Here is a 72089-nt window from a genome sequence, read left to right as displayed (position 1 = left end):
AATAACTTTATCACCTGAAAAAAGCCAATTGAGTGGTGCTTTCTTTGGACAATTCAGTTGGGAGCCTGTTAGCCTCATTGCAGAAGAGAAACAGTTCCATCTTAATTAAAGTGGTATTTGGAGTTGTTGGTAACACATGGATTCCCAGGGAAATTGCCCAAAACACTTTAGTTAAGCTACATGAGGTCCATGCTGCAGATCAGACTGAAGAATGTAGCCTTAACCTATAGAGGTGCAATAAATCAGTTCAGGAAGAGAATTCCAGAAAGTGGATGGACTCAATAGTAAGCCATAGGTTCTGTGGGTACAAGCATCTGCAAACATTAGAGACGCATATTGTTATCCAAGTCAAGCCCCAGGGATATAAAAAAATCCAGCCAAGTTTTGCTTTGTTATGTAGGTGAAACCCCACTAATGTCAATGGAACCACAGCTGTGCAACAGAGTATAAAGTGAGTTTAAACTTACAGAACGTGTGCCTGATTTAGGGTGACCAGACAGCAAGTGTGAAAAATCAGGACAGGGGTGGGGGGTAATAGGAGCTTATATAAGAAAAAGACCCCAAAATCAGGACTGTCCCTATAAAATCGGGACATCTGGGCACCCTAGCCTGATTATACATCCCCCCACTGCCTCAACTTTGAAAAGACTAGGGCCTCAGCCTGAAAACCTGAGATATGCCACAGATTCATAACAAATGCAGAGGACAAGCATGTGGATCCTGGCCATACCTCCAGGGTGTTTGTCCCTTATAACTACTTGCATGACCCTCCTGGCACACTTAGAAGCATGATTCCCTTACAACACATGCCAGCAATGGTTAGCCCCTGACATTCTTCTGCATGCCTGCATCACACATCCTCTGAAGGGGACAGAATGCATGAAACATATAAAGGGAATTACAACTGTATTAGGAAGTTGTAACAACTAAGTAGAGGGCCACGTGGAAATCCTCTGATAAATAGCTGGAGCATGCTTCAGAGAGTGGGTGTTACTTGCATGTACCCCTCTACTTCACCTTGAAGTGTCCTTTCTCCCCAAAGATGAAAAGCCCTGACCCCACAATTGGAGCAATGAAGGCTCCATGACTTCAAGAAACAGGAAGGCCCATGCCCTCTCCCTTCTGTCCATCTGTTTTTTATCTGCCACACTTTACTCTATACACTGCATGCAGCAGAAGGTAGCATTGTGGCCAATATCACTCACTGGTGTCTGGCTTTATTTAAAAAGTTAAGTTACTGTAACTTACGTGAACAGCACTTACACAGACAGTTACCCAAACTGAAACTTACCTTGGCGACATTAAACAGGGCAATATTTCCATAAGAATGAACAGTTCTTGAACAATTTCTCCAATCTATTAGGTACAAACAGACTTTTTGTCAACATCAGGCATACATGTTTCTCTTCCTGTTTTTTTCCTTGCAGAAATATTTATTGAGGACAATGCTGATGAAATACCACTCTCTATTTCTGTATGAATTCTCTCGTATCTCTCTCCTACAATATTTGTACTTGGTCAGGCAGTACCAGATCTTGTTCCAAATCCATATCTCTGTCAATTCCTGCTCAAAGCTCCTAGTGCCATAGAGAAACTATTAGCATTTATTGACCTTCAGAACCAGTAATTTAATCAGTGGGGCACCAAAATCGATTATTCTCAGCTTAGCATATGATGAACTAGAGTGAGTTCTTTCCCCAAGAGTGTGCACTTGGCAATAGCAGCACTTAGGTCATCCAAAGCATCTGAATCAGGTGAGCAGGATGCATTTAGGCAACTCCTATACTGAACTGTAGCTTCAGCTCTCATGTACTGCACATGGCTGATGTCTGGTGATGTTGCTGAATACTGTGTAAAGTGTTTCTTTAGCCATTAGGCCAAAACCTGTTCTCAACCACACATGCACAGCTCCCACTGAAGCATAACTGAGAACAGATTTTTTTTCCCCTCTGTGATCATAAGAAGACTATCAATATTTTAAATTCGTTAAAAAGAACATGTACTTGGTAGAAACAGAGAATTAAAAAAAAAAAAAAAACAAGACAGATTGGGAGAGGGTTTGAAGTTTAAGGGTTTTAACACTTTCTTCCTATGTCCTCTATGGCTAAACACACAGAAGGCATAGTTAAAAAATATATGCATCCCATGCTACCAAATCCCATGCTTCCTTGTAAAACTGGTGTTCCATTGTTTTCAGTGGAATTCCACTCTAAAGGTGAACTGCAAAGGGTAGCTCAAAATTCAGTTAACTCAGATATAGGACAGGGATGGTGTCCCTAGCTTCTGTTTGCCAGAAGCTGGGAATGGGCGACAGGGGATGGATCACCTGATGATTATCTGTTCTGTTCATTCCCTGTGTGGCACCTGGCATTGGCCACTATCAGAAGACAGGGTACTGGGCTGGAGAGGGACCTTTGGTCTGAACCTGTATGGCCGTTCTTATGTTCTTATGTTCTTCGGTGTCGAATATCCCCAACAATGAGCTGTGGGAGGTTTTCTGCTTAAAAATACATTTTTAGAAGCATCTTTAAAAACAAATGTTTCCTCCATGAAAGACAATTGCTTCTCTGGGTTTGTCAGACATGTCTGCAATGTTTTTGATGACTTTCTGTTCAACTCTTCCCAGGGTGAGTACAGCAATTTGCGCTCACTTACTCATGTGTCCAAAGGCCCCTGTCGGGATCCCGACCCTACTTGGGCTATAGGAATCCTGCTATGAAGAGCTTGCACTCAAAGATTGAGCAACTATTTCGGTTGATGTGTGATTTTCACTAATGTGAGTAGTAAGCATGTGTATAAATGTCTGCAGAAATGGGACATAAAGAAATATAACAAACAGTACCAGGGAATACTGACATTATATTTCTCAACCTCATAGGGGTGTTGTGAAGATAAATAGAGTAAAGATTGTGAGGGATTCAGATATTATCCTAATGGGGACCATATAAGTATAATAGGCAGGAGGTAAAAATAAAATTGCACTGTTAAGATAACTATTGCATGGTTTGATAGTTCAGCTAAAAGCCTATAACCAAGCGCAGGAATGGGACACAGAAATGTGCACGATGAGACCAGTTTTCTTCTCCCTCCTCACTCAGCTACAAGAGAAAACAACTATTTTTAGCCAAGTAGTACTTAAAAAGAAACTGGGGGAAAATAATTTCAGCAGACATCAGCACATTTTTGAGCACTTTCTTCATATTTCTTTAATGAGACCCAGGTTAACTCTTTACCCAACTGAAGTTTCAGCACAGTGAGCACTGCTCATGTGGTAAAAGATTCAAATGAAAATCACAGTTCTCTCCCCTTATACACCTCCATCCCGTTTACCCTAAGCTTCCCTCTCTAATATGAGCTCCAGTATTTTTTCTCCTTTGCAAACAACTGTTTTGCCGAACAAAAATTACTTTTCACACATGGCAAAATCTGACACTACATCAAACAAAATATTTGCTTTGCCTTTTCCTAAATCTATCAAAAGACAACATTTTGAAAGCTATTAATAAAATATATATATATTTAATGTAGGGTTGTTTTATGAATAAAACATTATTAAAGGTGAAATTCAAGCTCTCAAAAGTTAGGAAATGCCAGCATTAAGGTTGTCTGTGCAACTTTAATTTGCCTCCTTGAGCGCATGCAAAATGATAGTCTTGTATTACATGACCACATAGTATTTCTTCCACTCCTGCATGAAATCAATATGAGATTAGATATAAACCATATCATCTTTTACTATCCTTGGACTGATTTTCTCTCACTTATACCAATTGTTGACCAGTCTACCCCATTGGCTTCAGTGGAGGTCCATTTTTATTTATGTGAAACTGAAAGCAGAATAAGTCCTATGATTCTTTCACTGAAGCTGGTAAGAATGTTTTGATCTTGGGGGGAGAGGGGGGGGAGAACAACAAAAGTGTTTAGATTAGTAGAAATTATTGAATGTTTTGTCAATAGAAAGGACATACCGACATTATTTATTAAGTCAACTTGGCCATGAGGGCCAGTTCTTTGTCCCTTTCCTCATGCCTACTTCAATTTTAAAGGCATCAAGCACTGGCTATATTAAATATTCGCAGCTTAATTTCCAAATATAGCTAAAACAAGCTAAAAGGCCCTGGTGGGAATTTTCCATTGAGAGCATTGGGAAGAGCAGGCTCAATATGTGCATACAAATGTAGAGCTCAGAATCTGTATCAGCTGTGGATTAAAACAGGCACACCAATACTTTGACATATGAACAGAAAAGCCAGAATATGTGGACACAATGGTGCAAGAACAGTTTTGCAACTGGCATTTAAAAGAAAATAAATTGAAGGTGGTATCAATTAGCGTTTCCCATTGAATAGATACCATGGGTGATTTTACCCTAAAAGCAAAAAGGCAAGCAGCCTGCTTGGATGTACTTAACACATGGGTTGATCTTGTCCTAATCTTGACAGATTCTGTGTAGAAACTGTAGGATCAGAACAGTGGGAAGAAGAATGTGATTAGAATGGGTTAAATTTAAATGATCAGCAAGCGAGGTATAAAAGATTACATTTTCTCGCCTATTTAATTAGCATAAGTACATTTTAATGTCTAATGAAGAGCTCATGTATGTTAGTGGCAAGAAATAACTCTAGTTATATCAAATGCAATACATGCACTTAAAGCATAAAATTGTCACCCTAATAACTTGCAAAATTCAAATAGAAAGAGACAGTTTGGGAGAAACAGAAAACAGAGCCTGTGACAGATGGTAGAATTTGGCCTTCTCTCCATAAAGAGGGTTGAAAACAGCAGCCAGGATAGCAGAGACTGAAAACCTAGTGTGTTCAGTGGATTTAGTGGGATATTGGAAGAGGTATAGGGAGTTTGTGGGGACTGAAGAGACTAGCTACCAGATAGCGGCATATATCTGCATTCTAAACCTTTTAAAAATGAGGTTCATTGACTATTTCTTTGGACCTTATATTCTCCAAATCATTTTCCTCATTCCCATTGCTGTAAATTTCAGGGACTGCCTCTCAGATTTCAGGTTTGATAGATGGATATCTAGCAGTAATCATTTGCATATGATTGATATTAAAATTAGCTTATAACACGTATCTTTTCAGTCTGTCAGAGAAAGTGTTCCTAGGATTTCTATAGTACTGTCAGAACTTGATATGGCTAATAAACATGGAATAGAGGCTATTGTAATGCAGTCTGCTACCCAATAAACCTACACGTATTGAGCCTGATTCTCCTCTCCCTCACCAGTGTAGAGTGGATATAAAATGTTACTACCTGTTTTGGTAGTGTTTTACTCCCACTTTGCCCAAGTGTAATCAGCTACACCAGGTGCAAGATGAGAGAAACAATAGATGTGCATGTCGTAGTCTTACACTGGGCTTGATGGTGACATATCATTAGCCTCAGTACATATCTATATATTTAAAATTAGAAGATGCCATGCTCGGTAAATTCACTAATTTTGGGGTTTTTTAAGGAGAAAGTCCCATTAAATTACTATGGCTTCCCTATGTGTTTGTTAAAATTTGTTACCAGTGCTAATATTCTTGGTTTTGAGTAGTAAGTAATAGACATGTTTCCCCTTGCTATTTAACAATGCTATTTAACTTTATTCTTCACAATGTTGATCCCATCAAGTTCTAAGTTTCTGCAGAGAGATGACAGCCACAGTAGTTTATCTTCTCCCCCTTTCCTCATGACTTGCATGTGTGCATGTGGATATGCACACAGAGAACTTGTTTGTAATTAAATTTCTCTGATGCTCATTTCATGGCTGTTCTGTGCAATAAAAAAACTTGCACCATAGGGAAATCTTTACTGATGAGAAGTGAAGTCCGTAAAGAAATAACCAATAATTTTTTTGTTCTAAGTTTTACAAAGTTATCTTCTAAACCAGGTACCTGAGCTAAGCCAAGTACTCTATGTAATTGTCATTCTTGTGAATAATGGACATTTCAAACAGTGCTACCAGAAAAACTGAATGCTCCTAGTGGTAGCCGTGTTAGTCTGTATCAGCAAAAACAACTAGGAGTCCTTGTGGCATCTTAGCCCTGGTCTACACTACAAGTTTAGGTCGAATTTAGCAGCATTAGGTCGATTTAACCCTGCACCCATCCACATGATGAAGTTATTTTTGTCAACTTAAAGGGCTCTTAAAATCGATTTTGGTACTCCTCCCCAACAAGGGGATTAGCACTAAAATCAACATCACTGGGTCGAATTTGGGGTAGTGTGGACGCAATTCACCAGTATTGGCCTCCAGGAGCTATCCCAGAGTGCTCCATTGTGACCACTCTGGACAGCACTTTCAACTCAGATGCACTAGTCAGGTACACGAAAAGCCCCTGGAGCTTTTGAATTTCATTTACTGTTTTGCCAGCATGGCGAGCTCATCAGCACAGGTGACCATACAGTCCCCTGAAAGCTGGGGGAACTGGATCTGATTGCTGTATGGGGAGACGAATCCATGCTATCAGAACTCCGTTCCAAAAGACATAATTGCAATATATATGCCAAAATCTCCAAGGGCAAATGTGAGGTGTTTACAATGCTCACAACTGCAGCGGTGAGCGGAGCGGGCTCCCGCTTGCAGTGCTATGGCGTATGCGCGGGCAATCCAAGAAAAAGGATGAGAAATGATTGTCTGCCGTTGCTTTCATGGAGGGAGGGAGCGAGGGAATGGTCACTGACAACATGTACCCAAAACCACTGGCGGTTTCCTTGTCCGTTATCTCAATTTTTTTAATTAATAAAGAATGCATGGTTTCAAAACAATAGTTACTTGATTTTGAAGGTGGGAGGGTGTTTGGCTTACAGGGAATTAAAATCAACAAAGGGGGCGGGTTTGCATCAAGGAGAAACATGCACAACTGTCACACCGTAGCCTGGCCAGTCATGAAACTAGTTTTCAAAGTCTTTTGTGATAAGCAGTGTGCCTTGCTGTGCTCTTCTAATCAGTGTCTGGCTGCTCAAACTCTGATTCAAGGCAATTTGCCTCAACCTTCCACCCTGCCATAAACGTCCCTCCCTTACTCTCACAGATATTATGGAGCACACAGCAAGCAGCAATAACAATGGGAATGTTGGTTGCGCTGCCGTCTGACCAACAATGCCAGCGAGCTTTTAAACGTCCAAAGGCACATTCTACCACCATTCTGCACTTGCTCAGCCTATAGTTGAACTGCTCGTTACTACTGTCCAGGCTTCATGAGCCATGGGAGCAAGGGATAGGCTGAGGTAGGTGAAACTGCACGGTGCTGCCAGCTGGGAGAGCAGTCTGAGGCAGAAGCCTCCAGCTTGCAGGAGATCAGGATAGCAGAGTTGCAGCGGAAGTGGTGGAGCGAGCAAAACACCATTGATGAGGACGGCTAGCAGTCCTACTGCACCATCTGCTGCAGAGTTGCAGCGGAAGCAGTGGAGCCGTTCACCATTGCTGCGAAGGCACCCAGGAGCTGCTGCTGTGTGGCCAAGGCAAAAGAGCAGGAGCCCTGGAGCTGTTTCATGTGGAATGTGCGCCTGCAAGACTTCTTCACCAGTGACAAAAGACAGGAATATGGCACCTAAAATCTAAAAAGGCCTGCACATTTCCCAGAGTCACTACCCTTGATAACAGAATGTCAATGATTGCATTAGCTACTTGGATCACAGCAGCCCTCAGAGTAGACTTGCTCACAACAGCAGTGGTGACGGTGAGCTGAGTGGGCTCCCGCTTGCAGTGCTATGGCGTCTGTGCGGTTAACCCAGGAAAAAAGCCGTGAAACGATTGTCTGTCGTTGCTTTCATGGAGGGATGGAGAGAGGGAGGGGCGACTGACAACATGTACCCAAAACCACCCGCGACAATGTTTTTGCCCCATTAGGCATTGGGAGCTCAACCCAGAATTCCAATGGGCAATGGAGACTGCAGGAACTGTGGGATAGCTACCCACAGTGCACCGCTCTGAAAGTCTATGCTAGCCATGGTAGTGTGGATGCACTCCGACGACTTAATGCACTTAGTGGGGACGCACGCAATCGACTGTATAAAAGCACTTCCGAAAAAAATGACTTCTATAAAATCGACCTAATTTCATAGTGTAGACATACCCTTAGAGACTACTCCTCGTTGTTTTTCTGGATACTGGCAGTATCTATAAACTATTGGAGCAAGGCACCTTGTTCGCCTTGCCACGTTCAGAGTTTCCCCCTCGTTGGTGGGGAGGGGCCTGGAGTAAATCAGTCCCAATCCAGAGAGGTTTTTGTTCCTCAAGTGGGTTTTATTTTTCAATATTTACAAGATGGGCCTCAGGGTAGGTCCAAAGAGTATTCTTCAGCCAAACCAAAGAAACAAATTCATAACACAAAAAGCGAATATCTTTCCCTGTTCTTTCCCTGGGGTGTTTTCCTTGCAGGGTGCCAGTCATTCCCCAAACTGTGTGCTAGCATGGTTGCTTCCCCTGTAGGGAGGAGAGAAGCCTTCCACCAGGAGAAGCCTTTTCTCCCTGCTGCCACTAGGTGTGTTGCAGGTTGTCTCTCCTCCCTCTCTCTCACTAGAAAAGTGTTTGTTTGTTTGCTTATTTGTTTGTTTGTTTAAAGAACTCAAGTATCCCTTGTGGACTCAGGTGTCCCAAGGCGACTTGAGGTAACGTCTTTTCAGCTCATGGGGAAAAGGGCTTCTGAGTTTCTAAATCTGATGTCCCTGCCTTCCACCACCCTCTTACAACTGTCCGGTCTGACGTTGTCACAATGTTTAGGCACCAATGTGTTCAGTGCTCTACAAGACAGAAAAAGAGATGGTTCCTGCCCCTGCTGTCAGTGAAAATACCTATCAAAATAATGAGTATGCCCACTGTAAATAATTTACATATTGGAAATTAATGTGTTTTTTACTAATTTAATTTATTTTAATGAATACATTCTAGGAAATCTACAAAAGTGCATTTATTGGCTTGCTTGTTACCTTTATGGGTATAATGAATACATTTTAACATTGAGGTAATATGTTAAATCCAAGACCTGTTACAGCTTGAGAAAAAGCTACCTTCCAAATTTCACTGTAAAATTTCAGCTTCTAATAATAATATTTAGCTCTTTTCATTCATAGATCTGAAGTACTTTAGAAAGTATCATTATCCCCTGTTTTCAAGTGGGGAAACTGAGGCACAGAAAGGTGAAGTGAATCAGGCTCGTTCACACAAGACGTCAATGAGGAACAGAACTTCAGGTCTCTTGACCTTGACTCCCAGACCAGTGTTCTAAGTTCTGGACCACATTGCCGTGCTAATAATATATGATAGGGTATTGAAGTCCAACCATTCCTACGTTCAGCACACTCACAATTTATGTCTGTGATGTGGTCGGAGTCTTATTCTTGAGCTTACATCTTAAGTTAGATGGGGCATTCCAAATAAGTGCTGCTTAAAATCTTCATAACCACATGAACATGTACTCTGCGTAACCCACTTTTTACTTTAACAATTATTGTGAGAATGTTGTACAGAGCTTTTAGAAATAGTATTGGGACTATTTCCTGATCTCTCTGCATATCTAGTTGGATGCCTTAGTTGTCACTGGTTTAAATATGCAGATCTGGAGACAGCAGGAAATTAAAACCAATGAGCAAGATCTTAAGCTGGCGCAAAGGCCCTACGCTACCAGCACTCCCAGCTACCTTCGAGACACCACTGACTTCCTGAGGAAACTACAATCCATCGGTGATCTTCCTGATAACACCATCCTGGCCACTATGGATGTAGAAGCCCTCTACACCAACATTCCACACAAAGATGGACTACAAGCCGTCAAGAACACTATCCACGATAATGTCACGGCTAACCTGGTGGCTGAACTTTGTGACTTTGTCCTTACCCATAGCTATTTTACATGTGGGGACAATGTATACCTTCAGATCAGCGGCACTGCTATGGGTACCCGCATGGCCTCACAGTATGCCAACATTTTTATGGCTGATTTACAACAACGCTTCCTCAGCTCTCATCCCCGAATGCCCCTACTCTACTTGCGCTATATTGATGACATCTTCATCATCTGGACCCATGGAAAAGAAGCCTTTGAGGAATTCCACCATGATTTGAACAATTTCCATCCCACCATCAACCTCAGCCTGGTCCAATCCATACAAGAGATCCACTTCCTGGACACTACAGTGCTAATAAACGATGGTCACATAAACACCACCCTATACCGTAAACGAACTGACCGCTATTCCTACCTACATGCCTCCAGCTTTCACCCTGACCACACCACACGATCCATCATCTACAGCCAAGCTCTGCGATACAACCGCATTTGCTCCAACCCCTCAGACAGAGACAGACACCTATAAGATCTCTATCAAGCATTCTTACAACTACAATACCCACCTGCAGAAGTGAAGAAACAGATTGATAGAGCCAGAAGAGTTCCCAGAGGTCACCTACTACAGGACAGGCCTAACAAAGAAAATAACAGAACGCCACTAGCCGTCACCTTCAGCCCCCAACTAAAACCCCTCCAATGCATTATTAAGGATCTACAACCTATCCTGAAGGATGACCCAACACTCTCACAAATCTTGGGAGACAGGCCAGTCCTTGCTTACAGACAGCCCCCCAACCTGAGGCAAATACTCACCAGCAACCTCACACCACACAACAGAACCACTAACCCAGGAACTTATCCTCGCAACAAAGCCCGTTGCCAACTGTGTCCACATATCTATTCAGGGGACACCATCACAGGGCCTAATAACATCAGCCACACTATCAGAGGCTCATTCACCTGCACATCCACCAATGTGATATATGCCATCATGTGCCAGCAATGCCCCTCTTCCATGTACATTGGTCAAACTGGACAGTCTCTACGTAAAAGAGTAAATGGACACAAATCAGATGTCAAGAATTATAACATTCATAAACCAGTCGGAGAACACATCAATCTCTCTGGTCACGTGATTACAGACATGAACGTCACTATTTTACAACAAAAAAAATTCAAATCCAGACTACAGCGAGAAACTGCTAAATTGGAATTCATTTGCAAATTGGATACAATTAACTTAGGCTTGAATAGAGACTGGGAGTGGCTTAGTCATTATGCAAGGTAGCCTATTTCCCCTTGTTTTTTCCTACCCTCTCCCCCCCCCCCCCCCAGACTTTCTTGTTAAACCCTGGATTTGTGCTGGAAATGGCCCACCTTGATTATCATACACAATGTAAGGAGAGTGGTCACTTTGGATAAGCTATTACCAGCAGGAGAGTGAGTTTGTGTGTGTGTGGGGAAGGGGGGGGTGAGAAAACCTGGATTTGTGCTTGAAATGGCCCACCTTGATTATCATACACATTGTAAGGAGAGTGGTCACTTTAGATAAGCTATTACCAGCAGGAGAGTGAGTTTGTGGGGGGGGGGGGGGTGAGAAAACCTGGATTTGTGCTGGAAATGGCCCAACCTGATTATCATACACATTGTAAGGAGAGTGATCACTTTAGATAAGCTATTACCAGCAGGAGAGTGGGGTGGGAGGAGGTATTTTTTCATGCTTTTTGTGTGTATATAATAAGATCTTCTACACTTGCCACAGTATGCATCCGATGAAGTGAGCTGTAGCTCACGAAAGCTTATGCTCAAATAAATTGGTTAGTCTCTAAGGTGCCACGAGTACTCCTTTTCTTTTTGTATTTCCATTGACTTCTATTTACCACTGCAGAGGATCCAACGTAATAAATTTCAGACATCTATAAAGATGCTATAAATAGCTTTTAAATACATAAATAATAGTTAATATTATGAATTTTGAGTTTAATAGACTATCTTGGTACCTTCCAAAACTCAAAGCAAGTGCTTTGCCAGTGGGAAGGTAGGTATCTCCTCCTTCTAGTGCTATAAATCTCTGGTTTGTAGCCCTCAAGAGAAACGGATTTCTGTCTATAAACCTATCATTGGTAAAGTACTTAATACCGTCAATCCTGCAACTTGGGCTAGTGTAAATCAGGAGTGAAATTCCATATATGAAGAAAGAGGAAATCATTTTTTGCTTCTTAAATCCATCTGCCACAAAAGTGTCCTTTTGGAAGCTGGGATGTTAGAATAAGTCTGTTGGAGAAGGGTAAGTCAGTAGAGTGCAGTCAAGGAGGTAAAAATACGTGATTAATGTCATGTATTATATTGCTCTGAAAATTTATCCCACAACTATCACATCACATATTTCAGCTTTCTAGTGCCACCTTTCTTGTGTCACAGCTTTTCAAACAAGATTGCAAGGTACTATTATTTATGAGGAGGAACATGTATTTTTCCCACTATTCTCAACAAACTTCCCAAACATTTCATATTCAGGCAGATACTAAACTCTGAAATATTCAGCTCAAACATTTTTAGAAAATAGAGTTATGGAAAAGAGAATAGAATGGAAGCATCCATAACATTTGGGATCAATACCTCTTCTTCCACCTCCACCCCTTAAAAAAGTGTGTCTTTTTAAATTATAAATCATGCACAGAATAATACTCCTTAGCACTACATCATGTATGGCTCATCTAGTCAGAAATCAAATGGGGAAAAATGGACATTACCTTGAACTTTCAAATAATTCTGAATCTTATTTCTTTTAATAATGCAGGGTTAGTCATAAATGTTGCATCATCCATGAGCACATATAGGCATGCCATGAAAATCTCATGAGACAATCTCATGATCCTGTTACCCCATTTTTGAAAATGGGCCTAACCAGAGGAATTATATAAATATTATATTAAGACATGACATCATGCTTCTAAAAGACTAGAAAAAGAATAAAGTAGCATTAGATGCAAAATTGTAATGGAAGAAAATTGGCCAGGAAGTGTTCAAATATCTATATATTAATATCAAAATCCCAGGGTTCGGTGCGGGAAAAGGGAGGGAATCAAAGGACCTGATTCTCAGCTGGCATAAATTTGTATCACTTTATTAATTTTCAAGAGAGCAACTTCAATTTACAGCAGATGAGAATCTGACCCGAAGCATGTATTTAGATACAGAACTTACCTCAAAGTTGTTTTTAGGACTAGGAGTACTTGTGACACCTTAGAGACTAACAAATTTATTTGAGCATAAGCTTTCGTGGGCTAAAGCCCACTTCCTCAGATGCATGCAGTGAAAGTACAGTATATATATATACAGAGAACATGAAAAAATTGGGGTTGACATAGAGTTGTTATGTCAACCCCCAGTTTGTCATGTTCTCTCTCCCTCTCTCTATATTTATCTTCTTACTGTATTTTCCATGTTCTCTCTCCCTCTCTCTATATATATCTTCTTACTCTATGTTCAAATACATTTGTTAGTCTCTAAGGTGCCACCAGTACTCCTCGCTCTTTCTGCTCATACAGACTAACACGGCTACCACTCTGAAACCTGTTTTTAGGACTGTTCTTCAAAGATAAAAACCTAAGATGTGGCCTAGTTGTTTGAATATGAGACTAAGAACCAGAACTCCTTATTAGGTCTGACTTTGAATGCATCTGTAGCCTGTGGCAAGTCATTTTAACCACTCTTTCTCTATTTCCCCATCTGTAAAATGGACAAAAATGGATTTTGTGAGAATTAATTAGTTGATGTTTGTTAAAAAAAAAAAACGCACCCAAAACTTTTCAGTTGAAAATCACTATTTAATTGGTACGATTAAATAAATAGTAAACAGCTAATGTATGACAAAATATTGATGAAGAGATAATTAAAAAGATCCCCCTTTTTGTACACATATAATAGCAAATGATGAAGGCTCAATTAAACCCTGCAATGTATTAAATTTACCAGCCAGATGTGATCATTCCAGGCACAATGTAGCATCTGCATGAAATTGGCACAACTGATATAATTCTGTGGAAAGCCAGCAGTGATTCCACAATTCTAAACTTTGCCCTAGGACAAAGTTCTATAGTGAAGAATCAAACTCTACTGAATTCCTAAGGATGGTAATTTTAAGTTGAATATAATGTTGACACCCTGAATGACAGGAAAGAAATAATCGCTTTCCCTGCTGGGATCTATGAAGTGGATGCCCAGACAGTAGCATCAGCCAGAGGGAGAGGAAAGAAAGCTTAATTTCTTCCTAACATAGTGCCTCCTCAAAGCCTGCTCCAGGTGGTGGAGAGAAGACACCAGCCAACACATTTCCCTTCCAACCTTGGGGGAAGAAATGTATTTTGCGGGGAAGAGGATAGGAAAGACGCACAGAGCCCCTGGCTAGTGGGCAAAATGGGGAACCCTACTGTGGGGGAGGGGAGAATGGCCTGTGTGTGTGACAGATTTGAGGACCATTGTATACATTTATGAATGGCTTATGGGTGATTGTGTTCTACTCCACAGGGGAAGGTTGCCACAACTCCTCCAGGAACTAAAAAAAAACCCATATATGTGGCGGTAAATAGGGTAAATCCCTGAAACTGTTTTACCCCCATCTGAGGAGGTTTGCATGTACTGATTCAGGCTGTTTTTTCCAGAGACTAGGAAACACTGGATAGAACACCTTACATTGAAGGGAGGGGCAACCCTGGTGGAAGGGTTGGAAAGTCTTTGGCCTACTGGGGTCCCCCATAAAACTGTTGGATGAACTCTGGTAAGCTTTTAGCATGCATATAGGATATTTTGTTGGTTTTTTTATGTTTTCTCTGCAATGCTTTTTCCTTAAGAATATGTATAGTTTGCTTTGTGAAGTTGCTTTGCTGGTTGATAATATACGCACTGTTTAACCCCTGGAGAAAGGTTACCCACAGTTGCAGGAACTTTGCCAGATCTGCTGCAGAAATCACTGCAAAGTACAGAGGGACTGCAAGCCTAAACCCATGTTCTGGAGAAAGAGACATGACTTTGCCCAAGAGATGTGATGGCTACAAAGACTGAAACCTTTAAATAGGTGCTCTCCAGGAGAACCAGGAGCGTGCGGGCGTCAAAGGTGCAATTAACCTTGAAACTGTGACCTATATGGTGGTAGTGAGTGTGATCTATGATGGTGGGGAATTGTCAGTAAAGTGTCAAGAGCTGTGAAAGCAAAGATTGTAGAAGAGAAAGCTGTGCACAGGCCCTGGCCATGAGGCAGACTGGCTTTCTGGGAATATCAGTGTTTGGTGGGAACTGTGCACCCTTAAAATTCCCCCGGTCAGAAAGGAATGGGAAAAGGTTCCCTACCCAGAGACACATGATAGCTGGAGGCCTGAGGCTTGACTAGGCACTCCTGGAGTGAACCATGGAGGGGGAAATACAGGTGCAGTTCCCTTGAAACTGTGTGACAGGAGCACACAGAGCCCCTGGCATGGGGAAAAGGAGGAAATGGAGGGTATGCGTGGAAGTGAACTTGAGGTTTACTGAGAGCTGCTGGCATGGGGAAGATTATGGGAACTTTCATAGGAAGGAGGGGAAATGGGGGCACAAACCCCTTCCAGTATTTTTTTTTTCCATTCCTTCTTGACCCTTGAGTCACTATGGGTCCCTGGTCACAAGTTTTAAGAGGAGCTTTCATGGGCTTAGGGGAATAAGCCCCCGTGGTTTCAGGGACCTCTTAACTTTTATGCCCTTTTTTGTTTTCCTCCATGCCACACAGTCAACAGCCTGTGATTTTGAAATGTGGTTGTATTAGAATTCTTTGAAGCATACTGGGTGCTTTTACACATTTTTATAGAGCCAATAATAAAAAAATGCATTTAAACAATCTGTTTTCTTTCCTGGAGTATTAGAGAAAAAGGAAGTGTTAACCCAGATCACCATTTAATCTTGAATACTGCTTAAAGGTATTTTTAAAGAGAGTTTTCCTTCCCTCCTATTCAAATATATTAGACCATTTTATAAGACCTGGTGGCAATAGATACAGTACTTGCATAATGGGGGAGGAAGGAAGCCATGCAGGTGGCCAACAGCAAATAGAAACCATGAATTGTTACCGGTATGGTTTTAAAGCACTTAAATCTAATGAAAACATAGAAGCATTTAACAACGTGCTAGGGGGATAACTTGTGCTTCTAATGCAGTTTAATTTGAATCTGTAATAATCACACAACCAGAGTTAAGGTACAGAACTCCAATGGAACAGGAATGTTTAAATTAAAACCTGTGACCAACAGCACAAAATACCATATTTTGTCGGGGAGCAGCCAGCCATTCTGGCTTTGGTTCTAGTCCTGCTGTTTCTAGTCCTGCTGTCTGAAAAGTTCTTAGTCTATATTTCTCAACTATCACAGACTACTTGTTGAACTCAAGATTTGTTTTAACTAAAAAGAGGCCTTGTTTGCAAAAGTCTATGTGCACCAAACAAAGCCTCCCTATAAACTTCAATGAGTAATTTAGATGTGTAAAGACAGGTTTCAGAGTAGCAGCCATATTGGTCTGTATTTGCAAAACGAAAAGGAGTACTTGTGGCACCTTAGAGACTAACAAATTTATTTAAGCATAAGCTTTCGTGAGCTACAGCTCACTTCATTCGATGCATTCAGTGGAAAATACAGTGGGGAGATTTATATACATAGAGAACATGAAACAATGGGTGTTACCATACACACTGTAACAAGTGACCACTTAAGGTGAGCTATTGCCAGCAGGAGAGCGGGGGGTGGGGGGGACCTTTTGTAGTGATAATCAAGGTGGGCCATTTCCAGCAGTTGACAAGAACGTCTGAGGAACAACATTCAAAAACCAGTCAGAGAACACTTCAATCTCTTTGGTCACTCGATTACAGACCTAAAAGTTGCAATTCTTCAACAAAAAAACTTCAAAAACAGACTCCAACAAGAGACTGCTGAATTGGAATTAATTTGCAAACTGGATACAATTAACTTAGGCTTGAATAAAGACTGGGAGTGGATGGGTCATTACACAAAGTATAATTATTTCCCCATGTTTATTCCCCACCTTTACCCCACACTGTTCCTCAGACATTCTTGTCAACTGCTGGAAATGGCCCACCTTGATTATCACTACAAAAGGTTTTTCTCCCCTCTTGTACACACACTCAGGACTGACTGGGAGTGGAACTGAGAGAAGGGAAACTGGATCCTACATTGCGGCAAGGAGTGCGTCCCTAGTGTCATGGACTCGGCTCAAGGGTCCAATATGGTACTGGTTCCTCATCATTGAGGATTCCGTGCTGCTGGAAGAACTTTGCAGAGAAATGATGCAGTCTGAAGACTTCACTGCAAGAGCTGTCATGGAGGACTTTGTGATGGGAGATGACACAAAAGCAGCTCCTGAGCAGAGGACAACTCAGAGGGAGAGCTTTGCTGATGCTGAACTCTGGTGACTCTGGTGACTCCCCTCCTTCCCAGCTGTCACAGTTTAGGGGAACTACACCTGTATTTCCTCTCAGTGGTCCAGGAAAGGCAACTACTTGCCGGCTTCTAGCTCCTTAGCTTATGCCTTTCTGGGTTAAGATCTTCATCCTCTCCCTTCTGATGAGGGTATTTCCAGATTGCACAGTTCCCTGCCTTCATTGTGTTATTCCCAGCCAGCACAGAAGACAAGGACACCTGCTTGCTTTCTCTTCAGAGACAATTGACAAATATAATTGCTACTGTTAGATGGTACCACACAGCACTTCCTATGCAAGCGTACTTTATTTTTAAGGTAAAAAGCATTATAGAGAAAACATTTAAAACGGTAAATGATCCTACACACATGCTAATAAGCTTATCAGAATTCATCCCACCCTTAAACATGGGTTCTGGCATGAGGAGTTTTTCAAATCCCCACCCAAGGAGATTCCTTGTGGTTACAAGTTATTCACAGCTTCATCTCAGAACACATATTGAGTTTTATAGGGCCTCAGTAGGCTCAGACTTTGTAACTCTTTCAAAAGGACTGGGGCCCCCTGGGGACCAGGACTCATGTCCATTTGCTGGATCAGGAAGACGGCCCTGTGTCAGTTTAAAACCAGGCTATTTATTCAAAAAGACTTTCTGGATTTGTCCTTGGAAAATCCAGTTCGAACTAGTGCATATATGCACTTTTCCAGGGATGTGGCTTCTCTGGAGTTGTTACAACCCAAGTGAATTAGATAATTATATATATATATATATATATATATATATACACACAAATTTTGAAAAGATAGAACAATTATAAAGGTCAAAACAAGACTAAAACATTTTGCTCTATCCAAATTTCTTTTCTAGAAATTTCAAAATTTGTTTTCATTCTGTTTTGGGGGCAGAAAAAAAATCACTGAAGTTCCTTTGACATTGAAAAGCTGTTTCCTGCCCACCTGTAGTAGAAATTACTCAAACTGGGTTAGGTAGTGGAGCCTCAAGACAGGGTCAGGCAGAGCTACCCTTGGGCATGGACTCAGGCCAGTCTGAGTGTAGTCCCGGGCTTTGGGTCTACTCTATCCACTGACACCAAGCTGTGACTGGGTGTGGGGGAAGTGACTTAGTAAAGTGATATTTGCCTGTTGAATGTATACACTGGTAGGAGTGTTAATGGCCTACTGCCAAAGATACTGTGGGGATGGGTATTTTATCATTCATTTATGTATATTGTTGCTGTGTTCTCTCCACCTTCCACATGATTTCCTCAGTGCTTGTGAATGGAGAAGTATTGCCTGTTTAGGGCACCTAGGGAAGGTGTTTAGTGATTCCAAAAATTCTAGGGGGAGGTTCAAGCCACTGGTTTATGTTAGTTTTAAGAGGGATCCCTACCTATCTGAAACCTGCCCTTGTTGCTTTCAATGCCACCTGGCAGAAGGGTTACATAAATGTAAGAAGTAGCTTCTGTTAGAGAGCTTATTCCTTCACTCTCCCACTTCCCTGGTCCTTCTCACATGAACAGAGAGCAGCAATACCCGAAGTCCGAAGGTGCAAACAATTCGATGTTTATTGGGGTGAACTTCCAGCAAGCTTAAATGCAAGTTCCTTTTTCCTTATTTTTGAAGCCCAACTTACTTCCTGTTTGCCCCTAATTTATATAGTAATATTCTTAGCTATACCTTAACCAATCATTCTACTGAAATTTACTTAACCAATCCTAACATATTGTAACATGATTAGCTAACCAATTATATCCCACCACCTTAATTAGTTTACACCCATCAAAATTAATTATACAGCAGACAGAAACAATCACAGAACCAGACAGAGACCATGCCAATAAACAATAGAAAAGTGGGAACTATAATGACAAAACAATACAGAAGTGAGGATTTCACAACTCCATCTATAAAGACATGAGGGTTTCCCAGCTGTCTCTATTGATAAGTGAGTTCTTACCAGACAGAAAACTATCAACCTAAATTTCCTTTTACATCTTCTAGGCTCTTCTCTTTCTCTGGAGGTGTTAGATCGGATCACCTTCCTAACAGCCCCATATTGACTAGTTTGGAATGTGAGGAGGTGACTGTACGCTTCCCAGCTTATGGCTGCCTCTGCTGCTTAGCCAAAGGCATTGGCCTAAGAACAGGGCCTCAGACTGTCACAGTGAGAGAAGGCCCTTACACAAATTTTTTCTTGTATACTTCTATTACTAGCTAAATGATAAGCATATACCTAAATTCTTAGAGTATAGGCCTTTATAGACAGGCCTGAATATCTATATTTATGTTAGTTTTAAGAGGGATCCCTACCTATCTGAAACCTGCCCTTGTTGCTTTCAATGCCACCTGGCAGAAGGGTTACATAAATGAAGAAGAAGAAGAAGAAGAAGAAGAAGCTTCTGTCCCACACCCTCAGGTAGCCCCTCATCGCTGAGAAGTGTATAGTGCAACTGGGCTGCTCTCTTGGCATAAATCACAGCAATCCGAGGGCTAGACTAGTTTCCTAGCTGGCAGCCAGAAGGGTGTGTTATCGGAGCTGTTGTGCTGGCTCTTTGCCACCAAAAGATGCCCTTACATGAAGATGATCCTCCCATAGCTGATGAAAATAGCTTTTGGGTTTGCAGTGGCGGTTTTATACGAAGCAGCTACAGTACACTTGGGGATTTGAGCCATTGTTCCCTGGTTATTATATTCTGACTTGATGATAATCTTTTCTACTATGTTCACTCCTGGTGAAACACAGGAAAGCAGAAGCAAATGGGAGTGGTGAATAACAGATTAAAAAACTCATACATCAAAATGTCTACTTGGTTTCTTAGAAACACCTAGAGTATGTGCTCTCCAGTTACACCACTTGGTATGTAACTAATATAAAAGAACCTTCTTTAACCCATTTCTCTTGTCCTTCCCTCGTCCATGTTTAAACAAACTAAATTGCTTCAGAAAAAGTAACAGCCAGATATAAAGCAAATGTTAAACTATGAATTACCTTACCCTTCCTAACCTCACTTCAGCCAAAAACTTAAGGTTTGTTGTACTTTTTTCCCTTTCAGCCACATTGCTAATTTGTCAAAGATATCTGTTTGATGCAGTGCAAGGGAAAGCATAATTCAAAAGCAAACTTGGGGATATGTCTGTCTCATTTTAAGAATCAAAATGGATTTTCCCCAAGGTGTCTGACATCTGGAAATTAATTCTGAGGCTCTGCAGGTGGATTAGTTTTAAATGTATTGTTTCCATGCTCCAGTTCAAATCAAGGTCCCAGTGTAATATAATGTTTCGGAGCACTATGTCTGCAATAAAAGTAGTCTTGCATATTTCATTTTCTTACAGATGAGACCATGCTAAATAGGCAGGGTATCACCCAGTATAAATGTGGCATTTTGTACCATGTGCATGGAAGCTGCACAGAAACAAAACCTTTTAACACAAGAGACCATGACAATCAGAAAAGAAGGGGTTCAGAGATGGGTGATGACAATGCTTAGGGTTATGGAAAAACTGTCAGTGAAAAAGGATTGAAAACACTGGGATTGTATACCTTAGAAATGAGATGAATAACTGGGGACACAAGAAACATATACAAACTGATGTATAGTACAGGGAGGGTAGATCAAGAGTTTCTTTCTCCTTGTCCCACAACACAAGAAAAGGGGGACAAGAAGATCTTGGAGTTCTAATAGTTCATGCTAAAAAATGTGTTGGAAAGAATATACAACATCATGTTTCAGGGCTGAAGCCAATTTCTAAAAAAATAGGGGTCAGAATATTGGCTTTATGGGAAAACATATGGCTTTAGGAAAACATAAGGAATGCCCAAGTCAGCAGATCTGCTCCACCCACTTGGGCATTCCTTATGTTTTCCTAAACAGAATAGACAGGATACTGGACATGGGTGGGATCCAGTGAGGAGGGTGTGACATTATTGACTTGAACTGGGACCATATAGAACATTGTTGCAACCAAGATCCTGTAGTGGCACTAAATCTTGTATAAAGGGGGGTCAAATAAGGTGTCTAAGACAAGGTTATGGTTTGCTGCCTATGCTTATGCTATCTGTTTGCATGTATCATTTGTGTATTTAAAGATATAAGTATTGGCTCTATACTGTCTGTGTTTCAAACTTGTGCTATGCTTCTGGGTGACACCCCAGACAAGTTGGTGTCAGCTCTGCCTAGCCTGCTTGATGACCCATTAAGGACCATCAGCTATACAACTGACCCACTGAGAGAAGGCAGATACGGCTTTTGACTTAGCAAGGTATGCAGGGACATGCCTTTGGACAGAACTCTGAGGTTTTTTCCATGACATGTGATGGAATGCTTGTCTTTGGAACAAAGAAAGAAAGGCCACATGACAAAAGAATATAAAAAGCCGATGCCTCATCTCCATCTTGTCTTCAATCCTGCTTCATACCTCTGGAGGAACTTTGCTACACTAAAGGTTTGAACCAAGGACAGAAAGACCCATCCCAGCTGTGGATGTTCTCCAGAGACTTGATTTGAACCTGCAGTCTATTCCATCACTGCTACAAGCCTGAACCAAGAACTTTGGCACTGGTGGAGATACTGGGAAACTGGAGTGTCTAAGGGAATTGCTTGTGTGACTTGTGGTTAGCCAGTGGGGTGAGACCAAAGTCTGCTCTGTTTGGCTGGTTTGGTTTGCCTTAGAGGTGGAAAAACCCCAGCCTTGGGCTGTAACTGCCCTGATTGAAGCAATTTGTCCTGAATTGACACTCTCAGTTGGGTCTCACCAGAACCAGCATCGTTACAGAGGGCTACTAGCAATTCAGTCCTCTGGAATTAGCTGGAATATTGAAAGAGACTCACCATTTTAGGTCAGCCCCAGGTATTCCTGAAACGCTCTCTTAATCTTATATCAGTTCTACGTGGACAACTTCGGTGTACATGGGATGTGGCCCTTCTATGGGTAGGGACTACATACTGACTTAAGTGGCCTCCTTAATACCTTAGGAACCTATGGACTTGTTCATCTCACTTATATTCAATTAATTAAGTATAGACATTTTCCAGTTTTCCAGGATGGTCAGTATTTGCCTGTTCCTCCAAACGTTATCAAATCCATATTAGATAAATTTAAACAGAGTATTACTTAGGTGACAGAAGACACACTAACATAGTCTTGTTTCTGTGGGAAATGAAAAAAGCTTTCGTAATATCAGTTATAAATAATAATTTCAAAGGATATACATTGGTAAAGTTTAACACTTACATGTTTAACACTTACATCATACCTCTTTTCAGTCCATAATTTTCTCCAAAAGGGGATATTTTGGGTTCCTTTTGTCCCTCACTTATGTCACAGGTTTTACAACAGTACCCTTTTCTCAACAATATAAAATGTGAGACAAAGAAATAAAGGAAGAATGTGACCTAAGCCTATAATTAACATATAATATGTGTCAGATACATCATACTTTAGATGCTGCAGGTGCCTGACTACCATTTTTCCCTTTAATTTGAGGAAGACAAATGAAACACATTTTTACTGTATGCTAGAAAAATACTACAATTTTCATGTATGTATCAAACAACTTTTTTTTCAGACTAGTGAAAATTAAATAAGTTATAAGGTTTCTTTAACTGTGATCTTTATTTGATTAATTTTCTGTGTTTATTTCACATCTTGAATATCAATAAATAAAAAAAAATGTAATTGAAGTTTCATAAACAGCTTGTGAATTGACACTCCTGACTGAAAACAAAAAAAGAAACACATTACGCAGCATAAGTGAATTAAAATAAATTAAATGAAATTGGATTTACCTGATTGAATTTATTTAAAGTCGTTAAATTTACCTAAATCTTGGTAGTTACAATATGGCACATTTTGCGCAGCAGAAATTTAATCTGCTCCCCAGATGCCATTTATTTTAGATTTTGCATATTTCCTTATCTGCTAATCTTCTCTTTTGAACTACTGTGTTTCACAGAGTTGATTACATGCAGTTTGGAACCAGTTCATGAAAAATAAATTCCCATACAAGTGAGGTGATTTTTTTCTGCAGAATTTTCAGTGGAGAGCCATGCTGTACATTGTGCTCTTGACACTAAAATAAAACAAGCAAATAATTCAACGAGATAGCAGCATGATGATACCATTTGATAGAGGGTCCAGATTGTACATAAAAGCCAAACCACTTATACCGATTATCAGTATTGTAATGAAAAAATATTTGCCTTTAGAGTCCCAAGATTTGGTACAACTCACAAGGAGACAAAGTTAAAACTCATGTATTATAAGTTATTGTGAATAATATACTGGTATCTGCAAATGTTAGAAATATGACAGTAGAGTAGATTAAAAGTGTTGAACCTGTGATCCATAGAGAAGAAACTTGGCTTATATATTATAGGCATGTCCCAAAATGTATATTCACTGGGCCAAAGGATTGTATACAATTTAATTTGATTTGGAATTTTGATTTGCCTAGGAATGCATTGTTAATCCTTCTGTATGCATGTTTCTTTATGGCACCTACTGCACTGAGACTTGAAAAGTAGTTATTGACAAAACTGTCTTGTGCAAGGAGCTTACTGCTATGCAAATGGAAACATAATACCATGCCAAAAATTCAGGATGGGCATAGTTCAAGGATTTAGCTAATGCTGAAGGTTTAGAAAGAGCATTTCTAAAATAAAAAGTGAGCTACACCTTATAACATATCTGGGGGAATTTCTTGGCTAATATTAAAAGGGTTTGTTTACCTTCTGCGTCCACAGGTTCGGCTGATTGCAGCTCCCACTGGCCAAGGTTCGCTGCTCCAGGCCGATGGGGGCTGTGGGAAGCAGCGGCCAGCACATCCCTCGGCCTGCATTGCTTCCCGCAACCCCCACTGGCCTGGAGCGGCAAACCGTGGGGCCAGTGGGAGCTGTGATCGGCTGAACCTGTGGACACGACAGGTAAACAAACTGGTCCAGCCCGCCAGGGGGCTTATGCTGGCAGGCCACATGCGAAAGGTTGCCAATCCCTGGACTGTGGCTAAATTCCAAATACCACCTAGGATGTGAGTGTCTCTCACACACTCACAATCACACACTCTCTTGTGTGTTCTTTTCCTTCCCCGCTTTATTTCTTCTTTCCTACCCGTCTCCATTTTCCTTATGTCTAATAAGCCTCTGGCTTCTCTGGTCAAGAGTGTGTATTTTGCAACAGAGCTGTAAGCCTGTGACCAGAAAGAGGCAACTAAAAGTAGTGCCCTAAACATCCCGATGCTGGTACAAGTTGCTAGGTCTTCGAGTAGCTCATAAGAACATGTACTGTGACTGTGTTTCTTCAGGAGTGAGGTTGCAAGTGAGAGTTAGCACCAGAGATAGAAGCCATATTTTCCATCTTTGCTATTCTTTTCTCTCCCGTTTTGTGTGTCTTGTTTTGTCTTTCAGAAAACAAGATCAGACTTCAACAAGAGCTCCAGCCTGTCACAACTGACTCTTTCTCTTTTTCCCCCAAAAGCAAAGTTACTGCCATCTTTAATACCATCTAAATGATTGTCAAACAAGGGTATTTTTTTTCCAGATAAAGGGAATACGGCTAAAATGAAAGCCTTATTTAATACTTCACATTTCAAATTCTTTAACTGTTTTTCCTTTTCTGTATCTTTAATAAAAGATTAAACAGTTTTTTTTATGGTGTGTTTGCCATGGTACTAAGCTGGCTGAGGTCTCTGTATACCCAACCCTGAACCTTGTTTAACACTGTTTAATGTTGGATGGTGACAGGGTTGTGGTAACATCTTTGACGCTTTGGGCCCATTTATTCCATCTTAATTAATATACGTTTTCCACATCCCAGGGGAGCGCTCTGTTCACCGGGCTGAAGGGTAGAAGGGACTCCTTCTTTGCTTTTGTTTCGTTTGATCTGAAATGGATTTTTAATTTAGTTGCTGACATTTTTACACATTTTTTGGATTGTTTCGACCGAAACTCACTTTTTCTTTTCCAATGGCTAGTGAACCCAGTGAAAATTATTTATTTGCCCAGTTCTGCATGGAAAGAGAAAGGAGCCTCTCTGCCTCTCATAAAAAATACTAGCAGACTTGAAATTCTGTGCTTAAGGGAGAGCAATGATGCTACTAAAATGCTTCCCATGAGGACTGACGTGTTTGCTGAGGGAGGGGGAAAATAGGTGGAGCTATCTGTTTGCCCCCTACATGCTATGACAGAGTAGAGCAGGCCAACTACATAGAAAAGGGATCATGCTGAACCCATTAAGGGGATGTTCAGATTTCATTGTGCTGAAGGTCTGTCTTAAGATCCTGGTGAACACATAAGCGCTTCAGGACAAGACTATCTATAGAAAGATGATCTGCATATTTCCATATACGTAGTATAAGGAATATCCACTAAAATTATTATAAATCTGGCTAAGATATAAATAAACCTGGCACAATCTATTTTACAATCATTTTGTGTCACACGTTATCCTTTAAATGTATCCAGAATAAAATGTATTCAATATTACTATATCTTTGTTTTGAAGAACGTTTAAAAATCCTCAGGTCAAATTAATTTCTAGTGTTGTTCCATACATTTAATCAGAGGGGAATTTGGCACATTTTGTATACAATGTACCTATGGCAGCTACATATTGTAAATAACATGAAAAATGACCTAGTTTGCAATTTTTAAAATAAATAATGGAAAGTCATATTTGTGTCACACACATGTGATTTGATCATATATCTATAAACGTATATTTTGGTATAGAATTTTAGAGATCAAGACCATCCTAAATACTTAGTCAAGGAAACAACATGAAACTTAGGCACAAAGCTTAAGACATAATTTAGTGCACAACAAAGAAAATTGGGCAGCATCAAAATTGTGCTTGTACATAGAGTCATAGATTTCAAAGCCAGAAGGAACTACTGTTATAATCAACTCTGACTTCCTGTATAATAAAGGTCATAGAACTTCCACAAAATAATTCCTAAAGTATATCTTATAGAAAAACATCCACTCTCAATTTAAAAATTGAGAATCCATCACAACCCTTGGTAAACAGCTCTAATGATTAATTACCCTCACCATTAAAAATTTATATCTTATTTCTAGTCAAAATGTGTCTAGTTTCAGTTTCCAGCCACTGGATCTTGTTATACCTTTCTCTGCTAGACTGAAGAGCTGACTATTAAATGTTTGTTCCCCATGTCTGTAATTAACACTGTGATCAAGTCAAACTTCATCTTCTCTTTGTTAAGATAAATAAATTTAGCTCCTGGAGTCTGTCACTATAAGACATATTTTCTAATCTTTAATTTTTCTTGTAGCTCTTCTCAGAACGTCTCTAAATTATGAATATCCTTCTTGAATTGTGGACTCCAAAACTTTACTAAGTATTCCAGTACCAAATGCACAGGTAAAATAACCTCTCTACTCCTACTCAAGATTTCTCTGTTTATGCATCCCAGGACTGTATGAGCCCTCTTGGCTACAGTGTTGCACTGGAAACCTGTGTTCAACTGATTATCCACCATGATCCCTAAATCATTGTCATCACTGCTTTGCAGGATATAGTCCCCCATTATGTAAGTATGGCCTAAATCCTTTGTTCCTAGATGTATACATTTACATTTAGCCATATTAAAATACATATTTTTTGTGTGTACCTAGTTTACCAAGCAATCCAATTCACTCTGTATCAGTGACCTGTCTTCTTCAGTTTTTACCTTTCCCTAATTTTTGTATCATCTGCAAACTTTACTGGTGACAATTTTGTTTTCTTCCAAGTCATTGATGAAAATGTTAAGTAGCAAAGGACGAAGAATCAATCCCGTGAGGCCCCACTAGAAACATTTCCATGTAATGTGTGCCATCTTACTTTTATATTCTCATGTTTTTTCTTAATCAAAATGTCATGCAGTACCAAGTCAAATGCCTTACAGTAGTCTAAGTATATTACATAAACACTATTATCTTTATTAACTAAATTTCTAATCTCATTAAGAAATCAAGTCAGTTTGACAGGATCTTTTTCCATAAACCTATGTTTATTGACATTAATTATTTTACCCTTCTTTAATTCTTTATTAATTGAGTCCCATATCAGCCACTACATTATCTTGCCCTGGATCAATGTCAGACTGACAGGCCTATAATTACCAAGGTCATCCCATTTACCCTTTTTGAGTACTTGCACAACATTAGGGTTTTTTCCAGTCTTTTGGAATATTCCCTGGTGTTCCAAGACTTATTAAAAATCAACATTAACAGCCCAGATAGTGCCTCAGCCAGCTCTTTTTAAATTCTTGGATGCAAGTTATCTGTTTAGATCAGTTATCTGATTTTAAAAAATCTAATTTTAGTAGCTGCTGTTTAACTTCCTCTTGAGATTCTAGTGCAATAGAAAAAGTGTTGTCACATGATATTATTACATCTATTATTTCCCAAATACAGAACAGAAGTATCTATTGAACACTTCTGCATTTTCTGCATTATTATTGATAATTATACCATTTCCATCTAGTAATAGAGTAATAATATTGTTAGGATTCCTTTTGTTCCTGATAAACTTTAAAAAAAACCTCCTTCTTATTGTCCTTAACTTTGCTGGCCCATAGATTTCTCCTTGTGTCCCCTAGCTTCCCTTATACATTTTTCTGAGTTATATTCATTGCTCTCAACTTCCTCTTTCTTCCATTCATTTTATTTTTACAACTATCTTCACTTCCCCTGTAAACCACACCATTTTTAACCAAAAAGGTCATCTTCCTCAGTTGTAACTTTATGGGCATCCAGTAACATAAGAACATAAGAATGTCTCTACTGGGTCAGACCAATGGTCGTCCATCTAGCCCCGTATCCTGTCTTCCGACAGTGGCCAGTGCCAGATGCCCCAGAGGGAATGAACAGAACAGGTAATCATCAAGTGATCCATCCCTTGTTGCTCATTCCTAGCCATTCCAGCCGGAGCCTAGAAAGATACCAGTGAGCTTGTTCTGATATAATTAAATTTAAGACATACCTTTAAATTTGTGCCTCTAGGTAATGATTCTCAAGCCAGACCTAGGGAAGGATATTGAATTCCAGCTGGAATGTGGAACATAAGTGTCATATTGGAAGCCCCCAGCCTTAGTCCTTGAGATGCATAGATAAATTGTATGATCTGTTCATTAATATATGAGATTATATAGCATCACTAAAATACAAGTAAATCTATAAGAATAAAGACATATTTTGCATAAAACAGATTTTGCTATTCTTCAGTTTAGTCAATGCATATTTCTTCCATTTTGTGATCATTTATATAAGTGCTCACATCCCATTGTACATGATGAAACTGACAGATAATGAATATCTATCATTTATAGTACATTATCTTTTTTCATGTGTGTATCTCCTGGAGGAGGTCAATGTGAAACAAATACGCATGCAACAGAGTTACATGAAAAACTGGCTGTTTTCCTGGAAGTTTTAGGAGGTTGTGGTGTTGAAGACTTAATAGCTGTGGCAACTGGTTTTTTGAACTGCGGGGGAGGGGAGATGGGGCAGGATTCACAAATGTGGCATTAAAATAATCTCTTCTACATAACTCCAGGTCTGACAACCTTTTCATTATGAATCCTATTTCAGACATTTGAAAATCTGATTTTAAAATACTATGCAGTGTCCACTGTCCCCTGGTATGTATATGTGTAAGGATGAGAGAGAGAGAGAGAGAGAGAGAGAGATGGAGCAAGGCCAGCTGGCTATAAAAAAGTAGTGGGAGATAGATATATTAGCTCCAGGCTAAACAAATCCCTGGTACCAGGATAAGTGAAATGGAAGCTGCTCCAGGTCAATTAAGACACCTGGGGCCAATTAAGAACTTTCCAGAAGGCAGGGAGAATGCTAGGTTGATTGGGACACCTGAAGCCAATCAAGGGCTGGCTCAAATTAGTTAAAAGCCTCCCAGCCAGTCAGGTGGGTGTGCATGTCAGGAGCTGTGGAAGGAAGTTGTGCTGTTGGAGAGGCTGAGTGGTACACACCATATCAGGCAGAAGGAAGGAGGCCCTGAGGTAAGGGTGAAGTGGAGCTTGAGGAAGTGAGGGCTGCTGTGGGGGAAGTATCCCCAGGAATTGTACATGTCATGTTTCTAAACGGTCAGCTACCATAGCTGATACTATTAGGGTCCCGGCCTGGAGCCCGGAGTAGAGGGTTCTGATACTATTAGGGTCCCCTGACCTTTGCCCCCTGATTAATCACTGAGACTGGGAGACAACAGAGACTGTGCAAGGAAGGATAACTTCTCCTCACCTCCCTTGCTGGCTTATGATGAAAATGGCTCAGTAGACTGGGACCCTTGTCTCTGGAGAAAAAAGGGTTACGTGGATGGTCACAGTGAGCCTCTGAGGCTAGCGAAATCCACCAGGAAATGTGGGACCCATGGAGGCAAGGACAGAGCTTTGTCACTATATATATATATATTTTATCCTTATCCAAAGAGAAGAAATTTGTCCCCTAAATAAATTGGGATTAAGAATTTTAAAAAAAGTGTTCTACCTCTGTTTGTTTATGTCTATATTAAAAACACCTGGTTGAACTGTTAGGGGAGTCATGTTCAATCCAGCACTGGGAGGAAAAAAATCTACTTTGAACTTCTCTCAGGGTATTTCTACACAGCAACAAAAATCCATGTGGTAGTGAGCTTCAGAATCCAGGCCAACTGACTTGGGCTCTAAGGGCTTAAGCTATGGGGCTAAAACATCTAGCATTATAGATGTTCATGCTTGGGCTGGAGCTCAGGGTCTGAGACCACTGGGCTCCAGCCCGACTGGAAAACTCTGCACTGCTATTTTTAGCCTCATAACATGAGTCCCATGAGTCTGAATCAGTTGACTTGGGCTATGAGACTAGCTGTTGTGGGGATTTTTCCAGTGTGTATACCAACAGTTTCCAACTGGTTTGAATAAATACCCCTCCATCTCCAGATTTCCTTGTGGCCATTTGTATCTCTTTCCTCTCCCAAATTTCTGTTTCTTCCTTTCTTTAACCTTTTTTTTAAACACTCAAACCACTTGGTGCTAAAAAGCTTGAAGATCAAAGAAAAAAGAAGAGAGCAGGCATTTAAATGTACTTTGCAGCAAAGGTTACAATTTTGCTTGTTCTCTTAGTAGAGAGTGTAACTTCAACAGAGGACCTCATGTATCCTCTACCAGTTAATAGCAACAATTATTTCTTCTGAACTCTCTAGGTTGGCCAGCTGTGGCAGGGGACCTTCTGCATTCAGTGAACTTTTACAGAATTTATCCTTTGTAGAGGAGGTTAGACTAGATGATCAGATGGTCCCTTCAGGCCTTAAAATATATGAATCGATTTCAAGATCTTTCATAGAAATTGTAGTATGAGAGTTGTATCATTTTGGTATGAGTGGTCAAAAACTACAAAAGAGAACAAATTTTCCAAGACCTCGAATTCAAAGATACAGTCAAACTCCCACTCTTCCAAAAAATCTGCTTTGTTCTAAATGCAAGAACACAGCAGAGAGTTTTATTTCAAAAGTTAAAGGACTTGGCAGTAGGTGGAGTCAGAATAGGGTTCACAGCAGAAACTCTCTCATTTTCTTAACTCTGGAGTCACTAATATTGGCAAGAGAAATTAAATATTTTATTCCCAAATTTATTGCTGTGATAAATGCAATGCTATGAAAACATGCAATATTCGAAGACACTTATATTAACTTTATAAATGGTATATTATATGTATCTTTATGGGCTGACTACTGACTGTACTGGGTGAGTTCAATGGGTGAGCTAAAGAGGTAATTAATGCAAATCCCCCAATTCAGGTAACAAATCAGTTGATATTTCTACCTCCCTCTCTCCTGGGGAAATGACCCACAGATTGAGGTGACCTTGTTCAAAGGTCTTAACACACAAAGGACTTTAAACTGTGTAAAATGTCAGCCTTGGCCAGGGAAGATGGTCTTTCACACTTGATCCAAGGATTGATATGAGACTGTGACCAGAGATGGGCCTTGTGGAGGACCTGAAGTACTTTAAAAGCTGTCAGAGTCTCTGTGTGGAAGAAGAGTAACCATGTGGAAAACCTGGCATGCATATAGTTTCTAAGGTATATTTTCTGTGAAATGCTTTTATTCTCAGTAAATACTTTTTCATAGGAGAGCTGGCTGGTTAACTCATTGCCCCCGAGAAAAAAGAAATGCAAGCGGTTAGAAGTGCAATTCACTGAGGAACAGTGACAATCACATCCCAATTTGAACAAATATTGCAGCACTGTATGATCTTATTCTTCTGTCTTTTTAAATGTCAATACCTGTGTAATAGGCACCAATTTCTGGAGTTCCCGGGGGGTGCTCGACCCCTGCTGTGCCCCAGGCATGTCCCCACTCCATCCCTTCTTCCCACCCCCGTTCCATCCACACCCCTCCTCTTCCTGCCCCCCACTCCACCCCTTTCCCCCCAGCGCCTCCTACATGCCACTGAACAGCTGATAGCGGCTGGCCGGAGGCACTGAGAGGGAGGGGGAGAAGGGGATCTGCAGGACCACTGGGAGGAAGGGAGTGGAGCTGATCTTCGGGGCTGCCAGTGGGTGCTGAGCACCCACTACTTTTTTCCAATGGGTGCTCCAGGGCTGGAGCACCCACTGAGTCAGCACCTATGTGTCCTCCATTCTCCCACCTTGCACGACTCCCCACAACTACCAGTTTCTAATTGTTGCTTTTGACTTATGTCTTACATAATAACCTGCTTGAAGGATGCTGAGTACCACCAATTCTGATTGCAGTCAATATGAGTGGAATATACTGAGCACCTCCTTCTCTGAATCTTGACCTTAGGCTGTAAACTTTTAGGATCCGGGAGCACATCTTTCCTTTTTACAAAGATGTGCATTTATGGAACTATATAAATAAAACAGAAATAAGAAGATACAGTACAGTCCATTATGCTGTGATCTCAAACATCTGCAATACATAAATACAATGAAATAAATTAAGAGCAGAGACTGTAGCTCAAAATATTCTTCCTCTTTGTTTTCTGACTTAGTACTTTTTGGTGTGTTGATTTGGAGTATATTATGAGGAAACAAAGGGATTCTTGTGATTAGAAAGTCCTTCTCTCTCACATCAGACATTAACCTTGGGCCTTGTCTACACTGGGTTTTCTGGCCAATGATGTAACTGTACATGTGCAGCTGCACAGCCCTAGATTAGACACACTGCAGTGGTCTAAACCATGACTTATATAATACAAAGTGGAATGTCTTCAACAGAAAAGATTGGGATATTCTGATGTGGGGATCTCTCATAGTCTAGTGGTTAAAAGACTCTCCTGAGAGGTGGGAAACACCTATTCAAATAACTTCTCCTCATTAGGGAAAGGTGGGAAATTGAACTGGGGTCTTCCATATCCCCGCTTAGTTCCCTAAAGGTTAGTGGAGAAGCTACTACTAGTCCTCTCCCCTGCCAGGTATTAGTTGTGGAAGAAGGCTTTTTCTCAGGGCAATGCCCCTCTTCAGTTGGTTTGAGGCTTATGCTGGGGGTTAGGCATCCAGAGACCTACCTGGGGCAGCAGTGTATATGCTCAGAGGCAGAAAATTGAACTTTTATAGTGCAAATTTAGTTCTTGAATAAGTTTAAGTGCAGCTGAAGGAGAGTTTTGTGGATCTCAGTGGCTCCTAAAATCTAGTATGTCTGTGCATAAATCTGGACTTTAGGTACCTAAATCCATTTTTTTAGATCCCAGCCTAAGTGACCCATTTCAAAGATGAACCTCAAAAGGTTTGAAAGTTCATAAAGGTTCAGGCAACATCCTTAATCTTCTATTTGCAAATCTGACAATCTTTTCCCAAGTAACTTCCCTGACTCAGTTCCTCTCCTTAGAACTTTGTGAATCAGGTTGCCACTGATTTGGAAAGATTTCCACCTACTAATCAAATGTCCCTATATCTTACTATTACAACCATATTCTCTCTTGCTCATTTTAGAGTAGTGTCTTTCTGGCATAAATGCTTAGCTTTAATTGTACAGGTTTAATTTATTTTCTGGAAACAACCAAATAAAACATGAGAACGGGGCAACATGGGAGAAAAAGCATAATGAAAGTGTAACAGGACAGCAAATTTCAGTCTTTATTCTTTTTTCAAGTGAAAGTTTCAAGTCTTAAATGAATATTTCTTATTAAGAGATTTTTAATTTATTCTCAGTAGTAAGAAAAAAATTAAGATTTAGCTACAGATGAACCTTTGAACTTAACACAGTATGAGGTGTTCAAAAATGGAATAATTATATTGTAACTGAGATTTTTTTGAAAGCTATATGCTTTCAAATCCCACAAGTGATATCTCATTTACAAGCTGGTATCTACTAATTAAAGCATCTCTTCTCTTAAGGAACTTAACCTTCTTGACACAAGGAAACCTGGGCTTCAAAGAAAGGGGAAAATACCAAGTCTTTAGACATGAAAAACCAATAGCAAAGTGTTGTAGTAGCCAGGCAAGGTACTAACAAACTTCAACAGGGCTTTATTTTTTAAAGTCAAAACCTCTTTTCCAAGCTGCTGTTGCACCCTCAGTAGCTCTCCCTCAGCCTTTTCAACTCCTCCCCCATCCTTCCTGTTTCCTGTCCTTTCAGACTCCCAACAGCCAGTGCTCCCAATTCTAATAATGACAAGCAACATCTAAACACCACATTCCTTCCTCTCTTAAGAAACTCTCCCAATTACAATAAACATTGTTGTTCTAACCATAGGAACAAATAGGAAACAAAGCACTGTACTGTTGACAGAATTACTACATGAAAAACACTATAGATACTACATAACATAGTCTCTAGTCCAGACAGGTAGTCGTCTGGATCTGACAGGCTGTCTCTCAAGCCCCGGTTTCAGTGCAATGTCTTGTTGTGTTGATACTACGGTGAAGTCATCCAATGCAGACTGGGTGTTGGCATAATCTCCTCTTGGTGCATAGGCAGGTGCAAGATAAGAAGCATTCCATACCTACCCATCAGAAAGTCGATAGGTGTAAGGTCCCATCTTCTCTATGATTTTAAGAGGAGCCATGAATTTATGGTCCTCTTTGTGTAAAATTCCAGGTTTTCGTATTCTAACAAAGGAACCACACCCAAACTTTGGTTCCTTAGCACCCCGCCGCTTGTCTGTGAAAGCCTTAGACTTTGCTTGGTTCTGTTCAACAGTTTTTCTCACATCATCCTCGGTTGGGGCATCAGGTCATGCCTTTAGCAATCCAGCAATGTTCAGTTTCGTATTCATGTGTTTCCCATGCAGTAACTCTGCGGGCGATCTTTGCATTGTGGCATGTCATGTAGCCCGGTATGCTTGCAAGAAAACAGTAGTGAAGGTTATCCACAATCGCCCTTCCAGTTTAGCCATTTGCAAACTCTCTTTCAAACTTCTGTTAAACTGTTCAATTTCCCCATTGGCTTGAGGGTAATATAGGAATGACCTTCTGTGTAAAATATTCCTCTGTGCTAGAAAATTTTCAAACTCCAGGGAAGTAAACTGACTACCATTATCTGAAACCAGTTCTTTGGGGTTACCTTCCCTGCTAAAAACTGAAGAAAGGAACATAATTACTGTAGCAGAAGAGATTTGCGATGTAAACGCTACCTCAGGACATTTACTGAAATAGTCTATTAAGGTGATGGCATAACAATGTCAACTGGAGCAGTATCAAAGGGTCCTACAATGTCAATCACCACTTTTTCCCATGCAGATTCAGGAAGAGGAACAGGCTGTAATGGAGGGGTACATTTCACTACTGTCTTATCATGCATTTGGCAAGTGACACAGGATTTTATGAGTGCTTCAGTTTGAGAGTCCATCCCTGGCCACCAATACAGATCCCATAGTCGCTGTTTGGTTCTGACAATTCCTTGATGAGTATTGTGTGCCAGGTGTATGAGTTTTGACTGTAATTCTTCTTGCACAAGGAGCCGGTGTGTACCTCGTAGCACGCAGCCATCAAGCAAAGAAAGTTCATCCCGAACTCTAAAATAAGGCAGCAAAACTGGGTCAAGGTTTTTAGGTTACTGGGCCATCTCTTTGTCAGAAATTCCCATAGTTTTTGTTGAACTAGACACACTGAACAAGCAGCTTGAAATTGTTCTCTTGTAACTGCGGTAAGAGTGCTTGTAATAAGTGCAACTACTACATCCTCATCCTCCAGTGACCATCTGGTGAAGGCAAAGGCAGTCGAGAAATGCAATCAGCTACCACATTTTGGTTTCCAGGCTTATATTCCAGTTCATAATTGAAAGAGTAGTCTTGCAGACCATCTAGCCATACAATATCCTGCTCTTCCCAGTCCTTTTGTGGTAAGCAATGTCATCAAAGGGCTGTGGTCTGTGCGCAACTTGAACGTGGTAAGTTCTCCATTTTTCAGTAGCCCAGACACAAGCAAGTGCTTCTTTTACAACCGTAGAATATTTCCTCCCAGCATTACTTAGTGTCCTTGAAGGAAATGCAACAGTCCTCTCTGTGTTGTCTTCATGCAGTTGTGTGAGAACAGCTCCAAGTCCATAATCAGAAGCATCAGCAGTTACAATTGTGGGCAGTGCAGGACTGAATAGTGCAAGTACTGGACTATGTACAATCAAGTCTTTCACTGTTTCGAAACTAGCTTGTGCATCTGTTGTCCACACTAAGGTTGAACTTCCCCATAGTAATTCTCATAATGGTTCAATGACAGAAGCATAATTAGGAATGAATTTTGCATGCCAGGAGGTAAGACTCAAGAAGGAATGTAAGGTTTGCAAATCTGTTGGGGGACGAGCATTTGAAATTGACAGGATATGGGCCGGATCAGGTTTTAGTACAGCCTGTGAAATTGTATGCCCCAGAAAGGAGAGTTCAGTTTGTCTAAATTTGCATTTGAACCTATTGAGCTGGAGGCCTGCTTTGCTGATGCAGTTTAGTGCAGACTGAAGATTATTGTCATACTACTCAGAAGTATTTTCAAACACAATAATATCATCCAAATAGCACTGAACTCCATGTTGATTCTTCAAAATCAATGACATCATTTTTTGGAAGGCACTTGGGGCTGATTCAAGACTGTATGGAACACATTTAAAATGAAATAGTCCCTCATAGGTAATAAATGCAGTGAGGTCTCTGCTATCTTCATGCAACATAACCTGGTGGTATGCGCTCTGCAAATCAAGAGTAGAAAACATCTTTGCTCCACAGAGTTCTGCAAATACTTCTTCTATGTGAGGAAGAAGATCGCTGTCAATCACAATAGGTTTATTTGGCTCCCTTAAGTCCACACAAAGGCGAATGCCTCCATCCTTCTTCTGCTTCACTACTATACGTAAAACCAATTCTGAGGAGTTAATCTCTTCAATAATGTCCTCTTAAAGAAGTTTTCTAAGTTCCTCTCAAACAGCTTCCCTGACTGAAAATGGTAAGTGCCGTAATTTCTGTTGTACAGACATCATATTATTCCACATTTTAACATTATGCAGAAACCCATAAGCACAGCCAAGTTTCTCCTCAACCTGGTGTTGGGTCCCAGCTGAAATGGGTGTGTGTACTGCAAGAGTGCTTTGCTGAGGAAGATCAATTTGTCCATTAACTACCCTGAGATTTAAAGCAGCCAACAAATCTCTTCTAAGGATAGGAGTGCCTTTGTGGACAATGTAGAACTCTGCAGTTACAAAGCAATCACCAAAAGTAACTATTGCTTGCAGGCAGCCACATACTGGAATCTGGTTTTTCAAATAGTACACCAAGTGAAGCTTGGGTTCAGTAGAAGGCACATCTTTAAAGTAAAGCAAAGAGATGGGATCAGGTAGTATAGATACTGATAAGCCAATATCCCACATTAGCTGAATAGAGTGTGGTTTGCCTGAGAGTATGGCGGAAACATTTACCGTGCACTTTATTTGTTCTGGAATATGTGCTGTAGTGATTTTGTCCATGCTCAGCACAGTAACATCTGGTATTGTAACTGCATGCACCTGTTGATTGAATTGGCTGCTGCAACATACTTTAGCAAAATGCCCAATCTTTTTGAAATGATTGCACTGAGCTACTTTTGCCGGACATCCAGTGTAGCTTGCAAGGTGTTGTGGGGATCCGCATGCTTTTACTGTATTTTGAATTTGCTGATTTGGTGGTCTTTCATTAGTTTTCCTCTTGTAATTGTTTGTCTGCAGTGATAGTGAACTTTTCTGCAAAGGAGTCACAGTCTGGACTGTGCCCCCTGTATCCATGCTCATTATTTTCGCTTCAGCTGTAGCTGACTCAATCTGGGTAGCAATGGTTATTGCTTTTTCTAGTGTAAGTTGTGGTTCTAGAAGTAAACGTTCTCTTACAAGAAGCATAGTTGTTTTCTCAATGAGCTGGTCTCTAATAATCTCATCTGCCATATTCCCAAAGTCACAAGTTACAATCAGACTCCTCAGGGAAGCAATATACTGCAATATAGTCTCCCCTGGTTTCTGCTCACGCTGAGGAAATCTGTAGCAATTAGCTACTACATTCACTTTTGGTACAGAAAAGTTCTTTAATGCAGTGAGTGCAGTCTCATATTTATCGTCTGCAAGGGAGAAAGTGTAAAATATATGTTGCCCTTCTGCTCCAAGGCAGTGGATTAGCAAAGCAAGCTTTCTTACTTCAGAAATCTCTGTAGCACTGATTGCAAGCAGATAAGTCTCGAACATATGGATCCAGGTAGTAAAAGCAATTGGAGGCTCACCTGGGCTTTGTAGAAAGGGTGCAGGTGGGTTCAGAGGCAGAAAATCCATCCTCATCGCCAAAATGTTGTAGTAGCCAGGCAAGATATTAACAAACTTCAACAGGGCTTTATTTTTTAAAGTCAAAACCTCTTTTCCAAGCTGCTGTTGCATCCTCAGTAGCTCTCTCTCAGTCTCTTCAACTCCTCCCCTCTCCTTCCTGTTTCCTGTCCTTTCAGACCCCAACAGCCAGTGCTCCCAATTCTAATAATTACAAGCAACACCTAAACACCACACAAAGTCTTTTTAAAACAAATAATTAGGTGAAGGAAGTAAAAATACAGTGATTCTGCTACAGTTCCAGAATATTATTGCTCCTCCTTAAACCAGTGTCTCCCTCTGCCAAATGGTAGCAGCTGTGTAGGTGTTCAGGGCCTTGTAGTTCAGTTTCCTTGTGGCGAAGATATCAGTGATGTGTGTCACTGTTCAGGGCAACTGTGCTTGTATTTCCCCTCATGGCCCACCAAGGGCATCCATAGTTAGGCTCCAGATATCCCTTCTCTTGGGCAGAGATCCATGTCTTTCTCCCTCCTGACTGGGGTTTTTCCAGGCTGCCCAGTTCTGTACCTGTACTGTTTTATTTCCAGAAAGCCAGACAAGCTAACCAGGCAAGCCTCTGTGCTCTGAGCTTTATAGCCTCTTCAGAGCCTATAAACAGGGTAATTGCCCACAGTTACCGCAGAACTCTTTGTAAGTAAGCACATTTATTCTCAAGATGCAAGAATTATAGAAAAAGTAAAACATATTAAAAACAATAAAAGAAGCTACATGCGGCTAATAAGCTTACCAAAGATCACCCCCAACTACAACAAGGACTCTGGTAGGTCATCAGTCCTTCAGATCCCACACAGATTTCTGTAGTTACAAGTTCATAACAACTTTTGCTCAGAACAAGCACAGTCACAAAGAGGTCATTTTTTTCCTTTATACATCCTTTGCCTTTGATTTTCTCCCCATGTAACAGGGCATAGCTTCAAAAGGCTATGTTTTTACATATCTGGAGGTGGTACATTTGTTTTCACCTCCTCCTAGAGATTTCCTGGGAAACCCATTTGCCATTGTTTGTCCCATTAGTTCATTCTTGTCTGGTACATTGCTTCTGAAAGCCTAGTCTCTGGTAGAGTGTAATACTTTTCTCTAATTTTGGTTGTTAGGATTAGTGTGTGGCTGCTGGGTGGTGTTGGTGCATACTTACTCAATGACAGTAGTTCAGAAGATGTTTGTATTCTTATATATAATGATAATTTTTAAAAGGTGCAGCCTTTTTGTAATCAGCTCATTGCCGTGTGCCTTAACTATCAGTGCTACTCCACTAGTTTGGACGATGGATAGAAGATTATTCCATGCTAATGCTCCATCTGACAAAACACCCTGCTGCACAGTCCATCTCTATTAAAGTGATGACTTTTCTTTTCTTCGATAATTATTTCCTCTGGTACTGTGATTCATGATGCTACTGGATGCTGGATGGAGGAAGAATATGAGGGATGAACTGACCTAATATTTGAATATGATTTGATTAATTTTGCAGAATTTCTGCAGACTTATAAATATTATATTTGCTAATAATTTATGTTCACAATTTGCCAAAGTCTAGATAATTTTAAGAGTGACAGAATAATTGTGTAATGTGAAAATAGCACTAAGATAAATTCTTTAAAAGATGTGTAGAAATTTGTGCACCATTTTCCACAATAGGGAAGTGAAAAATAAAAGGCTAAAAAAGCAAGGGGAGAAGGTGAAAGAGCCTAGATTTAGAAGAAACAGCTTCTGAGTGATCCCTTTAATTTAGCATTCTTAAATGTTTTATGATACTAACAAAATGTATGCAGCAATAGAATAATTAAACAGATCTACAACACATGAATGAATATAAATCAGAAATTGTTCACTCCAATGGAATTTATACACCATGAGCATTCATTTAAGCATTACAGAAATTGACCATTTGTAGTGCAGGCTTTTTGTTCCAAAATATGCAATATATGTGTTAATCTACATATCTAACTTACCATAAATAATGCCACAGTTTAGTTAGTAGAGCAGTGCAGTCATATAGTGTAAAATGAAGTCATGTTACCTTAAATTTAATGAGTTTTTTTAAATTGTTTAATTTTTTAAATATACAGGATGTTAATCACATCCAGTTGCTTAAAATAAGCCAGGTATCAGTCTGATCATTAGTTGGACAAGAAATCTCCAGGGAGAATACAGGTACTGCAGAAGGTAATATTGTTGATTCAGAAGGTAATACTCTTTCCTCTGAGTTAATAGGAACTGTGCTACTTGCACATGTATCCAAAAATAAAATTTTGGTTCTAGTAGTCACATTTTCAAGACTGGCCTTAAAATCTATGAAAGATGGGTCACTGTGTGACCAGTGAAACAATTTTCACATTCCGTTATCTGATTTGCACTTACAAATGTCAATGCCTTATAAACATGGTATAAGTCTGGGCAACTGCTACACATGACAACTTGTGGGCACAACTTGGGGCCAGACTGCAAAAATGAGTCCCCTGAGTTTCCATTCTGAATTTATTGTGGGTTTTAACATACTGTGTCTCAATATAACTAGTAATATTATGTGTAGATTTTCTGTCTACACATGCCATAATTCATTTTACATCAACTTTTTCCATAGTGTACAATTTTGATAATTGCTCGAAGAAATATTTATTCAGTTGAAACTAGCAAATGGGTCTTCTGCTATACCACAATTTTTATTATATTGTGTCAGTTATATATATTTATATATCATCTTTCATTGACTCCCAGTCTCAAGGAGCACTCAATCTCCTTTTATGACTCTTTAATATTTATTTATATAGCTGTGAAACACATAAGAAAAGAGAGGATGGGGAGTGTGACAGATGTGAGATCTTGAAAGCGAGGAAACTTCTAAAGACTCATATATATTGGGACATACCGGATGCTATATGCTCAAGAATTAGTCATAAATATTTGTGTCTATGAATATTATATGTTTCTTTGTGAACTAGAGATTATACTCTAGCTCCTTGAGTCTAAAATCAAGGGGGGGGCGGTAATTACTGCAGATCCCAGGACAAATATGACACTCCAGAGAAGTACCACCCCCTGGGTATGAATTGCATATTCTGGTTCTGACCAGGTTCAAGAGGCACAGAAGAAGAACAAAGAGTTTTTGGTATGAAATGTCAGCCTGAACTAGCCCAATTCCCTGATTTTTTATCCTAAAATCAATATGATATTGTGACCAAGAAGGCAAAGCCCTTCTGGAAGGGTTTGAAGGACTGGGACCTACCAGGATCTCTATATGGAGGATGGGTGACGCCTGGTAAGCTTAGCATGTGTGAAGGCAGTTTATTATTTTATGTTTTCTCTGTGATTCTTTTGTTCTAAAATAAAATGTACTGTGCATTGTGAAAGGTGGCTGGTCACTGCTAACCATGGCCATTGTTGGTTGAGAGAGAGTGAACTGCAGCTGCTGGACTCAGGTCAGTCCTGCTGGGATAGTCAAAGTGAATTACAGGGGGACTGCAATCCTAAATCCTAGCCTCTTGATATTTTTCAGGCTTGCACTCTGCTGGGTTGTGTATCCAAGACACCTGGGACAGCTAGAGTGCATGTCGCTATGGGCAAAAGACCTGTGGCAGGTCTGGCAGGCATAAACTCTGGGATCTTAGGCATAACCCAGGGAAATGCTAAGGCATGAAATAAAATATTGGACGGGGGACTCCTCTTCAAAGCACAGGGTAGTGCTAAGACCATAGAAAACAATAACTAAAATCAAAACTTAACTAAATAAAAGAATAAATGAATGTAGACCCCTCCCATAACTGGGTCCTCTGAACCTTGCCAGGAGTGTTTTGACTAGGCCTCTATGTCTGTTCTGTAATGGCTGTAAAGGCCTACAATTACTTCCAATTACATTTTAGGGGCTAGACACTGTGGGGACTACCCATACTATGGTGAAGTGTTTGGCTCCCTGGGGGGACACATGGAACTTGACTCCGTGATCCTCTTTCTGGACAGAAATGCAAAGACAGAAGATCCTACAGGGATTGCATTGAAAGCGTTCTTCCGCCCTTCTATCTCCCAGCCTGAGGGAAGCTGGAGAGGACAGACGGCTGAGGAAAAAAAAGTAAGCACCTGAAAGGGAGGGTCCAGAATTTCATGAGACAGGGAAGCTAGGCCTGAAGCCATGTGTCCATCCAGGGGATAGGAACTAGTAGAGTTGCCTGTGCTTAGATCTAGAGATCTAGGAGATTCTGCTGTCAAGCTGTCCCTGCTGAGACAATACAACCAATATTAAGGCCATATTGTAACTGCATGCCTGCTAGCACCAAGCTCCTGCTCCTTCTCAGCAACCAGCCACTGAAAACTGCAGCCAGAAAATGCTGATTGTTCTGGCAGATTCAATCCTGGAAAGTGTGAGTATCCCAGAGACTATCCTCCTGTTGGTCCCCTGAGTGATCTGGTGTAAAAGGTCTTGTGCTAGGGACATGTTTTATCGCATGTTGCCCTTGAACTCCTGTTTGTCAAATGTGCCATCGCAAGAAAGTGTCTGGGATTTTAAAACTACAGATAGAACCCTGTGTGGATACAAATTTATATTTGTCAATGCGGATATCCGTGGATATAAATTGGTATCCATGGAACTGCAGGGTCCTTCCGGGAACTGCAGCGGTGAAAGGAGCCAGCACTCAACACTAGCAGCTCCTCCAGCACAGCTTTACTACCCGCAGCCCCACCCACCAGTCCTTCCTCCACCCCTTCCATGCAGCTGTCTGCATCTCCTCTCTGGGGGTGTGCACACAGCTTGAACACAAAAGCACAACCAGGGACAGCTGCTGGGAGCCTGGTGACCGCCCCACTGGGTGGGGCTAGGAGCAGTACAGCCATGGCAGAAATGCTGCCAGAGTGGGGCGCTGGCTTCTGGGAGCAGTGACCCCACATTCTGCTCCTTTCACTGCTGTTGTTCCCGGGAGAGCCCTGCGTTTCTGTGGATGCCGATTTATAACTGTAGATGGCGATTTATAACCACAGATATCTGCATCCATGAATATAAATTTGTATCCGCGTAGGGCTCTAACTACTGGACACCTTCCCTAGGAAATAACTTCCCTGCTGTCTTGTGACCTTCATGGTTTCTCTGCATCTAACAGACTTTTAATACTTCTTTATTTTTAAATTAAATAATCTAGTTTCAGTAACTAATGAAGTGTGAATTAGTCCTCCTTTTTGAGATTGTATTTAGTGATTGACCTGTTTTTGCTCACATAACGTATACCACAGAAACATTTGTATGTATGCATGCTATGCTACTTCCTACATTATTTTAATTTGAAGGTCCTTAAAATGCTCTCAGATGTAAAACAAAACCAAAAAGGAAGGGAACCCAGGATAGTAAAACCCATCACTATTGTAGAAGTTTTGAAGACTAATATCATCGCCAACACCCTGTTTTTGATCCTTTGTTTGGATAATATATATATATATATATATATATATATATATATATATATATATATATATATATATATATATATATATATAATGTATGTATAACAAGCTAGTTGGAGGCAATGGCACAACTTGAAAAACTAATTTGCAATAAGTCATCAAGAGCAGATGGCATTTGTCCAAGAGTTCCGAAGGAGCCAATGAGCTGTGCTACTAACGAAATGATGCAATTAAGACCAGTTTCTGCTTCCGTTGAATTTAATTGGAATTTTGCCATTGACAAGAGAAGCAGGATTAGACCCTTCATTATTAAAAAGCTATTATACCAGAGGCCTGAGTGTGACCAAACTTGTACTTCCTTTTAAAAAGGTGCCAAGGATGAGCCAAGGAATTATAGTCTGATGAGCTTTACCTTGGTATTATGAGAAAGTTATAAAACAAAACAAAAAATCCATTAATGTTAGAGTCATAAAGTATCTAGATTAACCTAATGCATCAGGGACAAACTAGTAATCATTTTGTAAAGGTGAATTATTCTTAGTAGAATTCTTTAAGGGTGTTTACAAAATAATGGATAATGAGAAACCAATGGATATAATTTACGTAGACTTGAAATGGTCCCTCATAACAGACCTTTAAGACCTTGATCCTCTATAAATTCCAGTCTGCCAGAAAGGACCTTTATGGATATTGGTATCAGGGAAAAAATTAAAGCAGCACTAGGACTGGAGGGATTTGAGATCGAAAATGGCTACAGAAAGTCCTCAGAACTTCTGTAGTTCCAGTTCTGCGCTAGCATAAATAAGTACCTAAGGTTCCAAGGCTAGATGGGACGATCGTGATCATCTAAACTTACCTATTGTATAACACAGATCATAGAACTTCTCCAAAATAATTCCTAGAGCACCTCTTTTAGAAAAAATATCCAATCTTGATTTAAAAATTATGAGTGATGGAATATGCACCATGTTCCTTGGTAAATTGTTCCAATGGTTAATTACGCTCACTGTTAAAAATTTACACTTTATTTCCAGTCTGAATTTGTCTAGCTTCAAATTCCAGTCATTGTTCCTGTTATTCCTTTCTCTGCTAGATTTAAGAGCCCATTATTAAATATACCTTTCTCTGCAAGATTGAAGAGCCCATTATTAAATATTAGTTCCCCATGTTGATACTTATAGACTGTAAACAAGTCACTCCTTAACCTTCTCAGGCCAAGGAAGTGTAAGGTCATATACAAGTAGGCATAGGCACCATGGCTGGCATAAGTAAGGTTATCATTAGGCATACTCCTTTGCATTGAGCCACAGAATGTTTCTAGGCCCTGCATGCTTACACATTACTATTTTGGGCACATCATGCAAAGAGAAACAGTGCTCGAGCAAAGAATGCATATACCCACTGAAACATGGATGTAGATGTACGGTCAGATTTACAAATGTATTTAGGTGCGTAAAGATGCAGTCACCTAGTGGGATTTTCAAAAGCATGTAAATAGATTAGGCACCAACTCTTATTAAATGTCTATGGAATTTAGGTAACTAACTCACCAATTTTGTCATATTGTTCTTTTGTGTTCCCCCATCTGTATGAATACATCTGTTATCTCTTATCGTGTATTTAGGTTGTAAGCTCTTTGGGGCAGGGACCATTTTTTTGTTTTGTGTTTGTAGAGCACCTAGCACAATTGGTATCTGGTTCATGATTGGAGCTCCTAAGTGCCAGTGCTATATAAATAATAAAAAAGTGTATCATCAGCACTCATAAATGCAGGATTGAGATTCTCCCATATTTCCTGCCCTGCTCATAACTTTTACCTGAGAGCCAAGGTAATATATTTTATTGCACCAACATCTGTTGGTGAGAGAGACAAGCTTTTGACTACACAGAGTTGAAGTGTTAACAGGCCACTTCAACTTGAATGGTCCCTTAGAATATGTAACTATTTACTCTAAACAATCTGTTTTACCTTGTATTTAGCTGTGACACTCTAAGTACCTTTTCCAGACCTGAAAAAGAGCTCTGTGTAAGTTCAAAAGCTTGTTTTTCTCACCAATCTCAATCACCTTGTCTCTCCAATAAGCTGAGATCAACATGGCTACAACAACACAACATAACTTTTACCTTACATTTTTGTATTCTACACCACAATGCTGTACAGAATTAAGCCCTGGGAAAAATAGCCAACTAGTACAACCCTCTTCCATTTATCAGTTGATTAGCACATTACTCATAAGAGATAACTACCTGACACTGTGAAAAGGAGACAATAGACTTTTTCTTCAAAAAAAGACAGAAAAGTGATCCTGGTCATTATCAGGTAGTAAAATCAACTTCAAAACTGTAGTAAAATAATGGAACAAATACTAAGAGGGGAAATAACAAACATCCAGAGAAGAATAAGAGAATTATCAATGATAGGCAGCATGGCTTTATAAAAAAAAAACCATGACACATATTTGTCTTTTTTGAGAGTATGATCAAATTCTAGCATGAAGAGACTACAATGGATGTTTTAAAAATATGGGATGAATGGGACTGACTCCTGTTAAGTTAATGGGAGATTTGCTATTGACTTCAGTGGAGACAGGATTTCATGAATGGAGTTTAACAAAGCATTTGGTGTTGAGTATCAGTTGTGAAGCTCAATAAAAACACACTGTAGCTTTTAAAATATCCATTAAATTATCACTTCTTTAAATGGAAAACCTTTAGGAATATCAAGCTTATTTTCTTTTGATTATTTGGAATTCAAGGCTTGTTTACAAACACTGATCCTCAGCTCTTCTTTATTTATGATCCAGTTATGGCTTAACTATAAAGAACAAATTTGTTTTATCCTGTCATGCTTTCATGTCAAATCAATATGTTTAAGGTGCATTGATCAGAAAGTGATACACTTAGTAACTATACCAAGCAAATGAGAAATTGAATTCATGGACTCATTTAAAGAAACACATTAATTCCCAGAATGCTTGGGGAATCTTCAAAGACATCAGTGTTCCCTCTCACTGTTCTAACTGCACCTCTGTCCTCTCTATGGTCTGCTCAAGGGTACTTCTTTAGGTCTCAGACCTCCAGTCATCATGTTTCTGTGTTGAGGGACCCATGTCTCTCTCCCTCTTGACTCAAGATTTAGAGCTTCTCTTGATGGAACACTCTCTAGCTCCTACTGGTCCACTTCTCTCATGCATTGGTACCACAGTACCAGATCTAGGATGAAGATCTTTAAAAAGAAGATCCTTCTCCCTTTCCAGGGACTCTAAGAAAAATAGTTGGTCACTTCATAAATCTGGCTCGACCTTGTGTCCCACAAAGGGTACTTCTGAGGCTCCAGCTTAAGTCAATATTGAGATACCAGTACAACCTAAGAAGCCCCTATCAGAGAGGTCTTTAGCTCAGCAGAATAAAGCACCCACCTTGATACCATCCAACACTTCTCAGCATCAATATGCACCTACATCTCCCTAAGGTCCTCTGGTACCATCATCATCTATGGGCCATAGGGACTTCCTGGATGGTATAAGGCTTTCTCCCTGCTACTGCCTTCCCAATATCAGTGTTCTGAGTTCAGAGACATCATCCCACCAGTCTCTCTGGTACTGAGTTACCATCTCCACCTCAGCACCCATCCCCATTCCAAACTTCAGTAACAACTCAGGCTATGACTACCAGCTACCATAGCACTCCTGTTTTTTTTTTTCCCTGAAGAACCTCATCATGTCAAAGGAACTGGAATTACCCTCCTGAGAAGGGCTCTTTCCCATGGTACTGCTTTGGTAGATGCAGACTGAACCCTCCTAGATTGCAGGAGCAGGTCTTGTACCTCCAATACCAGCATCCATGTCTGAGCCCCTTCTGTTTAGCTAGGGGAATGAGATATCGTCAGACTTTGGAGTCTATACAGGGCTCAGTTTCAGCACTCCTCTAGACTTCTACCCTGAGGAGAACCTCCTGGAGCCTAGTATGTGTCCCTTGGGCACCTTCCCCTGTCTACCTCCTCAATGGGCTTTTTAGAACCTTTGGGCAAATTATGGCAACCACTTTGTGGGGTACCAGTCTGGAAGAAACACTAGCACCCATTAATACCTGAAGAGCTCCAAGAAGAGCAGACCCTCAGAGTGAAGCAACCTCGGCTCCTTCAGCTAAGTCCTCCTGCCCTGATGGGGTGGTAATGCCACCACCGCCTGTCCATGCTGATGACTTAAGGGCCCTCCAGGACTTAATGAAATGTTTGTCAGAGTCCCTCCAGATTCCATTAGAGGAGGTCCAGGAGTCTCAACCTTCCCTAGTGGACATTTTAAATATTGTCCCTCAGTGTAAGGTTACCCTTCTTATTAACAAGGCAGTGTTATTGGCTGATAGTAGCATGGTGAATACCTGCTATTTTTCTACCCTCTTGCAAAAGGGCTGATTCCAGCCAAGGGAATCCCACCCCCAGCTCTCTGATGGTAGATGTAGTCAACAAAAGTAATCATCAATAACATTCCAGACCTTCTCCTTCCACCAAGGAGTCCAAAGGTCTAGACCACATGGGAAGGAAGAGCTATTTGTCATCAGCTCTTCAATTTTGGGTGACAAGTTATCAGGCTTTGATGGAAAAATAGGATTTCAACAACTACGCAAAGTCTACACATTTTATGGAACACCGGCCAAAAGACCAAAATGACCAATTTCAGGCCTCACCCTGGAGGATCATTTGATCATCAAAGCTTCCTTGCAGGTCACCCTCAGTATCGCTGACACAGCAGTGGTTTTGAGGTGAGTGCCCTAGCCCCAGTCTTCTGGACTCCCAATGGAGGTGCAAAACACCATGAAAAACCTCCTCTTTAAAGGGACCAGGTTCTTCTATGGTGATACAGACTCTGCCTTCCATTCCCTTTAAGAATCAAGGTTAATGTTACATTCACTGGGAATATATATACCTGCAAAAAAGAGACATTTTAGGAGATCTCAAATTACACAATATTCTAGGCTCTTTCAGTACCACCCACAACAGAACTTTCCCACGTCTTCAGAATTCCCTAAGAGGAGATCCAGACCTCACAAAAGAGGACTATCACCTTAATGACTCCACAATCTGTAGTTCCATCTAAAAGACTATTTTGACAGAATAGTTGAGGGCTTCAGACAACCCCTCCCTCCAGATCCTTTTCTGCATGACTCCTCCCTCTTCCCACCTGCCTGGGAATACATCACCATAAACAAGTGGATCCTGCAGATCAATGTGGGATACTCTGTTTATTTACATTCAATTGCCCTACCCTCTATCCCAGTCATCCACTCTCCCTATCCCTCTTCAGGAACCCCTGTCACAAAGATTTATTGGAGCAGAAAGTCCAATCTCTTCTGCACTTGGAGGCAATCTCTGAGTTTGTCAGAAGAGGATTTTATTCCAAATATGTCCTGGTTCCCAAAAGTGATGGCAGCTGGAGAATGATTCTAGATCTCAGAAACCTGAACATCTACTGTCAGGGCCAATCATAGGCAGCCAGACCCAGTGGTCAGAGCAGGAGTCCACAGTCATGAGACAGGAGTCAAGAGTCAGCTGTGTCAAAATACCAGGAGATGAGAAGCAGGAGATGAACTGGAGATCAGAACCACAAGTCAGATGCCAAGAATAAAGAAGGGTCGGGATACCAGGACATTGAGGTGGGGGAGCACAAGCTGGGGGTGGAGCAGGAGGAGGGTGGGTCCCAGTTGTTCTGACAACTTCCTGTTCCTGCTGCTGGCTTAAATAGGGTCAACAGGCCAATTGGCTGCTTTGGGACTGTGCCAATAGGACCTCAGGGTTGGAGCCTCAGGCTGCGACTGGACTTCATGGGTCCTGGTAAGCAGTTGTCAGCAGGCTGCCAAGTGGAGGATCGGAGCATGGCTGATCCTGTGGACTCAGGCTTGGGGCCAGTGGGCAGTGACATCACTACCTCACTTTGCGCCACACTCTAGGCAGCGTGGGTCCAGGTTTGTCAGGATGACACCTATGGAAGGCCCAAACCAGGGTGGGAGTGTGAATGTTCTTGCCTGCTCCCAAGGGCATTCCTCTGGGTCATCACTTTCCCAGTCAATCAGGCACCACAATTGACCCTGGTTGACCTTGGAATCGAGGACTTCATGGACAATGTATTATTCCTCCTTACCTTTCGCTTTCATTGGTTGGGGGAAGGGGAGGCAGTGATAGGGCTCTATGAGGTTTTTGAAGAGACATGGAATATGGGGTAGACTCTAAGGGATTGAGGGAACTGGAGCTCAAAGATGACTGTGCTGAATTATCACTGAATCTGACATGGGCCAAGGAGCTGGTGGTCTAGTTTCTGACAGGGTCTGTCTGTGCAGAGAAGTTCTGTAGAAAGCAATACATTTTGTCCTACAGAGTAGGTGGGGCCTTGTTGCCTATGTGGGTTTGCATGCTTCTTGCAGTCCTCCTTTGCCTTCTCAAAGTGTCCCTTCACCTCCTCTTGGATGTGATGGATGTGTTGTACTAAGTCCAAGTCTGATGAGTTGGGGAGGATGTCGGTAGCTGTGTGCAAAATCAGGGCTGGTATGTATAGTTGACAAAGAAGGGGCTACGGCCTGTGGATTCATGGTCTATATTATATGAGAGCTCAGTATATGATAATAGTGTAGACCAGTTGTTCTGCTTGTGTTTGGTGTAGCATCATAGGTATGTTCTAGGATCTTGTTGATTCTTTCCATTTGGCCATTCAGCTGAGGATGGTAGGCAAAGGAGAGGTGCACATACATCCCTAATATATATAGGGCCTTGTGGCAGAAGTGGGCAGTGAACTAGGGCCTAGTGGAGGGTAAACCTGTGCAGGGAATCCACAGGTTGGAAGAGACCACAGGGTTTCTGGGATCTTGGTGTGGGCACACATGTGGCAGGAAGCCACAAAGGTCACTATTGTGGAGTGCAAATGGGACCACCAGAACTACCAGGATGTTAATTGTTGGGTTTAATATTGCTCCAAGTGTCCTGCCAGGGTGGAGCCATTGCACAGTTGAAGAACTGCCACTCTTGCAGGTCCTGGGGCAGCATAGATGCAGTCCCTTATTAATGTGATCCCCTCACAGTCTTGTGTGGTCCTCAGTTAATAATGGCATCTCATCAGGTGGAGTTCCAGAGACAGAGCTGACGAACATCAGCAGGTCCTGGTTGTGGGTCATGTTGAGGAAATTATGGGACTTGATAATGGGGTCTGGTTCCAGAATGGGGCCCTGTGGGGTAGAGGCATATGTTTGGGACAAGGCATCAGCTTTGCTATTTCTAGTTCCAGGGGGTAGGTCAAGGTAAAACTGAACTGGGAGAAGAAGAGGGTCCACAAGATCTAGCATTGGTTTAGGGCCTTGGCCCTACACAGGTACTCCAGATTCTTGTGATTAGTAAATACTAGGACTGGATGATGGGCCCCTTCCAACTAGTGTCACCACTCTTCAAAGGCAGTCTTTATTGCAAAGAGCTCTTTATCCAAGATTTCATAGTTTCACTCATCACGAGTAAGCTTCCTCAAGTAGTAGGTGATGGGGTGCAGCATGAGCTTGGGTCTGTGCCTCTGGGAGACAACTAACCCAATTGCTGCGCTAGAGGCATCGGCTTTCACAATGAAAACTTGAGCCATGTCTGGGTGATGAAGTGGTGAAGTTTTTGCTGTTTGAATGCATACTGGGCCTTGAGTGAGGATTGGAACTAGGCACTCTTCTGGAGTATGGCAGTGCGGGATTGGCTTGTTTTGAAAACTTTGAGATGAACCTCCAGTACAAGTTTGCAAAGCCTAGAAAACATTGTAGGCCACACACATTGCATGGGGCTGCCCAGTTGTGGACAGCCTGTACCTTGTGCAGAGCCATCTTGATTTCTTCTGGGGACAGGATGAAACCCAGAAACTCGCCTGAGGTCTGACTGAATATGCACTTCTCAAGTTTAGTGTAGAGACTGTTGTTGTTGTAGTCTCACCAGGGCTGCATGGATGTAAATGGTTTGTTGATCCAGATCATCCGAGAAGATCAATATATCATCTAAGTTTACCAGTACAAACTGGTCCAGTAGGTCTTATAGCACAACATTAATGGAGTGCTGGAATGTTGCCATTTGGATCGACTAAGGCACCAGCATGACTAAATATTGAAAGTGGCCATATGGGGTTCAAAAGACAGTTTCCATTTGTCCCTATCTCGGATATTGATAGTATTGTAAGCTCCACGGAGATCCAGTTTAGTGAATATGAGGGAGCCCCCACCTGGTCAAACAATTCCAGGATTAGGGGTAGTGGTCAAATTGAGGAAGCATGAGTAGGAAGCACAAGGCACACAGTCCAGAGTAGGATGGATCCCAGTTGTTCAGGCAGCTTCCTGTTCCTGCTGCAGCATAAGTAGGTCCAGCAGTCCAATTGGCTGCTCTGAAATACTACCACTAGACCTCAGGCTGGGGTTGGACTTCATGGGTTGTGGGTAAGCAGTTGTCAGAAGGCTGCTAAGTGGAGGGTTGGAGGCTGTTCCTGTGGGCCTGGGTTCAAGGCCAATGGGTCATAACACCTACATCCTTTTGCAGCAGTTCAGGATGGTAACCTACCATAATTCCACCCCTAGATCTGGGAAGCTGATTTGTCACACTTGGCCTCCAGGATGCCTACTTTCATATAGCTATTCACTCATCCCACGAGCGCTTCCTGTGCTTTGTAACAGACTCAGATCTTTACTAGTATCACATCCTCCCCCTTAGGTTCTTCACAACCCCAGGTGTCTTTACCTAGGTCTTCTCTGTAGTGGCAGCTCACTACATCAGTAGGGCATGACAGTATTTCCATATTTGGTCAACTGGCTCCTCAGGGATCACTCAGCTCTAGAGGTTTGGCTGGCAATCTCCAAAGCACTAACCCTGTTTAGTCTCTTGGCCTTCAAATCACTCTACAAAAATCTACATTGACACCGGTTCAGCGGATAGACTTTATCAGAGCCACTCTAGACTCCGTACCCACCAGAGCTTATCTTTCCATGGAAAGATTCTCCAACTTGTCCAGTCTAATTTCTACCCTACAGCACACAGTCCACAAACAATTTCAAGGGCCTGCCTACAACTCCTAAGCCATATGTCAATTTCTATATTCATTATGCCACATGTCAGACTTCAGGCGTGGTTGAGGAATGTGTACACCCCAACAGACATTGCTTTTCCAAGTCAATCATGGTACCCCTGAAAGTGCTGGACTCTCTCAGGTGGTAGAGGGACCCACAGAGTGCTGCAACTGCAGTATTGATCATTGAAATATATTTGTAGACATTCAATTTTCTAGCTTTTCTATTTTGGATAAAAAAATAGTCACTAGAGCACTGGATCCTTGGTTTCCACCTCCCAAGTGAGCACCTTAACCATCCAGCAATAGTGATACATGCTCACCTTCTCTCTGATCCAATGACTATTTAAGTATTTGTCCAAAGTGCAACAGTTTAAGTAGCAAAGACTAAGGCAGAATATCCCATAGCACAGTAGTTAGACCATTCTCCTGAGAGATGGGAAACTCCTATCCAAATTCTTCTCCCCATCAAACATGGGGTCAGGGGGAATTAATCTGCTTTCTAGGGTGACCAGTTGTCCTGATTTTATAAGGACAGTCCTGATTTTGGGGTCTCTTTCTTATATAGGCTCATATTACCCCCCCATCCTGATTTTTCACATTTGCTGTCTGGTCACCCTGCTGCTATCATACATCGTGAATCAGTGCTTTAACCACTGGGCCAAAAGTTATAAGGTGGACACCACCAACACTTCCCTCCCAGCCCCCACTCTGAATGGACTTGTGATATTCCCCAGGGTACAATCCAGACTGATGGACAGCTGTGTCCCCACTGTTATGGGTTCCTGCGGGGTGCCACCTGGAACTGGGGCATCACTGAGTCCTCTGACTCACCTGTCTGGGCTCCCTCTCACACTGTGCTGCTATGACAAGCTGCAGACCTGCTACCGGTCTTACACTTCCACCAGCATTCACACAGGTAGGGACTCACCCAGCTGCAGTAACATGCAGGCTGACCTGCCACTGCATGAACCAACAGTAGAGAGGCTACAGTCAAAATAACCACCAGCTTCCCAGCCTAGGACCCCAGAGCTGTACCATTCTGCCCTGGTCAAAACTCCGATCAGTGTGAATTTATTATCCAGTTTGCCTCCCCCTCAATGTGGAGAGGAAATGCAACAGCCTTTGCCCCTTGAGCTAAGATTTCCAAGCACTTCGTTCAAACTCACAGGTTTAGATAAAGCAATAAGAAGTTTATTAACTACAAAAGATAGTTTTTAAGTGACTATAAGTAAGGCTGCATGTCTGTCATGGAGGTCACAGAAGTCATAGATTCCATGACTTTCCATGACCTCCGTGACTTCTGCAGCGGCTGGTGCTGGCTATGGGGTTGCCCGAGATGGGCATCCCCTGGGCTAGCAGCATTTTGGGTGTGTGAGAGGGGGCTAAGGGCTGGGGCAGGGGGTTGGGGTGCAGGCCGGCACTTACCTGGGGGGGGGAGGGATCCCACTACTGGCATGTCCCAGCAGCTCCTAGGCAGAGGGGCCAGGGGGATCCATGTACTGCCTGTACCTGCAGGTGCCGCCCCCACAGCTCCCATTAGCTGTGGTTCCTGGCCAATGGGAGCTGCAGAGTCAGTGCTTATGGCAGGAGCAGCGCGTGGAGCCCCCCTAGCCACCTCTCCCGTAGGAGCTGCAAGGACATGCTGGTCAGAGCCGGGTAGGGAGCCTGAAAACCCTGACAACCCTCCTCCCTACCCCCCAGCACCAGCAGGGGTCCTGGGCTCTGCATTGCTGCCTGCCCCCACCCAGCACCAACAGGGGTCCCAGACCATGCACCACTGCCTGCCCCCCTCCCCCGCCCCAGCACCAGTGGAGATCCTAGTTTGCCACCACTGGCGCTCCTCTAACACCAGCACAGGTCCCCGGCTGTACACTGCCACTCCCACCCCACCCACCAGCTCCAGCGGGTGTCCCGGGCCATCTCCCCTCCCCAGCACTGATGGCACCCCGGCCCATCTATAGTAAAAGTCATGGACAGGTCACAGGCCCTGAATTTTTGTTTACTGTCCATGACCTGTCCATGAGTTTTACTAAAAATAGCCAAGACTAAAACGTAGCTGTAGTTATAAGGGATAGCAAAAGATCAAAACAAATTACCTAGGAAATGAAGAAAAATGCAAACTAAGCTTAACATACTAGATTGAATATGAATTAGAAGTCTCTCACCCTGTCTGATTATACAAGCAGATTTGCAGATTCTTAAGGCACAAAGCTGCACTTGCTTTGCAACTTGGGATCCAAACCCCTGTTCTAAGTCATTTTTCCTTAGGAGCTTTTCTTTGGTGTTGAGTTGTGGGGGAGTGAAGAACAAGCAATGATGTCACTCCCTGCCTTATATAGCTTTTCCATATGGTGGGAACCCTTTGTTCCAAACTAAGTTCCCTGACCAGCTTGTGGAAAAACACAGGCACCCCAAAATGGAGTCCAGAGTCATGTGGCCTGGTCACATGCCCTGCAAAGTCATAGCAGTCATTGCTTACAGGCTGGCCAAAATGTCCAAGGAAGGTTAAGCTATTCCATTGTCTTTGTTAGTGAGCCATTAGGACTGTCTGGCTTCGTCATTGTTGTACTTGAAAGGCTGGCTGTGCGTGCTTCCCAGAGTAAGCCCATTTGAAATACAGATCCATAGGCAACATTTATAACTTCAGATCCAAAAATGATACATACATACAAATAAAATAATCATATTCAGCAAATAATAACTTTTCCAATGACACCTTACATGACGTATCTTGTACAAAGTGCATCATAATTATGCCATAATCATATCATGATACTATTACTATGACAAATATGGGGTGTATTGTCACATACTCAACTCTCCAATCTGGGGTGCCTTTTACACTACTTCTCCATGAGAACAACCACTCCTGGTTAGTTCACACAGTCTCTAGCATGCAAAATCACTAACCAGCCACTCTTGAATTAAATTGCATGAGACATCAAACTCCCAGTCCCAGACTTGTCCCCATAAATGTGCATCTTGTATTGCCCAGCTCTTTCCTTCTCTGCAGTACAAACTCATAGTAAGTCTGTCATTTCATTAATAGAAAATGATATGCACAAATCCTGTTATATCAAATGGAGGCTCCAGACATTTCAATCCAAGCATATACTGGTTTAGATACAACAATGAAACAAGTTTATTAAATACAGAAAGAGATTTTACGTGATTACAAGTAATGAGGCATGCAATTCAGAATTGGTTACAAAGAAATGAAAGATGAAATGCAAAATAATGCCTGACTTATCAAGCTAAGTGAATTCAGTGCAGAGTACTCTCACCATATCCTTACAGCAGTCTTACTGGCTGAACTCCTTTCAGACAGGATCCTCCCCCAAGTTCAAAGATGTTCCTTTTGTCTTCAGATGCTGATGCCATGAGTAGAAATGAGTGGAGAGAGGTGATTTGTGTCCACTATTCTCCTTTCTTATAGCATTTCTCTTTGAGAATACTCTCCATCTGGAGTTCAGTGTACAGTAAGTCTGTCTGCCAAGATGTAAATTTGTTGCTCAGACCATTCTTTCTGCCACTCAACCCAGTAGTAGTTCACTTGATTATGTTGACAACTGTCTGAAGTGCTGGCTAAACTTTTGTGTCTGAGAAACTGGTTTGGGATACTTTTCTAAACTTGGAGCATGTGTCAGCAATGTCATACAGTAAAATCTTAATACCTTACATACAATGTTGCCACACACATTTTACCAGGATAATAATGTTCAGCAGATTAGGCATTTTCAAATGATACCTCACAAAGCACACTATGTACAAAATTTATCATAGTTTTGTAAAAAGGAGGAATATAGGCTAGAGTCTGTCACAGGGTCCCTATCTACTTGATGGGTTCTGAGCTCACCTACTGGATTGGCCCCACAGGTCACATAGAGGGAGAAACATCTATCTTTCCCTGCTTTGTAGATCACACTGGGGATTAGTCATCTGGACACCTAGAGGGAGGCAACAGTGTACATACCCAAAGGCAGAAACTTAGGCAGGTAGGAAATTTTAGAGTGAAAATTTAGGTGCCTAGTGAGTTTAGGCAACCACTGGGTTAGACAACAGCTGATCAATAGTTTTATAAATGTGAGTGGCACCTAAACACTGGACTTAGTTGCCTAAAGTCAAAGTTAGGTGCCTAGGTCTCTTTGTGAATTTGCTCCAATGGTCTAGCTGCTCTCACTTATTTTTGTTTTTTCTGTGTTTTGTAGGCACCATGGCACAGGCAGGTTTTAAGGATAAATTTAAAGGAGGATAATTTAATGACCTTGCAGATATTTGCAGGGAATTTGTAAGCCTCGAAGCATCCCAAGACCAGTGGGCAAGAGGCTTCTGCTAGTAGCTTGAGTTTTAACTAGCTTGGAATAATGTATCCCAACATATTGGTGTCATTATCCATGGCTAAAAGTTGTTGTGTAATATATCACTGGAAAACCAATAACACCCTGGTGATTAATATCTATTGTGAAATGTATGTTTTAATACTACAGTAGAATCCTGTTTAACTGGTCTAACTGGGGCAGGGGCCAGATCAGATAATCAAAGGCTGGATAAACCAGAGAATGGTTGTTAGATAAATGTGGAGAGCTGGTTAAGGGAGAGTCAGATAAATGGACGTCCATTGTATATGTGGCTTTATGGATGTTCCCTGATATTATGATTTAAACTCTGTGTTTGAGTGATGTAGAATAGGTCTGCCCAGATCTTTAATACAAATGAAGTAGGGTCACCACTTAACAATCTCCATTGGGGATAGAGGTGGCAACCATAGGAGCCTTCCTGCGTCTTGTGGCAAGGTCAATGACTTTGAGAGAGATGCTTTTTAAATGTATATTGGTCTATAAAAGGAGAGGCAGAGAACCCCTAAGTGATCAATCACTTGAAGGACTAAAGAGGCCAGGGCTCTTGAGATCACAGAAAGATGGGTCCTTCAAGACAAAGGGTTTGAAGTCTCTGGAAATGGAATACAGGCGAGAACCTGCTTAGGCAAAGATTGCAACTGGGTGAAATTAAGTTTTAGTCTTAGAAACATATTCCTACTTTTTCTTTGTTTTGTAAGCCTTTCTAACTTACATTCATTCCACTTGGTATCACTAAACCTACGACTTTTGTTTAATACACTTGTTTTACTTTTTACTATAAACCGACCCAGTACTTTGATTAATATATAGTGTTTGTTAACGCCAATAAGGTGGTAATCTGCTGACGTACTGTTTCTTTAAAGGGAACAGAAAATTTAGTAAATTCTCTAAGTGTGCCGGGAGACGGCTGGACACTTCAGACAGTTTGGGGGACATTCAGGACTGGGAGTGTGTTTGGGGTCACCCCTGCAAAAGGTAAGTAGGTGCTAGAGACTAGAGTGGGGCTATTGGGTTGTCGGTGGACTGCTGGACTCAGAGTGCTGAACCAGAGTGGCAAAGCTTGTAGCCACTCAGTGCATGCTTTTCTCTTGGCTTCAGTGTTCAGATTCTGCACAGCAGCATAGCATTTAAGTCATTTAAGGATATTCAGAGGCACACCCCTCACTGCCCTGGATTGTACCCCAGAACATCACAGAATTTAAGGGTTGGAATAGGAGAAAGTACAAAGGTGTTTTTTTGGAAAATTTGGCACATATTTGGCATTGTTGGTGGGTCAATAGTTCAATAGTGTACATGAGTTAAGCTGGTGGATAAGACAAAATTAGGACATGAAAGACCTTAAAAGTGAAGACAAATAGTTTTGGCTTAACTATGTCAAAGATGGGAGCCAATGCAAGAATGCAAAGAGAAGTGATGTAGTTGAAAGCAATGAAGCAGAAAGATTATTTCTGCCTCAGCATTTTGAATGGATTCCTGGAAGCCAAGATTGCATTTTCTCAGACCAGAAAGGAAGAGGTTTCAGGAATCATGATGTCCAGTAATCAAGGATGGGGTAAATGGTTTGCTTCTTGGATAGAGAGGAAAGTTGAGATCTTAGAAATGTGTAGGAAAAAACGGTAAGATTTAAGGAAAAAAACAGCCTGGATGTGTGGATCTAGGGAGAGGAGATGAGACAAAAATGAAGCTGAGATCATGGGCTTTAGCACATGGAAAGATGGTAGTGTTGTTCAGAATAACTAACAAAGGAAAAAAGGCTTGGCAAGGGGGAAGATCAAAATCTGAGTTTTGGCCATGTTGATGTCTGACCATCAGAAAAAAGTGTGGGGGTGGGTTAAGATGCTGTTTTTTTTCCTTGCAAATGCTTGTGTCTGCTGTGGAAGCAAAGATGTCTTTCAAACCATCAGAAAGAGAGACAGAGGGTTTAGATGGATTCATGCTTTTGAAAATTATTAAACATTCTAATCTGCAGTCCACTCAGCAAATATCATTAACACATTTCTGGAAATAGATAATCTCCTTTATTTCAAAACAAGACCTTTTCACTTCTACCAACTGTTAACTCATTGATAATGCTTATACTTACAAATTTCGGATTTTATTTATTTCTGTGTACAGATGTTCATAAGAAAAAGAGTTCACTGCAGTCTTAAAGCAGTAGGATAATCAGCATTTGATGATTTATATATTTTTCCCACAGTGAAACAGCAGCAATCTAGTGGATGACCATCTTGTTCATGATCTATAATGTAGCAAATAATTGTACTGGAAATACAACTAGGTAAATTAATTGCACCCATTTTAAGGATCCTTTATAAACAGGGACCCCAGTTTAAATGAGAATCGGGCCCAAACTCATTATTTGCTTCAGTCTCTGTAATTCTAGTTTGGAAAAGTTCCAGCGACACCCAACATAAAACAACTCTCCCCACACTGAAACTTGAAACAAATGGTCGCTCTTGTGTGTCAAAGTCAGCATAAAATATCCACTCTGGACTGATACTTTGATTGCCTGCTGACTATTTTCCCAACAGTTACTGTCTTCGGATGAGACACAAATAAAAAACTTTAAGTGACTTACTAAGATGTTTTGGGTGTTTTGATGCCTACTGTAGAATTATTTATCCCATTACAAACAATGAAAGAAAATTGGCTTTTTAGCCCATCTCAGCTAGACTTCTTTAATTTCAGCTTCATCTCATTTGCATACATTATTTTTATCTTTTATAAACAGCCAAGTTGCAGTGCTATGCCCATCAATCCAAGAGCCTTCTATTCTATTACAATGTGATTTCTTATTTACTATGCTTGCTAAATTATATTTTTGAACAAAACTGTCAACTATTCTCTCAATTGACCTGAGTGCTGCATTTTGAATGATCCAAGATGAAAGCACCTGGAAGCCATTGTTTTAAACATCACCTTAACTTTGTTTGCCTGAAATGTAAATGGTTATGCTGACTGCTAACTGAGCAAGATTGAAGACTGTAGGCAATAACAAGATTCTGACATGCACACCCTGAAAACCTAAAGTGGGGGAAGCCAAGTGAGATTCCTTTTATCTTGAGACTTTGCTTCAGGAAGGACAAGCTTTACGGTATATTCAGAGTGCTCTGTGCTGACAATCAAACTGACTCCAGTTTTGGAGAACTGAAAACAGGGCATTATCAGGAGGGAGCCTTTCACTTTGGAATTTGTTTTCCCCATTCCTATGAAAAAGCCCAAGGGTTTTCACCTTGGGGCACATTATGCAAGGCCTTGCTCATCATTTAGGTTTTTACCTGGGAGGTGGTTTGATGTGGCTTGTAGAATAAAATTCAGGATGGTAAACTTAAATTATATAATGATGTTAATATAATAGGATGGTAATAACCCTGAATCTCCAGTAAATGCAGCTTGATGATGATCTCAGCATTTCTTGTGAAATATGTAGAATGAATTCTGGAGGCAATTTCCTCTTTGATCTTTGTTAGGCTTTCTGTGCTACCAGCAGGTACCCCACATATTCAGGGCGGCTATCTGATTTCCCACCACAATTTCAGCATGCAAACAAGATTTCCATTCCGAAGATTCACTTTTTTCCTGCAACCACTGCATATTTTCAAACATAAATCTGTATCCAAAAATGAATCAACTGCTCACTGCTGTGATCCTCAGATAGCACGCTTTCCTTTAATTTGCCAAATCCAGGGTCTTGCTGGTGGCTTGACAGCTGAGGTAGCTTCTATTGTTATAGCAATTTCTAGCACCATGCAATCTCCTCCATCCAAGTCCCCAAAACAAACATGAAGAGAACACACACACACACACACACACACGCAAGCTTTTACACATACATGCTCACTTTATGATGCACTTTCGCTAATTAAATATTACTTATGTACTGGGGAGGATAATGCACCTTGATTCCAATATAGAATAAGACAAGGGAGACCACACGAGGGAGACAACAAGGGAGAGAAAGTGCTTCAGTGTTGACTTTTTTTTTAATAGGAGATGGATTATAGTGAGAGAAAATGCTGACCTCTCACATGCATGTCCTTTAGTTTTCATTAATTTCTAATCTTTAGAATAAACTAAATCCAATGAAATTCCCTCCAATGTCAAAGCATTTCCTCACGTGGCACCTTTTATCCATGAGCAAATTCCTTTTCCTCTAGTTTGGAATCACTCTGAAACCAGCCCCTAACCCAATTATCTCACAGCTCAGTTGTTATGTGTGTGTGGGGGGGCTTTTGCTGTGTCCCTTCTCGTCCTACCTATACCTCAGGCCAGGTATAGGCCAGGGTGACCAGGTGTTCAGTTTTTGACTGGAACACCCAGTCAAAAAGGGACCCTGGCAGCTCCAGTCAGCACCACTGATAGCAGCACCGAGCCATTAAAAGTCCGGTGTTTAAAACATTAAAACAGCGGTGTTGTGGTGCTTAGGCAGGCTAGTCCCTACTTTTCCTTCTGACCAATGGGAGCTGGGGGGGCGATGCCTGTGGGCGAGAGTGGCACGTGGAGACTCCACACCCACCTGCCTAGGACCCGGACCTGCTGCTAGCTGTTTCAGGGCTGTGCGGAGCGCAGTGCTGGGACAGAGAGGCAGCCTGCCTAAGCTGCGCTGCTGACCGGGGACCGCCCGAGGTAAGCCCATGCCCTAACCCTGAGCTCCAACCCCCTGCCCCAGTCCTGAGCCCCCCACAAACCCAGAGCCCCTTGTGTATCCCAAACCCTTCATCCCCGGCCCCAGCCCAGAGCCCACACCCCCATAACAGACCCCTTACACCCCCGGCACCCTAACCCCCCACCTCAGCCCAGAGCCCCTTCCCACACCCTGAACCCCTCTTCCCTGGCCCCACCCCAGAGCCCTCACCCCCTCATGCACCCTAACCCCCTGCTTCAACCCGCTGCCTCCTCTCGCACTCCAAATCCCTCAGCCCCACCCCCCAGTCTGGAGTACCCTCCCGAACCCCAAACCCCTCATCCCCAACCCTACCCCAGAGCCTGTACCCCTAGCCCAGGTCCTGTACCACCTCCACACCCCAAACCGCTGCCCTAGCCCTGATTCTGCTCCCAACCCCGCTGCTACAACCTGCAGCCCCTTCCCGCACTCTGAAAACCTTGGCCTCACCCCGCAGCATGGAGCTCCCTCCTGCACATCAAATCCTCCCACACACTCACACTTAAAGGTGCAGGACAGTCATTGTGAGAGTAAAGAAGAGAGGGAAAGAGATTTTTTTGTTCCCCTTTGTTCACACTTAACATTTACACAAACACATGTAGCAGACTTTAATGTTTCCTCTCTTAGGTTTTCTTTTTTCTTTGTAGATTCACAAGTTTGGTTTTGAATTGTTTTTGAATGGCATTTTGCTGAGCATGAGGAAGAGGAGGAAGATAAAAACAGGAGAAGAACAAGAGCAAGGAGAGATGTTAATGGCAAGTGCACCCCTGAGCACAAAAAGATATTGGGAATGAGTTCATTATATATGGTTGTGGAGGACAGACAATATGACACATGCATCAGTGCTAAAGGAGTTGGCAGATGTGATTGCAGAGCCATTGGCCATTATCTTTGAAAACTCATGGCGATCGGGGGAAGTCCCAGATGACTGGAAAAAGGCTAATGTAGTGCCCATCTTTAAAACAGGGAAGAAGGAGGATCCTGGGAACTACAGGCCAGTCAGCCTCAGCTCAGTCCCTGGAAAAATCATGGAACAGGTCCTCAAGGAATCAATTCTGAAGCACTTAGAGGAGAGGAAGTGATCAGAAACAGTCAGCATGGATTCACCAAGGGCAAGTCATGCCTGACTAATCTAATTGCCTTATATGACGAGATAACTAGTTCTGTCGATGAAGGGAAAGCAGTGGACGTGTTGTTCCTTGACTTTAGCAAAGCTTTTGACACAGTCTCCCACAATATTCTTGCCAGCAAGTTAAAGAAGTATGGGCTGGATGAATGGACTATAAGGTGGATAGAAAGCTGGCTAGATTGTCGGGCTCAGCGGGTAGTGATCAATGGCTCCATGTCTAGTTGGCAGCCGGTATCAAGTGGAGTGCCCCAAGGGTTGGTCCTGGGGCCGGTTTTGTTCAATATCTTCATAAATGATCTGGAGGATGGTGTGTATTGCACCCTCAGCAAGTTTGCAGATGACACTAAACTGGGAGGAGAGGTAGATACACTGGAGGGTAGGGATAGGATACAGAGGGACATAGACAAATTGGAGGATTGGGCCAAAAGGTCAGGTTCAACAAGGACAAATGCAGAGTCCTGCACTTAGGACGGAAGGTTCAACAAGGACAAGTGCAGAGTCCTGCACTTATGACGGAAGAATCCCATGCACCACTACAGACTAGGGACCGAATGGCTAGGCAGCAGTTCTGTAGAAAAGGATCTAGGGGTTACAGTGGACGAGAAGCTGGATATGAGTCAACAGTGTGCCCTTGTTGCCAAGGCCAATGGCATTTTGGGTTCTATAAGTAGGGGCATTGCCAGTAGATCAAGGGACGTGATCGTTCCCCTCTATTTGACACTGGTGAGGCCTCATCTGGAGTACTGTGTCCAATTTTGGGCGCCACACTACAAGAAGGATGTGGAAAAATTGGAAAGAGTCCAGCAGAGGGCAACAAAAATGATTAGGGGACTGGAACACATGACTTATGAGGAGAGGCTGAGGGACCTGGGGATGTTTAGTCTACGGAAGAGAAGAATGAGGGGGCATTTGATAGCTGCTTTCAACTACCTGAAAGGGAGTTCCAAAGAGGATGGCTCTAGACTGTTCTCAGTGGTAGCAGATGACAGAACAAGGAGTAATGGTCTCAAGTTGCAGTGGGGGAGATTTAGGTTGGATATTAGGAAAAACTTTTTCACTAAGAGGGTGGTGAAACACTGGAATGCGTTACCTAGGGAGGTGGTGGAATCTCCTTCCTTAGAAGTTTTTAAGGTCAGGCTTGACAAAGCCCTGGCTGGGATAATTTAATTGGTGATCAGTCCTGCTTTGAGCAGGGGGTTGGACTAGATGACCTCTTGAGGTCCCTTCCAACCCTGATATTCTATGATTCTATGCTTCTAATGAAAAAGACTAGATGGACACTGAGTAGATGGCTATAATAAATTGCTTTTTGTGTTTATTAAATTCAAAAATCTGTTGAGACTGGTCTAGAGGCTGAATTTCCTCTAGGAACTTTGACACAGCTCTAGGTATCACAGTACATGAGAGTTACAAAATAAAGGGGGTCTTAATGTCTTAACCTTAATTAGGTTGTCTACCTAATTACTTAGGAGAGTTTAAATACAGATGATCTCTCTCCCATGTTAGGGATAATTGATTTAATGGTTATGTGACTTTACTACTAAGGTTTGGCAAGTGCAATGGCCATCAGGCTGCAATTTTCACAGACTGAAGTGGTCCAAATAAGATTTATGTGCTGGTAGCTCAGGGTGACCACAATACTTTAAAAGTGATCCTGGTAAATACTATTTGGGACAAGAAAAGGAATTAAGGGAAACAACCTTCCAGTCTAGTTTATGTGCATATATGTCTGTACTAGGACTTTAACAAATCTGCTTTAGTCACAGTTTGACTAGCTCATTATATTTGCTTCACCACTGACTTTTGATTTACATAAATGTTCACTACAATTTTAATTGCATTTTCCTTCATGTTACATTTTACTGCTACAATCTATGACTGTAATTGAAAGGGACTTAATTTTTAATCAGAGAGATTTTATGTGTAAAAATATGTATCATTTTAATGTGACAGAAATTTACTGTGTTGGATAGACCTACTGACATGAAAGTTTGGAGTTGGCAACTGCAATATATTAGCCTGGTGAATGAATGTGTGTCTCTATCTATACTTTATATACATATATATATATGTGTGTGTGTAATAGTTTTCTTGGCCTTATAAAGTAAATGTTTGCTAAAAAAAAAAACTTTAATCCTAAATTTTTAAACTGAAAATAAAGTGGAGTGTTCTGGTATTCAAGCAACTACAGCAATATTTAAATGTGTGTGCTACGTAACTTGATTATTTAAAGGACCAATCCAGCAGCCCATTGAGTTCCCAGAACTGAGAAAGGACAGGGAAAATGCAGTACAAGACAACACAAATGTGGCTGCTGGGCTAAACTGGAAATGAAATAGCATGGCTATTTGTTCTTACAGTGGTATCCCAGTAGTTCACTTATAAGCAGTGTTTCATTGTAGACACAGCACCACTTACTCCATGAGACTGGAAGCTTCATAAGGGTCTTGACTCTCTATCCATTTCTATGCAATGTCTTCAAGAAAGTTCAGCATCCTGTCTAATATATTATTGTTTATTATTTGCATTATCGTAGCACTTAGCTGCCCCAGTCATGGAACCATTATGCTAGGTGCTGTACAAACACAGGACAAAAATAGAGTCCTTGACCCAAAGAACTTAAAAACTAAGTAAATATATGATCCTTTATGTACAAGAATCTCTTTACTTCTCCATTGTAGATGTACAACATTTTTGTCCCTTTATTTATATTCATTTTATTAGCCTGGTGAAGAAAGCATGACTCTTGAATGTTTGTCTATTTAATTGTATTTCTCTTTAGTTCAACAGAAGGAAACAACTACAATTCTTCTGCATTGTTTTTTTATATATATTCTTAGCATATGTGTAGGAGAGCCTACTATTTTGTCCAAGAGCGAGGAAAATATTTTCAAAAAAGCTGCTCATGGAGTAACAAAGAGTCTGGGAGTAACTTTAAGCAAAGATGTTCAAATAGAGAAATGTCTTCTTGCTACCGGCTTAAGTTACATACATTTTAGTTAGTGATATCAGAATGCCACCACAAACATCTCATCCTTATTTCTAATGGTCATATAAGGTATTTCTATACTGTAATTAAAAACCGACAGCTGGCCCATGATTTAGGATCTCAGAGCTTGGGCTGTGGGGCTGTTTAAATGTGATGTAGATGCTTGGATTCTGGCTGAAGCCTGGGATCTAGGACCCTGTGAGGTGGGAGGGTTCCAGAGCTCGGGCTGCAGCCCGGGCCCAAACATCTACACCACAATTAAACAACACCTTAGCCCAAGTCAGCTGGCATGGGCCAGCTGCAGGTGTCTAACTCGTACAGTTTATTTGGATAACAGGCTGTAAAGGAGCAGCAATGAAGATGGTTGCAGTAAAGATGTATAGGTAGAGTGGAGTTTGAAGATTTTTGATCTACTCCTTGATTTCACAAGAGTAGTTTTAGTTTGTGATCCTTGTTGCCTGTGAAGTGGCTGCACAGTATGGCCCTGGGTGAAGTTGGGGGGGAAGGTTCAGGGGGGCATTGCCCCCCCAAACAGAGGCAAGGCTTGTGGGTGGGGGGGGCAAGTGGGGTCACGTGCCACTCCGTCCACCCCAAATTCTGCAAGCGCCGAGCTGCCCTGCAGGGCTTGCGCTGCTCGACCTGTGTGCATGTGCGGAGTTGGGGGATGGATTCTGTCCTTCCCACACTGTGCCTCCACCATGTCAGGCCAAGCAGAGCAAGCCCTGCAGCTGGGTAGCCAGGCCAGGGTGGGGAGCAAAATGGAGAGCTGCTCCAGGAGTTGCTACCTTAGTAGATGAATGTCGGCTTTTGGGTGCTAGTACCTGCCAATTTCCTTTACAACAGAGAGTGCCCACAGTAGGGTGAGCAGATGTCCTGATTTTATAGGGACAGTCCCGATTTGGGGTATTTTTTTTTATATAGGCTCCTATTACCCCCCACTCCCTGTCCCAATGTTTCACATTTCCTGTCTGGTCACCCTAGCCCACAGGGGGCAGGGCAAGGGGGGTGGATGGAAGAGACAGTGGGGAATGGTGGAATGGGATAGGGGAAGAGAAGGGGATGGGGGAGTGGGGAAGGGGGTATGGCATGGGGAAGAGAAGGGGATATGGGAATGTTGGGGGGGAAGCAGGAGCCCAGCAGTCAGGAGGCAACTGCAGCAGCCCGGGGAGGCACCAGGGCAGCCAAATCGCTGCAGCACCTGCTGCCAGAGTGGCCACGGCTCCTATGCTCAGGTCGCCACAGCAGACAGCAGCAGCTGGAGCTCCCACATTAAGCCATCCCATTCCCCGCCCCGCACCCCAGCACTGGCAGCCCAGGTGCCACTCCAGGCAGGGGGAGAGAGCCAGTGAGCCAAGGGGAACTGGCTTCAGGATGCATGTGTGTGCATGAGGGCCTGTGCTTTGTCTCTGTCCCTCCCACCCCCCAATATAGCGGTCAAACTACACCTCTGAGTAGGAGTGTACTCTGGAGTGTACCAGGAGAAGTAACTACTGGGTACCTGCTTAACCAGAGACAATAGTTCAAAAACCCTACAAAGATGATCCAATATTCCTGTTTATAGGTGAGGAAAAAAGTCACAGAGGAACCGTCCTTCATTTATCGGGACCAGCTCCTTTCCCATCTGCCTCAACAGTATTCCCTGCACAAAACCCAGCTGTCTGAGAATTATGTAGGGAGAGGTGTGTTTCAGTCTAGAGTCTATGAGGCATGCTTTTATCAAATAAGACATGAGCTGTATTCATCATATACAAATAGAAAATGAGGGGAAGAAAAATTTATCAATTCCTGCCCCCAGCAAACTGAGGAAATTGACAGTGTATCATACACCCACCCTACACAGTGCTCTAGAGCAAGATGAAAAATAATCAGTATAAAATGGCCAACTTTTAATAAACATTATGGAATTCTTTCTTCCCCAGTTAGAACTGGCCAATTTTAGTTTCATATACTGATCACCCAGCCTTCAGGCTTTCAGATGCCAGATCATATAAGCTACGCATGAAGGCAGCAGGACTATTGACTCTGGTCCTAGTATGTAACAAAGAAGCATCAAAGTATTTTACAAACAAAAAGAGTTTATTAGAATATGGAGGTACAGTTTTTGTTTGGCTCTATCAGTGGTGTCCAGCCTTTTCAGCCTGAGACCTAACCATGTTATTTCAAAAACACACAGGGACCATAATCAGTACTCTTTGGCCTGCTCTGCTCCATCTGCACCACTTTGGAAGAGCAAAGGCAGCGGAAACCACTCTCATGTCACCACCCCATGTGGGTCAGTCCCCAGTGGGCGTGCAGTCAGCATGTTTGGCTCCTACCACTCCATCACCACAGTCCCTGCTGTATGGCACATATCAGCATGCAAAGTAATGTGTTGAGGGTAAGGAGAAGGGGAGTGGCTGGGACATGGTATGAACTGCACTCCAGGTATATCTAATTGGTACATGGTCTTTTGAGAAAATACCCTGTAAAAGCTTCAACAAGACACGAGAAAATAAACAACAAAGAATGGTTCTGTGACTGAGGAGATCTGGGACCAGTTTCCACCTTTTCCAAAACCTTGCTGGGTAACCCTGGGCAAATCACTTTATTGCTGTCTGCACATCAATTTCTGATCTGTAAAACTGATATAATAGTATTTTTTCTAACTACCAGGGTGCTTCAAGATTAATTCATTGTTTCTGAGGTGCTCAGATACCGTGGCGATTGTGACCTTATAAGAACCTAGACAGATAGATACTTTTCACCCTTCAGCTTTTATTCTAGATTGGCAATAGTTTGTGATCTGAGCTCCTGTTTACTGGGAACTAAATGAAGACTATCAATTCATGTTTATTGAACAAAAATAATCTTTGATTTTTTTTTGAGCTTGCATACTCATAAGAAAATATGCCCTATATGAACACAGTCCTATATTTATTCATATATATGCAGTTTGTCTATAGTTGTAAATGCACTTTTGTTGCTCATTTGTTGTTGAAACATTGTAACATTCATCAAAGGCCACACAAATCTTTGCCTTGCTTTTGCTTGTGTTACAGAGGAACTTTAATGAGGAAAGCAACAGTCCATTAATATATTAATCTCAGTTGAAAAGGAACTTTCCTAATTTAAAGGTAATGTTCCTTTTGCATGTATTGATTTAAAGAGTAACTTTTTTAATCACATCAGGTCATATGCATAATAGTGTAATTTATTGCTTCAATACTAATCCCCACCCCTCAGTGCTTCTTCCTTTTGCCTTCTCAAGTTCTTTAGCGTAATTTGTTTCTAATTGTTTAATATACCATTAAAATATTGTTTTAGCTTCATCCCCTTCCATTTCTTTAAGGATGGAATTAGTTAGTCACCAAAGGCACTGAAGGGCTTCTGTACAGCTCTTCAACTGATAGTAAATTTTTGACCTTATAAAAAGCTGTCAGAAGATCCGGGTTGTTTTCCTCAGAGGGACAATTAATATGCAGCCAAGTAAATGGAAGTTTTAGCTGCAATTCATTAATATATTGTTAAGTAATTATTTTTTAAATGATATCTGTACAGGCGTGACAGCATGAGTTTCTGACAGCTGGTCCCTATATGCTTTCTGTAAACAGAGATGGGAGCAGCATCCAACACATTCTCCCTGAAAGAGTTTTTTTCTGAGCTTTATGCAAATAGCCTGACCCTCCGGCTGCTGCACATTCTTCAAACAGACACCTACCTTCAAAAGTGACAGCAAGTAATAATGTGACAAACGAGCATGCGGTCTGCACATGTGCAACATACTTTACCTAGAATATTCGGATGGGATCGAATTAAAATGACCTCTATGACAAGGACACTGTAATCAAAGGAGCCAGAATGGGGAGAAGCAACTCTGGTGGGTACTATGTTCTAATTTAATGGCCTTTTAGGTTAGGCCACCTCTTAATCATTCTGTCCACTATGTTTGTTATATCTCTTGTCTTGAACAGCTCCATTGTCTTGACTGAATGAATACTAACATATATTTTATGATGCTCAACATGGGGGAAAAGGTGAAAAAAATCTCATATAGTAACATGATTAGTCTGTAGGTAGACTGTATACAACTTTAATAAATATTGATATTGGAATTAAAGATGCTTTTCCGTAGTGTTTGCTTTTGCAAGCCATAAAATTTAGTCTTGCTTAGTAATTGATTTTTTTTTTCTTTTTAAAGTAAGAAGATAAATTGTTCACCTCTTATGTTTTTTATTGATGAAAGAATTATGTAGGGAAAGTATAATCAAATCTTTCCAACTGTCTTTGTATAACAGGTAGCATATAAATGAGTTGTGTCCTGTATGCTCCCAGACTTGAATACAACAAACACCCTGTGAGAACTTTATAGTCGCTTAATTGCAGCCATCAAATTTAAGAAAGAACCATAGGGTACTTTTGCAGTCTGTCTTGGCAGGCTTTTGGCAAAATATCTTTGAACAAAAAATAAATAAATCAATATGAGCACAGGCTGAGATCAAAACCACCAACTGGCATGGACATCAGAACTTAACAAATACACATTTAGTAGCTAGCCTTTATATAAAAAAAGCTATTGAATAACATTAGTTTCCCACCCAGACTTAAAAATGATAGAATAATTCAGTTATTGCACACTTAGATATTTCTTTATGCCAAAAAAAAGTTCAAAATAAACATTGGCAATAAGACTAAGTGATAATATGTAATATGGATATATAGTTAATATATAGCTCAGCTCGAATTGTCATGATGATCAAGATGCAAGAATGACTGCCCTGCACCTTTAAATGTGTGTGTGTGTGTGTGGGGGAGGTATTTGGCTGGGTGGCTGAATGAAGGGAACAGTGCTTTATGGCTTTGGGGGGCAGATAAAGACTGTTGCAAAAGGGGACAGCGCGGTCACTACCTCTAGGAATGCAGGGTTTAAAAGGTACAGCCCTGCACCTGAAGCTCCCTTTTAAATGGAGCAGTCTGAAGCAGGGCCCACCCTCCCTCCGCTTATGTGGTAGAATACCAGGTTTGGTCAAGACCTGCTGTGGGCATTATACTTGCCGCCCCTCTTTTACGGGGGCTAGGAAGGAATTTTTCTATTACCACCATATTGATTTGGGTGCAGTTGGGTTTTTTTTCGCCTTCCACACAGCAGGTTCAGGAAGGGCTCTGTTCATGGATGGCATGACAGACAGTAGGCCATATGTCGCAACTCATCATTTAAGTGTATGGTGGATGTCCAGTGCACGTAGTCCATAGGAAAGGTATATAGTGCCTGGGTAAATGGCTGGGAAAAGGACTTTAAAAAGAGGTGTTGGATTAAGGAACAAAGGGGGTGGTTGGGGACTCCTGTGATTGGTACAGCAGGGAGCCAACCTCCCATTCTTATAGCCCACCTTAACCCACCTACGAGTGGGATGGATGGTAAGGTCCCGGCAATAAATTTCCTGGAGGGACCTGGATGGAAAAAGAGGGGGATCTGGTAAAAAAAACTCCTGGATAATTACAGAATAAACATGGGGTTACCTGCACTGTACACTGTTATCTGCTGGGTACTCCCAGACATGTAATAATAAAGTTGTGGCCTAATTAAACCCATGTCAAATGTCTCCTGTCTTCTTTCGGTATAGCCAGACAATGGAAGTCAGAATACTCAAGTTGCATTTCATGTTCTGACACCTTGCTGTGTGACATTGGAAAATCACTGTGGGCCTTCTTTGGTAGTGAGGGGCCATGCACAATTTCATACCTAGTTAGCTTGCACAGTTGCAGCAGTTGAATGTATAAATAAGGAATTTGCGCTTATGCATAGATAAGCAAGTAAACAATTAACATTTCTATGTTAAAAAAAGACTTGTATGTGCATTTGTAGTACAAACAGGAGTAGAAAATAATGGATATTTACCAAATCTTAACCAAGGTATGTGAAATATTCTAGATATTTAAAATAGGAAACACCAGCAATACAGTGGTAACTGTAATTTTAGCAAGTAGAATAGTTCCATTTTTAATTGCATCTAATGAAAAGTTCTTTATGATCCTTGGATACAGTGTGAGTGAAATTATAATTAGCAGGGGCCTGATTCCAGGCTATTCCAAACTGACATGCTTTTCATTTGGTTTGCATACATGCAAACTATAAAACAATGGGACAACTCTTAAAAAATAGGACATATATGTTTTCTGACATACTGGTTTACTAAACCAGTAAAAGTGTATTACTCACCCATATTGTCCATCTCAAATATCTGATACCTCCAGAGCTGACACAGCTCATTTACAGCTTGCATGGACTCTTATTTGGTCCTGATTCCCATCTACCTCTTTTTTCACTCATTTTGTGTCTCTTTTTTCTTCCCATATTGACTGATTCTCCATCACCTCATTGCTTCCTCTCCACCTCTCAATATCACTCCTTCACTCTCCTTTTCAGTTATTCTTTCCCTTCTTCCTCACATCATCATCTTCTATGACTTTGTGGGTATGTGTCTGAGAGAGA

The sequence above is a fragment of the Lepidochelys kempii genome, chromosome 1, assembly GCF_965140285.1.
Source record: "Lepidochelys kempii isolate rLepKem1 chromosome 1, rLepKem1.hap1, whole genome shotgun sequence".
Lineage (NCBI taxonomy): Eukaryota > Metazoa > Chordata > Testudines > Cheloniidae > Lepidochelys > Lepidochelys kempii.
This window is presented reverse-complemented; position numbering follows the sequence as displayed.